Source organism: Argiope bruennichi, chromosome 4, assembly GCF_947563725.1.
Source record: "Argiope bruennichi chromosome 4, qqArgBrue1.1, whole genome shotgun sequence".
Lineage (NCBI taxonomy): Eukaryota > Metazoa > Arthropoda > Arachnida > Araneae > Araneidae > Argiope > Argiope bruennichi.
Window position 1 is genome coordinate 128,493,168 of NC_079154.1, and position 72,089 is coordinate 128,565,256.

Genomic DNA, 72,089 nt, shown 5'->3' on the forward strand with positions numbered 1-72,089 from the left:
TGAAATGATATTGTGAGCAGGAGTTCTCACATTTTTCCTTGGCTCCTTTTTATGCCATATCGTTTTACCGTCTTTCCCAACGTAATCATCGGTGGATTCACAAACTTACACTTCACTGTCTGAATCTAGCTCCTCTTCTGAATTCGATAAATGATCACTAATTAATTCTTCATCAACAATTTCTTCATCTTCCTCATTAAGAGATTTTTCATCTGTTGAAACTTCCGCTAATAATTTTTGTAATCTTTCGCATTCCTCTTTATAACTCAAGTATCGAGACATTATTGCGACCGTCTCCACTGCTTACAAAAACAGCTATGCGAACGCTCGCATCGGGCTTTTGAGGCCCGCGCAGCTGTTTCTGACAGCAGGTGTTCCATTTTCCAAGAAACGAGAGGGGTGAAATTCCTAGAATGACTGGGGTCAGGTGGCAAATGACCTTGAACGCAGCTACTGGGGAACTTGAGTTTCTACGCTGAAAAACCGATTTTCTGCAGAATTTTTTTCAAGCGCTCGGGCCTCTGAGGCCCGACGCGCGCGCTCGAAGGGTTAAAAAAAAGAAAAATATATAAAAACATTTGTCGGCTTCGAGTCTCGAACTGAAAACCTGCAAATCTAAGTGCCACACTCTGCCGATCCAGCCACCAAGCCTCGTAACCCGAGATTTTCTGAAAGGTCTAAGATTCTCATTACGGCTGCCCAGCAAAATTTTATATACGGTGTCAATCTGGTCTAAAAGCACAATTTTTCGTCGATTGTCACATATTCTCCAAGAGTTTGAACTTTTTGACAATTTGCGACGAACATTTCAAAAATATTTCTGATGGGAGCAAGTTTATCCACTTCTCTTCTAGAAGAACTATCTCTTATATCATCAAATCTGACACACCTCATCAGAAATAAAAAACGTTTATATGACATAGTACGGTGGAATATGTCAATTCCTGTTCCATCAGTAGTCCAGAGGTCCTTTACATTTACACGGGAAGATTTGTGCAGTCCACCAAAATAGAGAAGTCCTATAAATGCCTTTATTTCAGAAATTTTTGTAGGATGAGCGTCTCTTTCACTTCCAAATTTACATGCAATTGATCGAATAAAAATGTTCGTGCACTCGACAATAATTGATATCATAATTTCATCAATCAGAAATGTCCAAGAATTTATTGGCGAGGATACATTTTTTGTTTCGCCAATATTTCCAGGCAGTTTTGAAATGATATTGTGAGCAGGAGTTCTCACATTTTTCCTTGGCTCCTTTTTATGCCATATCGTTTTACCGTCTTTCCCAACGTAATCATCGGTGGATTCACAAACTTACACTTCACTGTCTGAATCTAGCTCCTCTTCTGAATTCGATAAATGATCACTAATTAATTCTTCATCAACAATTTCTTCATCTTCCTCATTAAGAGATTTTTCATCTGTTGAAACTTCCGCTAATAATTTTTGTAATCTTTCGCATTCCTCTTTATAACTCAAGTATCGAGACATTATTGCGACCGTCTCCACTGCTTACAAAAACAGCTATGCGAACGCTCGCATCGGGCTTTTGAGGCCCGCGCAGCTGTTTCTGACAGCAGGTGTTCCATTTTTCAAGAAACGAGAGGGGTAAAATTCCTAGAATGACTGGGTTCAGGTGGCAAATGACCTTGAACGCAGCTACTGGGGAACTTGAGTTTCTACGCTGAAAAACCGATTTTCTGCAGAATTTTTTTCAAGCGCTCGGGCCTCTGAGGCCCGACGCGCGCGCTCGCGGGTTAAAAAAAAGAAAAATATATAAAAACATTCGTCGGCTTCGAGCCTCGAACTGAAGACCTGCAAAACTAAGTGCCACACTCTGCCGATCCAGCCAACAAGCCTCGTAACCCGAGATTTTCTGAAAGATCTAAGATTCTCATTACGGCTGACCAGCAAAATTTTATATACGGTGTCAATCTGGTCTAAAAGCACAATGCTAAGAATACGAATGCATTCTGCGCATAAGCGTGAACTCGGCAACTAAAATTTGGAATAAATATAGAAATTTTTTTTAATTAAATTCTATTTTTGACATATATGACTTGGAATAATTCACTTTATCTGTAGGAATGATGGAGAAAATTGGTTAAAATAAATTTAAAAATAAAAGAAAAATATATAAAAGCATTCGTCAGCTTCGAGCCTCGAACTGAAGACCTAGAAAACTAAGTGCCACACTCTGCTAATCCAGCCACCAAGCCTCGTAACCCGAGCTTTTCTGAAAGGTCTAAGATTCTCATTACGGCTGTCCAGCAAAATTTTATATACGGTGTCAATCTGGTCTAAAAGCACAATGCTAAGAATGCGAATGAATACTGCGCATGTGCGTGAACTCGGCAACTAAAATTTGGAATAAATATAGAAATTTTTTTTAATTAAATTCTATTTTTGACGTATATGACTTGGAATAATTCACTTTAACTGTAGGAATGATGGAGAAAATTTTTATAATAAATTTAAAAAAAAAAAGAAAAATATATAAAAACATTTGTCGGCTTCGACTCTCGAACTGAAGACCTGCAAAACTATTTGCCACACTCTGCCGATCCAGATACCAAGCCTCGTAACCCGAGATTTTCTGAAAGGTCTAAAATTCTCATTACGGCTGTCCAGCAAAATTTTATATACGGTGTCAATCTGGTCTAAAAGCACAATGCTAAGAATGCGAATGAATTCTGCGCATGTGCGTGAACTCGGCAACTAAAATTTCGAATAAATATAGACATTTTTTAAAATTAAATTCTATTTTTGACGTATATGACTTGGAATAATTCACTTTAACTCTAGGAATGATGGAGAAAATTAGTTATATTAAATTTAAAAAAAATATATATATAAAAACATTTGTCGGTTTCGAGCGTCGAACTGAAGACCTGCTAAACTAAACGCCACACTCTGCCGATCCAGCCACCAAGCGTCGTAACCCGAACGCTTCTCAAGGGTCTAAGAGTCTCATTACTACGGTCCAGTAAAATTTTATGTAAGGTGTCAATCTGGTCTAAAAGCACCACGCTAATAATACGAAAGAATTCTGCTCATGGGCGTGAACTTGACTTGTAAAATTTCGAATAAATATCGAAATATTTTGATATTAAATTCTATTTTTGACGTATATGATTGGTAATCATTATATTTATGTCTAGGAATGATGGAGAAAACTGGCTAAAATGAATTTTAAAAAAAATCTATACTTATAATAAAGCTCAATGTGTGTGTGTGTGTGTGTGTTGGCGCTCTAGAGGCCAGGTCATTTGACATACAGCTATCTAGTTTGGTACATGTATACCTTAGAGGTCGGGAATGTGCACCTGGGGTCCCTTTTTTTGAAATTTTAATTATTAATTAAAAACTAACTTTCCCACCAAAAAAATCTTCCATTTTCCCCACCGCCAACTTTTCAGCCAAAAAAAAATCTTCCATTTTTCCCACCGCCAAATGAGTAAGGCTTCAGTTTCTTTTTTCACCCAACAGTAATGAGGCTATTGTTTATATTTTTTGACGGATTATTTTAAACGATTCTGTTTGTTTTCTTAATGTTTTATGCATTTAAAATTAAACATTGTTAATTAATCCATGTTTCAGATTCATTCTGAAGTACTTTTGAATTAAAATAACACAGAATAAAGCAAATTAAAAATGTATAATCTGCATAGCGTTACCCCAACTGGCGTAGAAAAATTCACGCATTACCGTTACCTAACTGGCGAAGAAAATTCACGCATGCGCATTGTTCTGATGGTTGTCATGACAACCACTTTCAACGGATGATTTAAATTATTTTTAGGTTAGTTGCATGCTTTTGTAAGTAAATTGTATTTATGTTAGTTATATATTTTTTGTATAGGCTTATAGTTTTAAGTGCATCGTTTTTTAAGTAGTTTTATTTAAACCTGTTTTAGACCGATTATTTTAAACGATTCATTTTATATTCTTAGTGTTGAATGCATTTAAAATTAAACATTGTTAATGAATCGATCTGTTCATGATGAATCTGAGAAAATTTTGTTGACAAAGTCTTGAGATATTACATAAATTCTTTATATTCTTTAGTGCCCATAAAGTTTAAACGCTCAGTGACTCTATTATCAGTAATCATATTATTAAAAAAATGCTTTGTTTCAGTAAAAAATATTATTATATTAATTGCAGATTAATCATTTACACTTTAATTTAAAGCATAAATTCTACGAGGGGTAACAGAAAATTAGAGAGATACATATCAAGTTATGACTGAAGGCCTTTATAATATTATGAGTAAATTATATGACTATCAAAATTTGAAGTTTTAAAATATTTTGCTGAAGAATCTATTAAAGTTGGAATTGCATAAAATATTTAATTATTAAAATTTTAAGGAACATTAAGATTGGCGAACCGGCTGGTCGCCAAAGGCGGCAAGTATATATATAAACGTAACAGTCGGCTTCGAGCCTCGAACTGAAGACCTGCAAAACTAAACGCCACACTCTTCCGATCCAGCCACCCAGCCTCGTAACCAAAGAGCTTCTGAAGGGTCTAAGAATCTCATTACTACTGTCCAGTAAAATTTTAAATAAGGTGTCAATCTGGTCTAAAAGCACAACGCTAATAATACGAATGAATTCTGCGCATGTGCGTGAACTTCACTCGTAAAATTTCGAATAAATAAAGAAATATTTTGATATTAAATTCTATTTTGACGTATATGATTGGTAATCATTATATTTATGTCTAGGAATGATGGAGAAAACTGGCTAAAATAAATTTTAAAATATATATGTATATATATAAAATATTTGTCGGCTTCGAGCCTCGACTGAAGACCTGCAAAACGAAGCACCGCACTCTACCGACCCAGCCACCAAACCTCGTAACCCGAGAGCTTCTGAAGGGTCTAAAAGTCTCATTACTACTGTCCAGTAAAATTTTAAATACCGTGTCAATCTGGTCTAAAAGTACAACGCTGATAATACGAATGAATTCTGCGCATGTGCGTGAATTTCACTCGTAAATTTCGAATATATATAGAAATATTTTGATATTAAATTCTATTTTTGACGTTCATGATTTTGAATTATTCACTTTATCTCTAGGAATGGTGGAGAAAACTTTTCTAAAAAAATAAAAAAAAATTTATATATAAAAATAATTGTCGGCTTCCAGCTTCGAACTGAAGACACGCAAAACTACGCGCCACACTCTGCCGATCCAGCCACCAAGCTTCCTAACCCGTAAGCTTCTGAAGGGTCTAAGTGTCTCATTATGACTGTCCAATAAAATTTTAAATACCGTATCAATCTGGTCTAAAAGTACAACGCTGATAATACGAATGAATTCTGAGCATGTGCGTGAATTTGACTCGCAAAATTTCGAATAAATATAGAAATATTTTGATATTAAATTTTATTTTTGACGTATCTGATTTGCAAATATTCCTTTTAACACTAGGAATAATGGAGAAAATTGGATAATATAATTTAAAAAAATAAGAAATATATATAAATGTATTTCTCGCCTTCGATACTCGAACTGAAGACCTCGAAACTAAGCGTGACATTATGACGATCCAGCCACCATGCCTCGTAACCCTGGAGCTTCTAAAAGGTCTAAGACTCTCATTACGACTGTCCAGTAAAATTTTAAATACGGTGTCAATCTGGTCTAAAAGCACAATGCTAGGAATACGAATGAATTCTGCGCATGTGAGTGAATTTGACTCGTAAAATTTCGAATAAATATAGAAATATTTTGATATTAAATTCTATTTTTGACGTATATGATTTGGAACCATTCAATTTATCTCTAGGAATGATGGTGAAAATAGGCTAAAAAAATAAAAAAGAAAGAAAAAAATCATATAAAAATATTCGTCGACTTCGAGCCTCGAACTAAAGACCTGCAAAACTAAGCGAAACACTCTGCCGATCTAGCCACCAAGCCTCGTTGCCCGGGAACTTCTAAAGGCTCTAAGAGTCTCATTACGACTGTCCAGTAAAATTTTAAATACGGTGTCAATCTGGTCTAAAAGCAGAATGCTAAGAAAACGAATGAATTCTGCGCATGTGCGTAAATTTGACTCGCAAAATTTCGAATAAATATAGAAATATTTTGATATTAAATTTTATTTTTGACGTATCTGATTTGGAAATATTCCTTTTAACTCTAGGAATAATGGAGAAAACTGGATAATATAAATTAAAAAAATAAGAAATATATATAAATGTATTTCTCGCCTTCGAGACTCGAACTGAAGACCTCGAAACTAAGCGCCACACTCTGATGATCCAGCCACCAAGCCTCTTAACCCGGGAGCTTCTGAAGGGTCTAAGACTCTCATTACGACTGTCCAGTAAAATTTTAAATAAGTGTCAATCTGGTCTAAAAGCACAATGCTAAGAATACGAATGAATTCTGCGCATGTGCGTGAACTTGACTCGTAAAATTTCGAATAAAGATAGAAATATTTTGATATTAAATTCTATTTTAGAGGTATATGATATTTAATCATTCAATTTATCTCTAGGAATAATGGAGAAAACTGGATAATATAAATTTAAAAATAAAAGAAATATATATATAAATATTTCTCTTCTTCGAGACTCGAACTGAAGACCTCGAAACTAAGCGCGACACTATGACGATCCAGCCACCATGCCTCGTAACCCTGGAGCTTCTAAAGGGTCTAATACGCTCATTACGACTGTCCAGTAAAATTTTCAATACGGTGTCAATCTGGTCTAAAAGCACAATGCTAATAATACGAATGAATTCTGCGCATGTGCGTGAATTTGACTCGTAAAATTTCGAATAATGATAGAAATATTTCGATATTAAATTCTATTTTTGACGTATATGATTTGGAACTATTCAATTTATCTCTAGAAATTATGGAGAAAATTGGCTAAAATAAATTTTAAAAAAAAGAAAGAAAGAAAGAAAATCATATAAAAATATTTGTCGACTTCGAGCCTCGAACTGAAGACCTGCAAAACTAAGCGAAAGAATCTGCCGATATAGCCACCAAGCCTAGTTACTCAGGAGCTTCTAAAGGCCCTAAGAGTCTCATTACGACTGTCCAATAAAATTTAAAATACGGTGTCAATCTGGTCTAAAAGCAAAATGCTAAGAATACGAATGAATTCTGCGCATGTGCGTGAACTTGACTCGCAAAATTTCCAATAAATATAGAAATATTTAGATATTAAATTCTATTTTAGACGTATATGATATTTAATCATTCAATTTATCTCTAGGAATAATGGAGAAAACTGGATAATATAAATTTAAAAAAATAAGAAATATATATAAATGTATTTCTCGCCTTCGATACTCGAACTGAAGACCTCGAAACTAAGCGCGACACTATGACGATCCAGCCACCATGCCTCGTAACCCGGGAGATTCTAAAGGGTCTAAGACTCTCAATACGACTGTCCAGTAAAATTTTAATAATGGTGTCAATCTGGACTAAAAGCACAATGCTAAGTATACGAATGATTTCTGCACATGTGCGTGAACTTGACTCGTGAAATCTCGAATAAATATAGAAATATTTTGATATTAAATTCTATTTTTGACGTATATGATTTCGAATTATTCAATTTATATCTAGGAATGATGGAGAAAACTGGCTAAAATAAATTTTAAAAAAAAAGAAAGAAAAATATATAAAAATATTTCTCGGCTTCGAGACTCGAACTGAAGACCTGCAAAACTAAGTGCCATTCTCTTCCGATCCAGCCACCAAGCCTCGTAACCCGTTAGCTTCTAAAGGGTATAAGATTCTCATTACGACTGTCCAGTAAAATTTTAATAATGGTGTCAATCTGGTCTAAAAGCACAATGCTAGAATACGAATGAATTATGCGCATGTGCGTGAATTTGACTCGCAAAATTTCGAATAAATATAGAAATATTTTGATATTAAATTCTATTTCTGACGTATCTGATTTGGAAATATTGCTTTTAACTCTAGGAATAATGGAGAAAACTGGATAATATAAATTGAAAAAACAAAAAAAGAAAAGAAAATAAAAGTATTTCTTGGCTTCGAGATTAGAACTGAAGACCTCGAAACTAAGCGCGACACTATGACGATCCAGCCACCATGCCTCGTAACCCTGGATCTTCTAAAGGGTCTAAGACGCTCATTACGACTGTCCAGTAAAATTTTCAATACGGTGTCAATCTGGACTAAAAGCACAATGCTTAGTATACGAATGATTTCTGCACATGTGCGTGAACTTGACTCGTGAAATTTCGAATAAATATAGAAATATTTTGATATTAAATTCTATTTTTGACGTATATGATTTCGAATTATTCAATTTATATCTAGGAATGATGGAGAAAACTGGCTAAAATAAATTTAAAAAAAAGAAAGAAAAATATATAAAAATATTTCTCGGCTTCGAGACTCGAACTGAAGACCTGCAAAACTAAGTTCCACACTCTTCAGATCCAGCCACCAAGCCTCGTCACCCGTTAGCTTCTAAAGGGTATAAGATTCTCATTACGACTGTCCTGTAAAATTTTAAATACGGTGTCAATCTGGTCTAAAAGCAGAATGCTAATAATACGAAAGAATTCTGCGCATGTGCGTGAACTTTACTCGTAAAATTTCGAATAAAGATAGAAATATTTTGATATTAAATTCTATTTTAGACGTATATGATATTTAATCATTCAATTTATCTCTAGGAATAATGGAGAAAACCGGATAATATAAATTTAAAAAAAAAAGAAATATATATAAAAATATTTCTCGGCTTCGAGATTCGAACTGAAGACCGGCGAAACTAAGCTCGACACTATGACGATCCAGCCACCATGCCTCGTAACCCTGGATCTTCTAAAGGGTCTAAGACGCTCATTACGACTGTCCAGTAAAATTTTAAATACGGTGTCAATCTGGTCTAAAAGCACAATGCTACGAATACGAATGAATGCCGCGCATGTGCGTGAATTTGACTCGTAAAATTTCGAATAAATATAGAAATATTTTCATACTAAATTCTATTTTTGACGTATATGATTTCGAATTATTCAATTTATCACTAGGAATGATGGAGAAAACTGGCTAAAATAAATTTAAAAAAAAAAGAAAGAAAAATATATAAAAAAATTTCTTGGCTTCGAGACTGGAACTGAAGTCATGCGAAACTAAGCGCCACACTCTGCCGATCCGGCCACCAAGCCTCGTAATCCGAGAGCTTCTGAAGGGTCTAATATTCTCAATTACAATCTAATATTACAATTCAAAATTTTAAATACGGTGTCAATCTGGTCTGAAAGCACAATGCTAAGAATATGAATGAATTCTGCGCATGTGCTTGAACTTGACTCGTAAAATTTCGAATAAATATAGAAATATTTTGATATTAAATTTTATTTTTGACGTATCTGATTTGCAAATATTCCTTTTAACACTAGGAATAATGGAGAAAATTGGATAATATAATTTAAAAAAATAAGAAATATATATAAATGTATTTCTCGCCTTCGATACTCGAACTGAAGACCTCGAAACTAAGCGTGACATTATGACGATCCAGCCACCATGCCTCGTAACCCTGGAGCTTCTAAAAGGTCTAAGACTCTCATTACGACTGTCCAGTAAAATTTTAAATACGGTGTCAATCTGGTCTAAAAGCACAATGCTAGGAATACGAATGAATTCTGCGCATGTGAGTGAATTTGACTCGTAAAATTTCGAATAAATATAGAAATATTTTGATATTAAATTCTATTTTTGACGTATATGATTTGGAACCATTCAATTTATCTCTAGGAATGATGGTGAAAATAGGCTAAAAAAATAAAAAAGAAAGAAAAAAATCATATAAAAATATTCGTCGACTTCGAGCCTCGAACTAAAGACCTGCAAAACTAAGCGAAACACTCTGCCGATCTAGCCACCAAGCCTCGTTGCCCGGGAACTTCTAAAGGCTCTAAGAGTCTCATTACGACTGTCCAGTAAAATTTTAAATACGGTGTCAATCTGGTCTAAAAGCAGAATGCTAAGAAAACGAATGAATTCTGCGCATGTGCGTAAATTTGACTCGCAAAATTTCGAATAAATATAGAAATATTTTGATATTAAATTTTATTTTTGACGTATCTGATTTGGAAATATTCCTTTTAACTCTAGGAATAATGGAGAAAACTGGATAATATAAATTAAAAAAATAAGAAATATATATAAATGTATTTCTCGCCTTCGAGACTCGAACTGAAGACCTCGAAACTAAGCGCCACACTCTGATGATCCAGCCACCAAGCCTCTTAACCCGGGAGCTTCTGAAGGGTCTAAGACTCTCATTACGACTGTCCAGTAAAATTTTAAATAAGTGTCAATCTGGTCTAAAAGCACAATGCTAAGAATACGAATGAATTCTGCGCATGTGCGTGAACTTGACTCGTAAAATTTCGAATAAATAAAGAAATATTTTGATATTAAATTCTATTTTGACGTATATGATTGGTAATCATTATATTTATGTCTAGGAATGATGGAGAAAACTGGCTAAAATAAATTTTAAAATATATATGTTTATATATAAAATATTTGTCGGCTTCGAGCCTCGACTGAAGACCTGCAAAACGAAGCACCGCACTCTACCGACCCAGCCACCAAACCTCGTAACCCGAGAGCTTCTGAAGGGTCTAAAAGTCTCATTACTACTGTCCAGTAAAATTTTAAATACCGTGTCAATCTGGTCTAAAAGTACAACGCTGATAATACGAATGAATTCTGCGCATGTGCGTGAATTTCACTCGTAAATTTCGAATATATATAGAAATATTTTGATATTAAATTCTATTTTTGACGTTCATGATTTTGAATTATTCACTTTAACTCTAGGAATGGTGGAGAAAACTTTTCTAAAAAAATAAAAAAAAATTTATATATAAAAATAATTGTCGGCTTCCAGCTTCGAACTGAAGACACGCAAAACTACGCGCCACACTCTGCCGATCCAGCCACCAAGCTTCCTAACCCGTAAGCTTCTGAAGGGTCTAAGTGTCTCATTATGACTGTCCAATAAAATTTTAAATACCGTATCAATCTGGTCTAAAAGTACAACGCTGATAATACGAATGAATTCTGAGCATGTGCGTGAATTTGACTCGCAAAATTTCGAATAAATATAGAAATATTTTGATATTAAATTTTATTTTTGACGTATCTGATTTGCAAATATTCCTTTTAACACTAGGAATAATGGAGAAAATTGGATAATATAATTTAAAAAAATAAGAAATATATATAAATGTATTTCTCGCCTTCGATACTCGAACTGAAGACCTCGAAACTAAGCGTGACATTATGACGATCCAGCCACCATGCCTCGTAACCCTGGAGCTTCTAAAAGGTCTAAGACTCTCATTACGACTGTCCAGTAAAATTTTAAATACGGTGTCAATCTGGTCTAAAAGCACAATGCTAGGAATACGAATGAATTCTGCGCATGTGAGTGAATTTGACTCGTAAAATTTCGAATAAATATAGAAATATTTTGATATTAAATTCTATTTTTGACGTATATGATTTGGAACCATTCAATTTATCTCTAGGAATGATGGTGAAAATAGGCTAAAAAAATAAAAAAGAAAGAAAAAAATCATATAAAAATATTCGTCGACTTCGAGCCTCGAACTAAAGACCTGCAAAACTAAGCGAAACACTCTGCCGATCTAGCCACCAAGCCTCGTTGCCCGGGAACTTCTAAAGGCTCTAAGAGTCTCATTACGACTGTCCAGTAAAATTTTAAATACGGTGTCAATCTGGTCTAAAAGCAGAATGCTAAGAAAACGAATGAATTCTGCGCATGTGCGTAAATTTGACTCGCAAAATTTCGAATAAATATAGAAATATTTTGATATTAAATTTTATTTTTGACGTATCTGATTTGGAAATATTCCTTTTAACTCTAGGAATAATGGAGAAAACTGGATAATATAAATTAAAAAAATAAGAAATATATATAAATGTATTTCTCGCCTTCGAGACTCGAACTGAAGACCTCGAAACTAAGCGCCACACTCTGATGATCCAGCCACCAAGCCTCTTAACCCGGGAGCTTCTGAAGGGTCTAAGACTCTCATTACGACTGTCCAGTAAAATTTTAAATAAGTGTCAATCTGGTCTAAAAGCACAATGCTAAGAATACGAATGAATTCTGCGCATGTGCGTGAACTTGACTCGTAAAATTTCGAATAAAGATAGAAATATTTTGATATTAAATTCTATTTTAGACGTATATGATATTTAATCATTCAATTTATCTCTAGGAATAATGGAGAAAACTGGATAATATAAATTTAAAAATAAAAGAAATATATATATAAATATTTCTCTTCTTCGAGACTCGAACTGAAGACCTCGAAACTAAGCGCGACACTATGACGATCCAGCCACCATGCCTCGTAACCCTGGAGCTTCTAAAGGGTCTAAGACGCTCATTACGACTGTCCAGTAAAATTTTCAATACGGTGTCAATCTGGTCTAAAAGCACAATGCTAATAATACGAATGAATTCTGCGCATGTGCGTGAATTTGACTCGTAAAATTTCGAATAATGATAGAAATATTTCGATATTAAATTCTATTTTTGACGTATATGATTTGGAACTATTCAATTTATCTCTAGAAATTATGGAGAAAATTGGCTAAAATAAATTTTAAAAAAAAGAAAGAAAGAAAGAAAATCATATAAAAATATTTGTCGACTTCGAGCCTCGAACTGAAGACCTGCAAAACTAAGCGAAAGAATCTGCCGATATAGCCACCAAGCCTAGTTACTCAGGAGCTTCTAAAGGCCCTAAGAGTCTCATTACGACTGTCCAATAAAATTTAAAATACGGTGTCAATCTGGTCTAAAAGCAAAATGCTAAGAATACGAATGAATTCTGCGCATGTGCGTGAACTTGACTCGCAAAATTTCCAATAAATATAGAAATATTTAGATATTAAATTCTATTTTAGACGTATATGATATTTAATCATTCAATTTATCTCTAGGAATAATGGAGAAAACTGGATAATATAAATTTAAAAAAATAAGAAATATATATAAATGTATTTCTCGCCTTCGATACTCGAACTGAAGACCTCGAAACTAAGCGCGACACTATGACGATCCAGCCACCATGCCTCGTAACCCGGGAGATTCTAAAGGGTCTAAGACTCTCAATACGACTGTCCAGTAAAATTTTAATAATGGTGTCAATCTGGACTAAAAGCACAATGCTAAGTATACGAATGATTTCTGCACATGTGCGTGAACTTGACTCGTGAAATCTCGAATAAATATAGAAATATTTTGATATTAAATTCTATTTTTGACGTATATGATTTCGAATTATTCAATTTATATCTAGGAATGATGGAGAAAACTGGCTAAAATAAATTTTAAAAAAAAAGAAAGAAAAATATATAAAAATATTTCTCGGCTTCGAGACTCGAACTGAAGACCTGCAAAACTAAGTGCCATTCTCTTCCGATCCAGCCACCAAGCCTCGTAACCCGTTAGCTTCTAAAGGGTATAAGATTCTCATTACGACTGTCCAGTAAAATTTTAATAATGGTGTCAATCTGGTCTAAAAGCACAATGCTAGAATACGAATGAATTATGCGCATGTGCGTGAATTTGACTCGCAAAATTTCGAATAAATATAGAAATATTTTGATATTAAATTCTATTTCTGACGTATCTGATTTGGAAATATTGCTTTTAACTCTAGGAATAATGGAGAAAACTGGATAATATAAATTGAAAAAACAAAAAAAGAAAAGAAAATAAAAGTATTTCTTGGCTTCGAGATTAGAACTGAAGACCTCGAAACTAAGCGCGACACTATGACGATCCAGCCACCATGCCTCGTAACCCTGGATCTTCTAAAGGGTCTAAGACGCTCATTACGACTGTCCAGTAAAATTTTCAATACGGTGTCAATCTGGACTAAAAGCACAATGCTTAGTATACGAATGATTTCTGCACATGTGCGTGAACTTGACTCGTGAAATTTCGAATAAATATAGAAATATTTTGATATTAAATTCTATTTTTGACGTATATGATTTCGAATTATTCAATTTATATCTAGGAATGATGGAGAAAACTGGCTAAAATAAATTTAAAAAAAAAGAAAGAAAAATATATAAAAATATTTCTCGGCTTCGAGACTCGAACTGAAGACCTGCAAAACTAAGTTCCACACTCTTCAGATCCAGCCACCAAGCCTCGTCACCCGTTAGCTTCTAAAGGGTATAAGATTCTCATTACGACTGTCCTGTAAAATTTTAAATACGGTGTCAATCTGGTCTAAAAGCACAATGCTAATAATACGAAAGAATTCTGCGCATGTGCGTGAACTTTACTCGTAAAATTTCGAATAAAGATAGAAATATTTTGATATTAAATTCTATTTTAGACGTATATGATATTTAATCATTCAATTTATCTCTAGGAATAATGGAGAAAACCGGATAATATAAATTTAAAAAAAAAAGAAATATATATAAAAATATTTCTCGGCTTCGAGATTCGAACTGAAGACCTGCGAAACTAAGCTCGACACTATGACGATCCAGCCACCATGCCTCGTAACCCTGGATCTTCTAAAGGGTCTAAGACGCTCATTACGACTGTCCAGTAAAATTTTAAATACGGTGTCAATCTGGTCTAAAAGCACAATGCTACGAATACGAATGAATGCCGCGCATGTGCGTGAATTTGACTCGTAAAATTTCGAATAAATATAGAAATATTTTCATACTAAATTCTATTTTTGACGTATATGATTTCGAATTATTCAATTTATCACTAGGAATGATGGAGAAAACTGGCTAAAATAAATTTAAAAAAAAAAGAAAGAAAAATATATAAAAAAATTTCTTGGCTTCGAGACTGGAACTGAAGTCATGCGAAACTAAGCGCCACACTCTGCCGATCCGGCCACCAAGCCTCGTAATCCGAGAGCTTCTGAAGGGTCTAATATTCTCAATTACAATCTAATATTACAATTCAAAATTTTAAATACGGTGTCAATCTGGTCTGAAAGCACAATGCTAAGAATATGAATGAATTCTGCGCATGTGCTTGAACTTGACTCGTAAAATTTCGAATAAATATAGAAATATTTTGATATTAAATTTTATTTTTGACGTATATGATTTGGAATCATTCAATTTATCTCTAGGAATGATGGAGCAAAGTGGCTAAAATAAATTTAAAAAAAAAAGAAAGAAAAATATATATAAATATTTCTTGGCTTCGAGACTGGAACTGAAGTCATGCGAAACTAAGCGCCACACTCTGCCGATCCGGCCACCAAGCCTCGTAACCCGGGAGCTTCTAAAGGGTATAAGAGTCTCATTACGACTGTCCAGTAAAATTTTAAATACGGTGTCAATCTGGTCTAAAAGCACAATGCTAAGAATACGAATGAATTATGCGCATGTGCGTGAATTTGACTCGTAAAATTTCGAATAAATATAGAAATATTTATATATTAAATTCTACTTTTCACTTATCTGATTTGGAAATATTCCTTTTAAATCTAGGAATAATGTGGAAAACTGGATAATATAAATTTAAAATATATATATATATATATATATATATATATCTTGGATCCACATCTTGGAAAACCGCTGTCGTGATTCCTGTTTTGAAGCCTGGAAAAGATCCTACTGATCCCAGCAGCGACAGACCAATATCACTCCTTCCTAATTTGTGTGAATTGGATCAGAACAAGATTACTTCATAGATTGGTCATACTCATAAGTTGAAATAATACTATGCCAGTGGACTCGAGAATTGCAACGGTATTTCGAATATTGCTTGAGTTCATTTAGTTTCACGTTACGTTTTAAAATGCATACGGACCGATTCAAACGAAATCTCGGATACAGTTATGCAGTAAGGAAGACGAATGGCTCAAGATTCGAGATCAGGACAAAGGGTAATCGAACACAAATTTCTGATGGGCTTACCTCCATTAAGGATCTAAACTCAGAAAATTAATTTAGCAAAGAAAGAACTTGCTTCGAATATAAATGTTATGTATTGAAGTAGAAAAATACGGAAACGTAAGACAATGCCATATTCGCCCAACTTCTAAGTTACAATAATTAAAACATCTCATTCCCGGTTATATATTTTGCATATGCCTATCCCACATCCCTGAATCTTCAAAGATATCAAGTATTTAAAGCTTGAATAACATCACCAGATGCAATTATTCAATCGTTCAGGTTGAAGTCATTCTTCTAATGATCTTCTCATTTCTGCTGAACTCATTTTTTTGTTATTATTATTAAAATTACATTAATACATTTGTCCATACCGAAATTTCAAACAATCCAAATCCTGCTTTTAAGGTTTATTTAGTTACGCATAACCACGGCAAATTAAATGTGAGGAAATAAGGTTTGCAATATTCACAACAAGTATAAACAAACCAGATAACTTCCTGGAAGAGCAACTCTTTTCTTCTATAAAAACGTTTCCCCCCGACGGATTTAATGTGCACTAGGCCCACTTACACGACGAAATCGGGTCTGGAACCTGAAACCAAGACCTTACCACCAGTCCACCGCGGCCCTGAGTTTTTTTTTTTTATATATATATATATAGATCTATATAATACTAAAATAAGAGGCGTTTGAAAATAAGTGATTTCATCCTCACTTCAACATGATTTTGGCGTAAAAGTAATTCTTTGAAAAATCAATAAATGCTGAGTGTGCTTTACAAGAATGAGTACAGGATTTAAAAAATCAAAAAACAATTGTTCTGAATGAATGGAATTTAACTTTTAACTAAATAGAGGCTGTTCCGATTTTACTGAGATGAAACATAATAATTGACACGCTTATGATTTTCAAATTATTTTTATAATTGTATGCGAGGTCTATGAATTGCGTCATTTTACCTTATATGTTTAAATAATTTTTCTAATGAAATCAGTTGACAATACATAAGAGTATCAGGGTTTAGATTTTTTTTATATAGTTTATATAGTGACAAAAAATAGAGATACTTTCTTTCGATATTAAAGTTCAGCATGACGTTTAACAATATAAAATAAATCTAAAAGATGAGACGTGAAATTATTTTTTGAATTTTGAATATTTTTTCCTTACTACACACACACAAAAAAAAAGTCTCAAAGAAAAATATTTCTATAGAAAATACCACACAATAAATTATTCTCAAATGAATAAAATATTGGAATTTTTTTTTCTTGAAATCTAAATGTAAAACGTCTTTTTATTTGCGATATAATCATACTAACTATATCATTTTCCCTACAAGTTTCATTTTAAACTGTGAATATCATTGATTTTTGTATTTTTCTCATCAATGCCAATTGCTGCATTGGATATTATTAACCGGTTCTCAGAATGGCTGTTTCCAGTTATGATGTTTCTTCCTTATACAGCTAGCAAATAAATATTTATTCTGAAAAACAATTTCAGAAATCTAAGTGTCTATGCGTAATTAGAAAAGAGAACATTTAAAATCACATGGTCCTCGAAATCTTGGCTTATGAACAAGTCTTTCAGTGTAGATACTAAATGCTACCACAATCGTTTAGAATAAAAAAATAATCGCTTTTTCTTTTTTCCTTATTTATTCGTGAGCTGTTTCATAATTAGTTTTTCATTTACTAATGAAAAGCTGAGAGCCAAAAATAGTTAAATTCTAGATTCAAGCGTCTGGGAGGTTGTTATTCTTCAAATAAATAAAGGAATTAGGTATTTAAAAATGGTCGAGAAGTTTAAGAATTTTCTTTGAAATTTAATTACCTTTGTATCAGAAAGAGAATCACATTTTAAGCGGGACAAGTAATAAACTATATTTTGCTTTGCAATATAGCATTCGTTATTGTCTTTAAAAGATAATATGACAATGCTGATAATTTTTAATAAACTTGAAATGAGTGTCGCTGTAGTCTGGTGGTAAGGTCTCGGAACTGGAGGGTGTCAGGTTCACTACCCGATTCCACCGAAGAATCGTCGTGTAAGCAGGCCTGGTGCACGTATATCCGTCGAAGCCAAACACTCTCCTACTGATGCGGTGCGGAAACTTGGAGAGGGGGTGCCAGCTCAGATGTCGTCCTCGTCATCTGGCCACAACTCAAAATTCCGAGGTCCGTCGCAAGATAGCCCTAGTGCTGTTTTAATACAGGATTTTAATAGAATTAATAAATTTTAACAAAAAACATTTATAGCTTTCTATCTCTTATGCTTCATTCTAGATGGGATGCTGATAATGTTTTGTTTCGATAGCTAAAAATATATAAAAATAAAAAAAAATTCATTGTTCGGAAATATTCAATTTATTGCAATGATATTTTTTCCTACCCCAAACCAACTCTTTAATTTGACTTTTTAGACATTTTTAAATCTCGACTGGAATTTAAATACAACATTTAGTGAAAACTACCAAAAAAAAAATTATTGGAAAATTTTAATTAAAAAATATATTTCCAGACATTTAAGTCTGTTTCCGAAACTTTTTGAAAACAGCCTCCAAAATTCTTAAAACTAATTTAAGATTTCGCAACGTAACAGTTTCGATTATATATAATTTATAATACTTTTAATTATTTTGAAGTAATTTAAAAACAATATTTGAAAAAGTTATAATTTCTCATTCATTGACTCATAATTTAATACTCATGCCTATGAAAAAACATTCTTTTCCAACAAAAAAAAAAAAAAAAAAAAAAATCAGTTATTATAGAGTGTCTTTTGTTGAGTTTTTAGATACGCTTTTGGCATACAATTTCCTTCACAACTGTAGGAAATACAAGAATCCTGAATCTGTTTTGTAGGTGCATCTAATTAGTCTTAATCAAATGATGTATTTGCTCCGCTGTGTTTAATTGTATCTTTAAAATATGATGATGATTCGAAATTTAAAAATATGAATCTCATCCGAAAGAAAATCGTTGATTAAGTCAATAAAAGTGAATTTCATATAAAATATTTTGCTAATCCAATATGTAATTACAAATTTATTGTATAAACGTTAAAATTTCATTGGTTTTAATTTTTTAAATAATATTTGGCTCAAATATTTTTTCCTACTTAAGCCGTTGATTTTGGAATAAAGTAATGAAAATAATCACAAGTCGGAGAGAATTAGTACAAGAACTTTTTCTTTTGATAATTAATATATGTTCGTTGTTATTCTAAAATGAAAAATATTAAAGTATAGAAAAGACATAACTTGTCTGCCATTTTGCTTTTAAATACATGATGCATCATAGAGTTTAGTTTAGTTTAGTTAGATTAACGTCCCGTTTTAAAGCAACACTATCCCTATTTTTGGAACGGACCTCATAATTTTGAACCGCGGTCAGATGACGAGTACAACAGCTGAACTGGACCCCCTCTCCAAACTACCATACCACACCAACGGATGGACGTTTGGCCCCAACGGATTTAACGTGCCTCAGACCCGCTTACATGACGTTTCTTCGGTGGAATCGGGCCTCGAACCAGAAGCCATCCAGCTCAGATCTCTTAATGTACGTTGCCTAAGGTCCAAAAAATATTTGGATAAAAAGTTGGAATCCAGCATTGCATTATCTAATCGGAGCAATGATAATTTTGACTCATATTGTAATAAACTGATATTCAAAGGAATAGCAAATGTTTTCTTTTAAAAAAGGTAATAATATTTTATGCTTATTAAATCAGAAAATCTTCTTAAAATGTAAGTTTTTAGTTTAATTAAAAGTAACCTTTTTTTTTCTTCCGGAAATGAAAGATTTTATAATCCGTAATAAAACAGCATAGTTCGGTTCATATCATATAAATATAAATTCAAAACAAATTCCGGATGCAATTCTGTTCTGGATTTTGTTGAAAACTAATTCTGGCTTTTCAATCTGACTCGCACATAGTATTCTGGACACAATTTGAGACGAAATTTTAAAAAAGTTACATCTTGTTTGCTGTATCATAGATATTCTCCTGTAAAACTTAAGATTAAAACAGAAATATTTCCGAAAACTTCTTAAATTCCAAAATAAATGTTCCATCGAATTATATTTTAACAGAAAAACTTGCTAAACGGATTAAAAAAAAAAAAAAAATCAGAGTTTTCATTGTTTTCCAATTCATTTACGAATAATAACTTTCAGAATTAAATAATAAAAAGAGAGGGAGAGTGAGCAATTTTGATTTTAGATCCACTTTCTTAAACATTTTTCAAACCACCTGCTTGTTTTCAGTGTTTTTCTTTGCTTTCAGTGTCCCAGAGCGTGACCTTGGAGGTCACGCCCAGAGTCGGCGTCATAAATTATCATAAATGCGCGCCCATCACACGTTGAGGTTGAATATTGAAACTTTTTTTTTCAGTTCGTTGTTCGATGGGAAAGTAAACTGTGAGCAGTTCTGTTTCTAATACAATGGATTATGGATTTCATCTTAATAATTTCGTATAAAGGCTGACGTTACTGTTATTTTAACAAGATTCATTCGGTAAGTTTGTTTGCTTTTTTTATCCGTAGATACTTTCTTGTTATTTTGATTAACTCTTACAAAAATTTATCGTTACGAGCTGTATATTTCTGTTTCTATGAGCATTTGTTGCAAGTTAAAATTTGAATTGCATGTAGTTTTTTTCTAGTTACGTTTGATACAATAATAGATGTCTGCAGAATGTGTTTATCTTCTTCTCTCTCTCTCTCTTTTTTTTTTTTTTTTTTTTTTTTTGCATATAAATTGTCTCGATTGATTTGGATTATTATATGACTGTTTTGAAGGATTGCATGCAATTCGTATTTAGAATGTTTTAATGACTTAAAAATTTTGGGTTGATAATTATGGTCTGATGAAAACGATTAATATTTCTTACAGAATTTGTTGAGATGAAATAAAATGCATTAACGTGTTCTTTATCACTTCACACTCTTTTAAGCATTTTAAAGATTTTTTTTTAATATTTTGAAAATGTTAAAAAAATCTGATCTGAAATTTTGATGATGTATTTGAAGCTTCCATATCGGATTTATTTATTTCATGTTCGTGAAGGTGACATTTTCGTAATAAATCCTGACCTTAATCCTACGGGTGTGAAATTTCGAATCCACATTTCTATTGATGAATTGCACTACTTCAATGACAGTTACTAGCATTTACAGAATTTTATTTTGGACCTAAGAAAATAAACTTCTGCTATAAATTGGTGTCAAAGTACATCGGATCACATTTTTTTTTTTTTTAATTTTTATTTTTTTGAGATTTTCGAGACATTATAGCTTCAATGTGGCATGGAGCTCTTTTTAAAGAATTAATGCGTCAATTTTTAAGTTACTAAATAATGTGTTTAACAAAGCATTTCTGCATTTAGACTTTCAATGACTTTTTTTATCGGTATAGTTTGGTGAAAGCACATTTTCAAATTTTATTTAAAATCGATCAAAAGCTCGGCTAATCAGTGTGAATTTACCGTCTTATTAAAAAACAGAAATAAAATTATATTCAAAGAATTTTGATAATTTTTGCAAAGGATTTCAGAATAAATTTTGATTGAAATTTGATTATGTATGTAAATTTTATTTATACTAATTTAATATATTATAAAATATTTGAAATGCCAGCCATACTGTTTGAAGAAAGGAAAAAAACAAACAAAAAAACTATTCGTTATTAAAAGCACTTAGTATCAAATATAATTAGTAAAATAAAAGGCCGTTAATCCTGGATCATTAATAATAAATGAATTGATGCGTATTTTATTATTTTTCAATCACAGCAATAATATCCAAAAAGAAATCAATCTAGACACATTTTTTAAAAGAATATATTTCACAATACTAATTACCGACTTGTAACCAGGTAACTATTTTAGTAGATGCTACTCTACAAATGATTTATGAACAAAATTTAATTCCTATGTATACTAGATTTTCCTTATTAGATTATATGCTTTTATTTTTAAATCATTTTAGACTCGCGAGGGGCTATTGTAATTCTTGTATTGGATATATTATCAATTCTTATTAAATGTTTCTTTTGAATTTAATTCAACGTAATTTACTTAAGTTTTTACCTTATTTGTAAACTACACCTTACGAGATTCGCCTCTAAAATTGCCTAATTTTACAAATGTTTTTGAATAGTATGGGCTCATTCGGAAGAGCCGTTTTAATATTGTAAATAATTTTAATTAAAAATAAAATTTTATCATTATTCCACAATATTTCTAAAGATTATATTTACACAAACTTTTTAAAGTTTTGAAAATTAGTTTTTTGCGATATAAACTTCTGTGCATTTAATTTTAATGCGTGCATTCTTACTTTCTTGTACATAATTGCGTGCATTAAAATAAATTGTTAATAGGTAGGTTCCGAATTGCGCAATTGCTGCAGCCATCAACTCAAATCGTGTCGAAACGAATAAAAATCCGTAGTCGATTTAGAATGAAAATTTGAGACAGAGTAAAAAAAAAAAAACTCATTTGCTTTTAGTTAATTAACAAAATTCATATGAAATTCAGATTTAAACGAATAAATAAAAATATTTAATAAATCGTTTCTTCAGTAGTCATATTAGAATGACTGTCTTCTTATGCACAGTGGAGAAATTGAGAGAGAATAAACTTAACCATTCCTCAAAAAATTAAATTAATATAATGTTCTTTCAAAAGTTTAAAAAAAAAAATCGATGAAATCCTGTACTGACATTTCAATGTCTTTGTAATGAAACTTGTGTATTAATATCTAGGAGTCTTTGTCTACAGAGTCGGATATGAAGAAATCTCAGTACTCAGATATGCATGTTACTAAAGTATCATAATTTTTTTTTTTCGAAAAGCCATTACGTATACTTTATTTAGAGTTGAAAGAGATTTAAAGGAAATAACGTAGCAGGAAATTCCATTATAGTATATGCAATGAAACTTTGTGCTAATATTTTTCGAAATTCTCATCCGTGCATGTCGATTCCAAATCTGCATAATTCATCCCTGTTTCTACATGTCCGCCCCCTCCCTTAAGTTGAGCTCTTTGTCACATAATTAAATGTTTCGTTTGGAGAAGGGTATACTCACTACTAAAATCAAGGGCTGCATAATTAATTATTCATTCATCATCGACTCTACACCGGTATTTTAAAATGTGTTTTTGTCCTAATAGATGAAAGGTAAAGGGGAAATAAAAACGAATAAATATTTTCTGGCAAATTTGACCTCACAAATTCTGAGTATAGATAAAAATTCAAAAGCTAACAAAATGTTTAATTGTGTTTTAAGGCGAGGGCGAGTCAAATTTCAAATTAATTTCAATTAAAGAAAGAACCCTGGTTTATTTTATTGAAATATTTTTAAGGGCATATTTTTTTAAGGTTAATTTACACAAGAACGTGTTTTATCTGCATTGTCCAATATCACACTAACCTTGATTGTTTCTTTTGCCTTTACTCCCAGTGCGATCTGAAAAGTGGGCTAAATCGGGGGTTGTGGCTAACTAAGGTGTGTGTGGCAGGAAGGACAAGTTCCGTGGGTGGCATTAACCAGGGGGTGTAAAATTGTGGAATAAATTAATGACATCTACAAAAAGCACCTTTTTTTACTCAAGATTGAAATAAACCTAAGAAATGATAAGTGAATGCAAGTTTAATATAAATAAGCTTGTCATATTTCTATTTATCGAAAACTTTGATCTATCAGCAAAATAGTGTTGAAATGTCTAACGGGTTATTTAGAATTGCATAAATTAAACTGAATTAGAAGGACGCAAATTTCATTAAAAATAAGTGTTTTATTGCAGAAAATTTTAGTAATAAGAGCTTTACAGTGATAAAAAAACAGCACGGTTGTAATGTTCTTATTTTTTATGTTTGGAATGGGTTTATTTTATTATAAATTCCCTTCTCAGAAGAATGACGAAAGAAACCTTGACAGATTTTTTTAGTCCTTAACAGAACGTTGCTTTTGTAAACGAATTATACGCTTGAATGACACCCCCGGTTTATTAGCTAAGCTCTGATTGAGAAGTTCATACAGCCAATAATCATTTAATTGTTGCATAGTATTTGGCAATGAAAAGATTAATCTAACAAATTCTTCTTGATAATCTTATTGAAATTTAGAAAGATTTATAAAAACTTGTAATATTTTCCAAGAAAAGTTTTGTTGAATATTTAGCTTTATTTTTCAAGAAATGCACTATTTTAGTCTTAATGTTTTCAATTTTAAAATATTCGAATGTTATTTTGAAAATTAAAGCTGTTTATAATTTTTTTTTATTATTATTTAGCAACAAAGCAAAAAATTTTTACCAATATTCTATTCAACTTTATCTGTTGTCCAGTGATAGTAAATGATTAGCGAGTTATTTTCTCAAAATGAATTCGACGAAAAATTGTTTCCGAAATTTTGAAGCATGTTTTCTTTAATTGAGACGTGTTTCAAAGATTAGCCTAGTATTAAAATAAAAAGAATTCAAAATAAATAATTAATTAAAATTTTATATTACTGATTTTTTACTCTACTTTAATAAAAAAAAGTTTTAAAAATATGTTCTTGATTTAGATTTCATTAATAATGTGTCTTGATATTCAAGTTTCTTTTAAGAATCGACCGTGGATATTCACATGTAAATCATTCACGAAATAAAGTTTTAGCAATGAACTTCTCCAGTATCGTTTTTTTAAAAATAGTGGCGACGCAAATGCAGGTAGATTGCAAAACAAAACATAAATGCGCTCTTTCAATGAATGTGAAATGCTAAATGAAATAAGCAGTTAATACCATAAGCTATTAAAAACAATTTTTTTTCTTAAATATTTATAAACCTGAATTTTATATGTAAATTTAAAATCGCTGCTAGTGAACCCATCAAGTTCATTTCATAATGGAACAACGAAACAGGCAATTTAAATTCGAACAGTGAATGAAATAATAGGCAAGTTAATTCGAACAATGCGATTTAATGGAATAATAGGCAATTTAATCGCATCTAAAAATATTGTCAAAAAGTTGTCACAATTGGAAACATTGCTCAACTATCTAATATCATTGAAGATATATTTTTTTTAATTTAAAGATAGTGTGACAAAGTTATGGCACACTAAGTGTTATTTTTGTGTAGTAATATTTTCAGAAGTTAACACTAAGGCAAAAGAGATTTCTATTAATTTGATTCATTAAAACTGAAATTAAAAAAAAATCGTTTTGTGGTGCAATTTCCTGCCATCCAAAATCGATTAGTGTCAAATTTGATTAAATTTGGTCAAATAGTTGGATCTATTATGCCAGTGAATTGAAATATAAGTCAGTAGTATTAAGATAAGTTAGTATTAAGATAAATTATATATTAAATACGGATTGCTTTTCATCTAAAAGACATAATAGTGATGTCTCATTAAAATGTTTAATTTTTTTTAAAAATTATGTCAAAAATTTATGAAATTTTGTTGAAATTGCCCAGGAAATGTTTATATTAAATCACTTAAAAAGGACTTGAATAATAAATTAGTACTGTTTTATCTCTGAAAGTTTTGAACTGTGCTCATATTCTTGGAAGCATTTTTTAAAGAATCGCTTATAATATGCATTTCTATTTGTCAATCATTACGTTTTTAAAACATAATTTCAAATGTTTCTACTCATTTTCGATGCATTTTTTTAAAACAATCGGCTCTAACTGCTATATTTAGATTCTGAAAAATAGTTCAATTTATCTGTAGAATAATTAAGATGTATTGATCGACTGCTAGGCTGTATTATACAAAAATGTTTTATTTATAATTATTAAAATTTAATTTTCCATTCCTCATTATAATATTTTTGGCACGAGGCAGAGAAGAAGAAATGAACGAACTGCAGTTTAAAAAAGGAAAGGAGGAGCCACTGCTGTGCTAGTTGTCCTGAGCGCTATTTTATGTAGGTATGCCCCTGGGTCTGAATTCGCAATGCTATGCATTTTGTGTATTAAAAATTTTTTTATGGTGGCCCTGCAGTTTGTTTTTAATTTATCCGTTTATTTATTTTACTGTTTGCTTTAATTAATTCCTAGTGAAGAGAATTTTAGGAACCACTTAGTCAGCATATCTGAAAGCCAAAGTTATCAGTTTCATTTTCAGCTGCCAAGCTTGTATTGCTTTTGCTAAGTCAAAATATCATTGCCACATCTCACTGCAAATTATTTTATTAATGACGCTAAGACACCTTTTTTTTATGTGTGTGTAGACAAAATAGTTTTAACTGTTGCCGCAAACGGTATTTAAATTGGGAGGATTAAATAAAATGATGATTCATCTGCAATGTCAGTTTCAGCTGCTCTTCATCTTAACTTCCGCTGTACCACTTGAATTAATCTTTTAAAATACATATTCTCGCTCTCCCCACACTGCACACCTTTATACAAATATATTTAATAATATGATATAAACGACTTAGCATAGCTTTAAAAAATCAAATGACTCAAATTAACTTTTAAATTATGTAGGATTTATTTTATTCTTTTTAATTTCTCGCACTCAGGTTATGGAGAGATAATTATAATCAAGAAATTCGAACTCAAAATTTTGAAGGATCTCTGCGAAATATAAATTTTTGGCATTATCTCTATGAACATAACTCAAAAGCGCTTTTAGCTAGACGGATGAAATTTGGTGTATGGTCTTTATACCAATTTGTAGATTTCTATCGAATTTTGAGTAATATCTGTTCATAGGAAGTCTGGTTGTCGTTTCAGATATAATTTAACAACACGATAATTACAAAAAGAGCTAGATAGATAAAATTTGGTACATAAATTTAACAATTGTATTGTAGATGCCTCTCAACGTGGGGTTGGCCGTCTGTCAGTCTCTTTTCAAAAGCACGTAAACGTGACAAGTAGAAAACGTAGTGACTTAAATATATCAAATTTGTTATGTGGTTTTGTGACTACAAATGTACTTATGTCACATTTTTGTTACTGTTTGTTGGGAACAACGCGTTTAAAACATATTTATTTTTCTCATATTTTTCGCATGCTAGGAGTCCATCTCTAAAATTCGAAATCTAAATTCCTGCCTGAAGTTAATATTTTGTAATTATTATATGCCATGCAAGGCCTTCTCAGGAATAATGCGCTTATTAGTGTATGAAAACGTTTTTAGGAGACCACTGCCGCTGGTTTTATACTGTTAGTTTCATGTCCTAAAAAATCAAAACATCTTTGAAATTTCCTGTTAGTTTTTATGATAAAAGGGAAAAATTATTTATCATGACAATCAATAATTCAAATGGAAGAGAAATTTTATTATAATCCTTGAAATTATTTCATCGAGCTGAATTTTGTAAAATTGCGTTCCAAAAATGTATCCAAATATATAAAATATTCCTAAAAAAAGATGTCTGGAAATGCATTGATATTTTTAGTGCCAAATGAAAATCTCATACAAATACGATGAAAACTGGACACATTTGATGAATTTGCTAATGTTTGGGGGGAAAGATCATATAAACAATGGGAGTTTTCCCCGAAATTTTTTGCAATTTTTTTAATAAACATGTTACAACCTCCACCGCACTATAAAGCTGGTCTCTGGCTAGGCCGTTAATGCTACGAGTGTTCAGATTTTTATTTTCCCAGGTGAGGTAGTTACACGCTCACTTGTGTAAATAAAAACAATTGCATGTAATAAAAAGACATGGAGTGTATTGTTTTCATGCTATTAGAGAAAAATAGTTATGAAAGTTCGATCGGTAGCATGAATCTGGTGCAAGATTTTTTATCTATTTTTTGTTGAGGGGGTATTTTTTATACAAGTTCTAGAAAATGGAATATTTTCGGAGTTTCCTTTCTGATCGATTGAAATAAAAATATGGCTTGTATCTGCAATATATTTTTATATATACCATAAAAATTTAAAGATGATTCGAACCTTTAGCCCGGTACATCACATACCATGAAAATATTTTAAGTTTGCCTTGCGTTTTCATTTGTCTTGATTGCATCTGCTATTACGTTTTCTGTAGATAGCTAGATACATTTGTGCAATACGCGATTTGCAGAAGCATTCCAACTTAAAAATTGATGATATTGAAATATTTTATTCCTTGTTAACAATGCATCAAAATTTTTTTAAAGGTTTTAAATAAATAGTACTAAACTGTAAATACATATACTTTTTTGCTTTAATCTGTTAAAATATGCATTTTGAAGAATTCAATAAAAATTTCATGGAAACGAAATTGGTATCCCGAAAAGACATTTTTAAAATAATGCGTAACAATATACTCCAAAAAATGCCGAACTTCAGTTTTAATAAAAATGCAGACGTGACACATTTGCGCGGAAGTACGAATTTCATCGTTCGGAATCGAATTTTATCATTCGAGATCGATGTTCTTTTATGTCATAGTTTTGCAATATTTCTAAAATAGCAAGCAATTTTCATATAAATTTATTCATTTCATTGTTCAGTTAATCATACTTATTTTACTTCTATTAATCATACTTTTTTTGTTTTGTAAAATGCATTATTTTATAAACTTTTTTTTTTTTTGTTCCAAGCCTATGTCATGTCTAAAAATATTGTTAAAATTTTAAGAATTCTTAATAAGAAACTGTTCTAAATTAGGCATTTGAGCGACCTATACTATTGTGCATTTGGAATAAATTTGGCTCGGGAAATTTATAGAAAATATGCCCACTCTTTAAAGACTTAAAAAATATCTTACATTTTAAAATGGATATTTTTAATTTTATTTTCATTCAAGGTATTTTACATTTTAAAATGTGTGAATGATATTTAAGTACGTAATGCATGTTCTTTAGCAAGTTAAAAGTTTGATCGGAAATTGTTTTTCTTTTGAAAGAAACAAATGAACAAAGATATATGTAAGCATACGAAAATAAAGGATGGATTAAAATGACGAACGAGTGGCATGGTGAACGTCTGCTCTGACCTCGGAATGATAATTAGAAAAGTTTGGTGCTTTTTAGGTCCCTGTAGTTTAGTTGAATGCAGCTGTTAAGAATTCATTTAACCACGTGGTCTTCCTGGGCAGAGCTAGCTGCCAATCACGTGGTTCTAAGTTAATCATGTCTGCCTGTAAATATCACGTGGTCTCACTGTTGATGTTAGTATATATATATATATATATAATATATATAATATAATTTTTTTTTTTTTGTAGCAGAAGCGAACTTGACTTGTGTACTTGGGGGAGTGTGATCTGGGCACTCATAACATCTTATAATTTCACCTAAAAATTTTCCTGACGCTCTGTTTTTTTACCGCTGTGTTTGGTTACAATTTATTAATTACGGAAAGACGCATTTGATGTTGAAGAATAACGTTGAAATAGTATATTTGCATATTCATTAAAATCATTGCTGCTTCAGAAAATTTAATCATTCAGAAGTTCTCTCTCCACTTTTTTTTTTTTTTTTTCATTTAAAGAGTTATTGATATAACTCCAAGTACTTAAAAATTCTTATAAATTTTTAAAAATAATTTTGATAAATTTGCAAAATTTTAAATTAGTTAATTTCCACAGCAATTGCTTTCAGTTATTTATTAAAATATAAAGAGAATAATATTCTAGTGTTGAAAACTTATTAAGATATAGGTAGATCCATATCTAAGAAATAACTTCATTAAAAATGTAAATTTTCAAAATTTACAAAAATTTAATGATTTAAAATGACAGAATATTAACACAGGGTAAATAATATTTTACGGAAAAAATATTTTCTTGTCTATGTATACCATTTAAAATTTTGCAAATATACGGCCAAAACTATCCTAATCATAAACTCTCCTTTTCCTTCCAAACGACTCTGCATACCCACAATAGCTGTTAAATGCCAAAATATGAATACTACGGAAAAAAATGTCCGATTTTATGAATACAGCAATCAAACTCCGAATTTCTAACCAAAGAGAACGTTTGGTAGCATTTTTAAAAAATTATGATTTTTGATTTAAGCACTGCTCAAAAGATATAATATCAGCCAATTTTCAAATGACCTGCAAAATTCTTTATGGAAGGAATATTTAATTTGTTATTTTATAATTGAAACTGTTTCAAGAGCTGGTATGGAGGAGATTGAGCTTCAAAAAATAATTAATACTATTTTAAACACAGTTTTCTGAAACAATAAGCATTTTAATTCACTTATTTTTTAATTTATTATTTTTGCATTAAATATAAATAGAAAATTTTTGCATAATATTTTGCTTTAAAGTAAATAATTTTTGCCACAATGCTAAAGGTTGTAATTTAAAAAAAATTGGCATTTATAAATTATTTTCAAAGGTTAAGTTATTCTTGTTTTTGTTATACTCAAACGATTTCAGAAATGAAAAAAATTATAAGCTTGGAGTTTAATTTTGTATAATTACAAGATACAGTGCATGCATTCCATTTTTTACATCTTTTTTTTTTTTTTTTTAACTGCTAACGTCCAGGCAGAAAATGGTTCAAATAGGGTCACGGCTAGACTTTTGATTCAAGGTCATAAAAGTCCTTTTTGCGTAGTGTTCTAAAACACGCTTTAAATTTGAAACCAATACATCAAGAGAAACTTATAATTTATACTTTCTCGAAACGCGAACCCACCGAGAAAATATTCGACGTTGTACGTCTAAAAATAAGGAGCAGATTTCCCCCTTTTCAATTCATAAACATTGAGGCTTTGGCGTCAGACGAAATAACTGTTGCGGACATATTCGAATGTTGACCTCCAACTTGTAAACAAAGCAATTCCAGCCACCTGCCTGCTATCTGACTCCCTGGAAAATTCCACCCCTCTCCAGATCCTGCTGGGTGTTCCTGTACAATGTTCTAAGGGGAGAAGCAAAAAAAAAAAAAAAAAAAAAAACTTGCAACTTATACTTTTTGGTGACACATTGATTGGTCAAATGACAGACTTCCAAAAAAGGAAACATCCTTTTGCGTTTACCGTATCTTGTGTAGTGGAATCTGATCTGGGTAGATCGTTTCTTGCTCGATGCGACTTCGGAAAATAAATCCAGAGATAATTTATGTAATTTCGGAAAAGAACTTAAAACAAAGAACGGACGATATGAAGCACCGTTGCAATGAAAAAAAAAACGAAATTAAAGAAAAATTAATTAATAATTTTGACGTTGTGGAAAAGAGATTAATTGCTTTAGAAAAAAGATTTAATAAGGATCAAGCGTTGTTTGGGAGGTATAATGCAGTTCTGCAAGAACAGATTTACGAAGGCATAATTCAGATGTGTCATGACGAATGTTTTTACTGGATATGTAATGCCGGTTTTCAGGGAAACTTCTTCCAGTATAAATACTAGAATGCCATATGATGCCAGCAGTAAGCAAAGTAATAATATTAGTCTAAATGAAGGCCTTCTTTCAGGAGAAAATTTAAATCCTAACCTTATTGATGTTATATTAAAATTTAGAGAACATAAAATTGGATTTTGTGGAGGTTGCTCGGGCTTTTTTACAAATAGAAGTTGCGGAATTGGATAGGAACTATTTTTATGTTTCTTGTATTATAAAAACTGTGATAGATCTCAACCAGTAACAATGTATCATTTTAATAGACGTTGTTTTGGTGTAACTTGCTCACCTTTCGTTTTGGCTGCAACTATTAAAACACATATCAAAGAATACAAAGATAAATATCCCCTTGCATATGAAATATAAATATAATTATTTACTCTTGGAAATTTTTATGAACCCCCTGGTTCATCCAGTGGCAAGATGTTAAGAATTCAGTTAACCACGTGGTCTTCTTGGGCGGAGCTAGCTGCCAATCATGTAAATATCACGTAGTCTCACTGTTGATGTTAAGCTTTAATTTTTTTTTTTTTTTTTTTTTAACAGAAGCGAGCTTTACTTGTGTGTGATCTCGGCTCTTTCTCCCGAGAAATTTTACGTGTAGTTCTCTAGGCCTACTACAGTATGGCGACCACATGTGCCTTTTGTTGTTGATGTTAACCAATGAACCACATAAAAGACAATCTGTGTCTTCAAGTCGCTTCAGTTATTTACTAAGATTTCTATCCAGTTTTGTTTTGACTGAGTTATTAGTATGCCCGCCATAACAAATCTCAATGACTCAAGTATTTTTCTAGTTCCATCACTATTTGAACTTCATACTTAATGCTTAAAAGCGTGTAATCTCGCTCACCGTATATAATTTCGTTATGTTATCAGCAACAAGGACATCCATAAGCATCTTCGACTGATACGCAAGTTCTAACGAAATTCTATTTTAACTTTTTAGGATTGAAATTTGTAATTGAATTTTTCACTTCGGTAATGATGTGTTGAAATTTTCTGGAGTTTTTTATTCTGGATGAAAATATACCATTTTAAAATTATTAAATTGGTTATCAGCTAATTAATTAAGTTGAACTGAATTTCGAATTTTGGATGAATTGCCAACATTCCATAATTTTATTAATAACTAGCCGCCTTTGGCGATCAGCCGGTTCGCCAGTATTACCGCTCGCTACAATTTTCAATGAAATATTTCAAATAATTTGTCTCTTAATATCTTCCTCTCAAACAAAACATTTTTAATCTTCAAATTTTGATAGTTATACCAAACTTATACTGTTGTTTAGATCGTTTCGTTCAATTTACTATATATATTTTCCTAATTTGTTGTCATTTCCGGTAAAACTTCAACTTTAATTTAAAGTGGAAACGATGAAATTGCAATTAATGTAAAGATATTTTTTAATGAAACCAAGCGTTTTATTTTATTTATCATCTTTATTGTTATTTATTATTATTATTATTATTATTGAATATGAGTACTGCAAACAGAATCGTTTGGTATTTAAGTCTTATGTGAACTACAAAATATTTTTCATAATTTATGTAATATCTCAAAGAATAATTCAACAAAAAATTTCTCAGATTCAGCATAAAATTCAGTTTTTAGTTTTGCTTTCAAAAGGACTGAAATGAAATCAATAATAATATTTTGTTTCGGCCTTTAAATATATTTACAAAAATTATGAAGTCTAAATTTAATGCAGTAAGGTATCATATTCTGAGAAATATTCTGGACACACCAAATTTGAAATAAATGAATGAATGTTTCTATTTTCCACGATCAACTGATTTATGAAACTTTAAATGTTAAAACTTTAGAAAAACTCAACATTTTCATAACGTTAGGTCAATTAATCTTGAGAAACCTGCGCACTGATTGGCGTATTTTCTTTGAAGCGGTCGATGGAAAATCTAAAATTATCTTTTTTATTGAATAGGCATATTCAAATTTTCATAAATCAGTCAGTTTAAGTGATTGATTTAGTTGATTGGAAATTAACTCTTTTTATTTAAAATATTAGTGTTTGAAGAACAATTTGTTAAACGTGATTTCCACAGCAGAAGCTTTATGTAAAATCAAATTCGTTATTTATTAGCATTTATTGAATCAATTTACATAAAATATAATCATTTTCCATTTAGACCATTTTAGCAGATCTGTGTCTATTACTAAAGGTTTACAAATTAGCTGTGTGGCCCAGATTTGAATCATATCCTGTTCATATTAAACAAAACTTGTCTTAAAATAAAACTGATTTATTGGATTAATAATATAGAGAGTGTAAAAGATCATAAAATAATTTTTCTTAAATTTATTTTTTAGAAAAAATAATATTTTATATTTGTTTCATTTCCTACAAACACGTGCTGAAAATTATATTTTTGCAGATTTCATTTCCAAAAAGATTTATTTTTAATCGGAGCTTTAATCAATGTGATGGCAACACTTTGAAAAAAGCTAATTTTCCCTCATGAATGCGAAACGTGCTCTTGCAGCTTAAATTTTATTTTTATTTTGTACGAAAAAATTGTTGAAAAATATAGTTAAAATATTTATTTAAAAATTCATTAAAAATAGAAACTTAATTTTAAGATTAAAATATTGGTATCATTTAAAAGATAAATTTTTGATCTTTAACTTGATGTAAAAATCTTTTTTGTACGGTAATATTTTCGGAAGTTATAGCTGAAACACGCCAAAATTTCGCTTAATTTTTAAATAAATAAAATTCTAATTAAAAATTTCAAAAAAATAACCCCCAGGTGCACATTCCCGGCCACCAAGGTATACACGTGCCAAATTTGGTAGCTGTCGGTTGAATGGTCTGGCCTGTAGAGCGCCAACACACACACACACACACACACACACACACACACACACACACACACACACACACACACACACACACACACACACACACACACACACACACACACATTGAGCTTTATTATAAGTATAGATAAATGATGAAATACGTTAGACTGAAAAGTTTTTTTATTAGAAAATTTTTTTGGAGACAAACTATTATAAGTATATAAAAAAAAAAAAAAAAAAACTGAGTATCTTTTATTAAAAATCTAGATGCCCAAACAAAATAGCTGAAATGGCGGTAACTAGTTAGAAATGATATAGGGCAATTAAAATTTTAATGACATTATTATAAATATTTTACTGAGTGTTTAGGAATTAGGATATTCATTGTAAAATAATTTCTTTATATTTTAGTTTGAAAACATTTGCGATTTTATTTCGATTCCCCTATTTTTGATTAAAAATGTTTTATTTGTTAGTACACAAGTAAAAGCGATTAAAAGTAGTTCATTTGGATTGCATTTTATCGTAATTGAAGTTAATAAATGCTACAGTGTAATTTATTTTTCAGATTGGATGGAAGACAATAGAAGGAAGAATTTCTTTAACGTTGGTTTTACATTTCCATAAAAGCACAACGGGTGAGCATTGTTCTAGTTTTCTTATTAAAAAGACTATTGGCTATTGTACATGTTCACTGGAATGATTTAATTAGTTGTTTGCGAGAGAGGTTTTAAAATGCAAATAATGGTATATTTTCACTAAACTGAATCGGATATTATTTTTCTGTCCGTGATTTAAAATTTCGATTTCTCAAAATATTCATTATTGGAGCTTCGTGACTAGGTTTGAAACTCCATTCCATCAAAGAGCTGTCGTGTAAGTAAGTCTGGTCTATATTCACATAAACGGAATCAAATGCCATACCACTGAAGTGACGCGGAAGTTTGGAGAAACGAGTGCATTCTCAGATGCCTTTCTAGTCATTTGACCACGGTTTGAATTTGAATTTACGAGGTCCATCTCAGAATGATCAAATTCATTTAAAACGAGACGTAAATATCTGTTAAACCCAACTAGATCTCTTTATTCATCCTATGCATGGTATTTGTTAAATGCGTAAAATATGGTCGTAGACTCCATGTACTACTACCATTGATAAGATGTGGGAAGTGGTAATATAAGATTATTTGACCGCAATTTCCGATAAAGCATTTAATAATTATGTTGCACAAAAGTAGCATTTAAAATTTGTGAATGTACCAAAACGAGATTCAGGGATTTTTTGTATCTTGACTACAATTTTGTACCTCTAATTAAAAAGCCAGTTTTGTATCTTGTCATAAATTCAATTTAGTTGGTTTTAATTTTTTTTTCTTATTTCCGAATCGCATTTCTTACAGAAAGAAAAAAAAATGTTAAAAACTGAGTTAGAAAAAAAATAAAAAGTAGGGTGCGATGCATTACCCTTTATAATTTCTTTGGACTTCTCTTGCAAAATGTTCTAATTGCCTTTTCGGTAGTTTACATACAATTTCACAAATTGTATATCAATATGTGACTGCTTACAATTAATAATTTGATTTTAGAAACAGTTTGGAGTATTAATGCTTGAATTTTAATTGAAATAATTATCTTGTTACAGCAAATGCTTTAATGAATTGTGTATTTTAATTCTGATATTTTTTATTTGGTTTTTGCAACTGATTCGTGTTAATAGAAAGCATCAAGCGATCACTAATTCTTAATAATCTGTAATATTTATCCTAAACATGTGAAGCATATTAGACGAATTTTCGTTTTTAATAATCGTTCTGAGAACATCAAATATAAAATATATCAAATAATCAAATAGATTAAATCTGGGAAAACAGTCACCTTTACGATAAATAGTGTTTTTTATGTATTTCTAGTTTCATAAACTTCCTTGGGAGAATTGCATTTGTAAATTTTTTTCTTATCTGTGGAGTTTTTTTCTTGCATATAATTGAATAATAACACATATCAAAAGCCATTTCTCATAATTATTGTAAAATCGCTTCTAAAGTTTTTAAGAATAAGTGCAAATTTGCTCTCTTGCTCTCAATTGTGATCGTATACTTTTTAATAATGAAAAATTGAGGGGGGAGGGTGAGAACAAACGAACATTTTTAGCACCTTAAGGTATTTCTTCTAGCTTTCTGTTTTCAGGTATTGTTTTTAAAATAACTAACCAATAATCAAGTTGAAATCATTATATATCATAATTGTTAAAGATGAATTGTAATAAAGTTAAGTAACCTTTAATGGTTAATATTTTTTTAGATATTTAGGTAAGTATCCTTGTTTTTATTATCTTTATAAATCACTTTGAAACATCTGTGCATTTTGAAGGCCCAATTCGTGATGGCTCATTATAAAAATATTTAGCAAACATGAATGTTCGTTCATTTTCGAAAAATAATTTTAACTCTCATCTTATAACGGGTAGCGGATCTTGACTGTAATATTAGAGCAACAAATTTTAAACTACAAATCCTTAGCGTCAAAACTTGCATCTGTACAGTTAAACTTTTTAAAAATACAATTTCCTTTTGGAAAATTATTTGGAACATTTAAAAAAAATATCCATTTTCATGAGTTTTCACTTCTTGGCATTTTTAAATAAAGATTTTTTTTTAAAAAATCTTCCTTTAGTATACGAAATGAAAAATATTAAATTATCAGTGTTAAATATATTATTAGGTGTAAGAGGGGGAAAAAAAGAAATATTTTATAGTTGCTCTTGTAAAACATCAGGAGTTTATTAACTTTCTTTTACGTCTTTCACATGGGGTTTTCGTTTAAAGCGTGTTGACAAAATGCATGTTCCTGGGCTTCGTGCAACCCAACGTTTCGATTGGCATCCATATGCTTTCTTTTAAGTGAACGAAGTTACTTTTCCTGCTCCCTTTCCAATCCTTTTTTTTATCTGATAATTTTTATATTTCCCGGCGATAATTTATTTGAGCGTAAGCTTAACAAAAATTTTAATAACATATTATTCAAAACATTTCATAATTATTTATGGCCCTTTGATTAATGTTTTCAAATTCTGAAATTTTGTAAAATATTCTTTATTAAATCTTAATAAAAGCAAATTCAGTAATTCAGTATAACGTGGGAGGATGTTTTCCGTGTAACTGGAGACCATGATTCGAGACATGCAATGTCGGACAGAGTTATTTAATCTTAAACGAGTTTCAAATTTGTAATTGCGTAAATTGTTAATAAAATGTTTTTTTATTTGTGTAAATAAAAACAGCGAAGATGACAAGAGATAAATATTTTACACTGCATAAAATATAAGGGAAAGTGCTAAATTTGTTTTGCGCAGGATTAACTTAACGTTGAAAATTTATTTTACGCGTAATGAACGTTTGCTTATCTCTTTGTAATTGAATTGGTGGCTCTCAAATTTATTAATCGAACTTTCAGGTTACCAGAGAGTAGGAAATTCCAATATAAAAGAATTTAATTCGGTATTACTCATAAACTATTGGTATTTTATATCACAGCTTGTCTAAAAGTAATGAGTTAGATTCTAAATTTTAAACATTTTTAGTCATTGTCTGAATCCATGCATTAATATAAATAGCCCTAGTGTTGCTTTAAAACGGGACGTTAATATAACTAAAAAAACCATGTCTTAATATAATTATAAAAGTATCGGATTAAATACAATAAATAATAAAATCCAATAATAAAACTATTGGATTATTGGAAAAAACTAAGTAGTTGCTATTAAATATTATGTTACTTACTTTTAAAAATTAGTAGTTGCTAAAAAATTAGTAGTTGCTATTAAATATTATGTTACTTTTAACTTGAACATATATTTATTTATATTTTATTAAAATGTTGAAATTTTAATAATGATTGAATAGCAGAAGTTTTAAATGTCTTATTTGATATATAACTAAAGCATTTAAATGCATTAATTTTTTTTATTTGAAAATATTTTTATGATGCAGTTATTTATGTAGTACAAAATTTAAAGATTGAAAAAAACGTAGCATTGTAAACTAACATTAAAACTGGTCATGGCTATACGAAAACAACAATTTTTTTTTTTTTCTTTTGCGCTTCTTATGAGAATTCTGCTATTTACTTTCTCATGTACAATGTAACTCATTGATTTTATTAGAAACTTAAATTTAAAAAAATATCAACTAAACACTCTATTCTAACAATTTTTATAAATTCTAAATGCTCGTATATATATATATATGTACATTTTTTATTTTTGCAAGTTGCTTGTGAATTATGTTGTCGATATCTAGACTCGAAAGTTTGCAAATTTGTGCCATCGGTATATTCTAAAATGCTGTACAATATTTTTAATCAATTCTGAAATAACATATGAGAATCTTGAATCTATCGATTTTTTTTTATCTAATACGATTGTTTTGGAAGTCTTAAGATATTTCAATGCTTTTTTTAGGAATATATATGCGTATGCTTTTTATTTCATTTTAGCACATTTATAAAATTATTTTTTTCATTGTTAAATTCAAACTTAAAAATATTTAACCTCTTGAAATGCGCTGGTTACCCTATGAATCTCGGAATGCAATAGCGGTAACTGTTAAAACGTCGCGAAACTTGATTTTTATCCTTTTAGCTTCATATTCCTAGAATCGAAGATGCGCCACATATTTCCTCAATGGTCATGGTTCAGACTCTTCGACAGTTTAGAAAACCAAATTTAAGGTTCACCCTTTAATCTCTCAAAATCAAAGCAGTTAAGGTTTAGAATTCTACTGTGCCATATCTATTTATCATACTGTTTATATTTGCAAGAATATCAACCATATTCGTTACATTCAAATAGAATGAGTAATTGTGATTTAAATTTTGAAACGACCTATTTTTAGATTGTAATTTTTGGAAAAATTTATTTTGCTTCAATATTGCTTTTAAAAAAACTTAGTTAAAAGATTATTAATTTAAACACTATATGTATTTTTTCCCCATCTAAACGATTTAAAAGAAAATGAACGTACAAGTTATTGTTATTGACTATGAATCACCTGTATTTAATATGGAATGTATTTGTTAAAAACGATCGATTTAAAATTAAAGTTAAATATGACGTTAACTGCGCCATTTGTAAGATATCAGACCAAACGAATTTGCCTTCAAAATGCAAAGGTTTTGAATTCTGAATTTTGTAATTATAGATTTGTATGTTTTTATAATGAAATTATATTTATAAATATACATTTATGCACTCGTGAATGTTTTAATGAAATTACTTAACTGTGCATGTTCAATGTTGAGAGAGTTCCACCCCTCTGATCAACGTCTGGATTCGACTTCTATCTCCGCCCCATCGCTATCGTTCTTCGAGCGTTTCGAGGGATTCGCCCACCACGACATTCCTTGTGACTGGGAACGAATCCTACAATGCTCGGCAGACCACAGTTTTTGTTCTTGCATCTCCGCTCAGCAAATGGAATGTGATGAATATTCATTGCCTACATTTGCAGGGAATTGAACGGTATAGATTTTCCCACCTACAGTCTTGGTCAAGAGTGGTGAAACATACAAGATGGGAGGGAGGTTAATTCAGAGGCGGCGGCAGAAGATGGTCGACGGTGGGGGGGGGGGGGGGCAAGATAAATCTGACAAGAGGGCAAGCCCATTTTCTCTTATTTGGCTTCAAAATAACTCATTATAGTTCAATTTAGTTAAAGGAAATTAAATATTATTTGGCTTCTTTTTAAATTCGGATACTCGGATTCTTTTCTGCAGAAAATCTGCGGACCTGACATCATTGTCCACCAGCCAAAAATTATCGGCAATACCAAACGTCCAACCAAAAATTATCGATGAATTATTCTAAAGACGGATATTTTGTTGAATAAAAATATTTCGAGTTATTTTCTTTCAAAGGTTATATTTTAGATGTTAACCCTCATCATTCGGATGCTTATCCCTTATTTTCGCAGGTTATAATTCAGTCAGTATTTTACTGCATCCCGCTATTTTTTTTTTATCTTCATGTGCTTATCTTTTTCACTATTACAGATTTGAGTCGTATCATATAATTAATCGGGTGCCGTATAACAGTTCAATTCTTCAAAAAATTGAATTTGCTTGCAAACACAGCATTTAAAATAGCGATTTTAAAAATTCGGCAGCAAAAAGGTCAAAGAACGTCAAAAAGGTCAAAGATCAAAAGAACGAATTTTTATTATGAAGAAATAATAAACTACAAACAAATGTAATTGTAAAAATTATTTTATAAGACTTGTAAAACTGAATATGCCATAACCAATTAATAATTAAAATTCCATATACTGTAAATAATTATTCTCAACTTTATTTTATGATTTTAGGGATTTAGTGTCAACAAACTTTATAGCCCTAATATTTTATAGTTCATAGAATTTGTTCTTTTGACGAATTTATTTACAGTGAAGTATATATTTTTAATAGATCTACCTGCATTCTGCGTCCCCCCAGCTTCCCTGAAACTTAGCAGTTCTAATCATTTGCCTAATTGGAAATTCGAATACACGAAAAGGTATAGTACCAGAGCTTTAGAAAATTTATGACTTAGTAGCGGAAGCTCTACTTCATTCATTTGTTATAAATAGTACATATCAGATTGCACCATATTTAAAAGAGCCTTCAACGTATTGGATAATTGTGGCTTTAATTATTTCAAAATTAATATTAAAGAACAAATTTTTGAATTATAAACCGGCAGTTGTTAATATCATTGATAAAAATGTCTTTCCTCCTTCAGTACGCAAGTCTTACTAGTGTACGAATGTGAATCACTTAATTGAGCCTCTATGTAGTTAAAACACAATATTTGCCAGAAGAGGTCGGTAAACATTAAGCATATCAAATCGCATCATGCTTGTGTAAGAATGAAATGCTCACAAAAGTTTCTAACCCTGGATTAAACGCTTGTAGCACCTCTTTTTCCCCATGTGCAGAGAGCTCCCCCTTGTGGCGTCTTACAGAAGACAAGCAGTTGAACGGCAGACCTGCATCCTGAGGTCGACTTTTTCAACCCTTGCGCTAACGCCGAATGCTTTCGGTTGAAAACGGCGGAATTCCTCCACCATACTGTTTTCTTTAACCTAATTATCTATGTGTGTTTGTAAATTTTGTAGTGTAGCTGTGTTTGTGTAGATTAAAAATATTATATTTAAAACCGGGCAGTTTATTAGAAAAATTCAACACACTCACTATACACTTGATTATAAAATGGATTCAGATGTGGTTTTCATAGGTTGTGGAAATGCTGTACCAGCAGATTTTCATTCTTTTAGAGGGAGTGAAGCGTTAAAATTTCACCATCTTGCCAAGACTGTAGTTCTTACATATGCTTTTTTAATGCTTGAATAAAATTTATAAATTTTAAACTTTATCAGAAACAGTCTTCAGAAATTTTTTTTGTAAAATGAAATTATGAAGCCAAGTGAAATTAAGAAAAAAATGCCTGAAAATTCAAATTTCATTTCCATTTGTACTTGAAATGTTGTGAATTTGATTGTCTTCCTTATTTCGAGTAGCAAAGTTTTTCAGTGATGAGAAAAAATGAATTAAAGCTTTTTCAGTAAAAAAAAAACTTTTTTAAAAAAAGTTTGAAGTTACGAATAAATAGGAATGTTATTGCGTTTCTTAATCTGTCTCAGAACTAGCATTAGTTAAGCACTGGTTTTTACTTGTAAAATTTGGAATTATTGCCTTTAAATAATACATCCTAATCGATACGATGCTCAGTTAGGGATAGCAACGACTCATCGCGATCGAATGAAACGAATAACCTTTAAAAGAAATTGATCTTAGCGCATTGGGCTGGTCAGTACTGGAATTTCAATAACAAAGCTGCTATAATGAGTGTATCAACAAAATATTGTAGCCAACAGCCAGATAGGTTGAAATATTTTATAGTAAATATTATAATCATTTGTAAAGAATTATTGGGAAGTCTGAATTAAAATGAACCACATCATTCGGTTTGAAATAAAGCATTGAAATTTTTCGGAAATTCATTTCATTCAGGTATCTGCGCTTGATATAATATGTACAGTTATTTCGTAGGAATTTGATACTTGAAGTTGTTTCCTCGTTGCATCTAAAATCCATAATTGAGCCACATCGTGCAGTTTGAAATTAATAGAATACGAATAATGGATGCCAACTATTTTATTCATTTTTTAAATATTCATCTCAAATCAGTTTTGAATAAAGACTTGAAGATTTTTAAGTTACAGAGCAAAAAATGTGATTATAAAGTATCATTTTTTACGTTTGCCATTTATAAGACGTTTCATAAGAATTCCGATTCATTTGTTGCCCTTCTAACAATGTATTTCGTATTGACGATTCAAAGCTTCATTTATACGTTTTCCTTTTTATAAATTTTCAGCTGTAATCTTACTTCTCCTCGTCTGCTAAAGTAGAAATCTTTAATTAAATAATCGTAGACCAAATTGTCTAGTACTAATGTAAAAGATACTAAAGAAAAAATATAAAATTACACCACTTTTCTTCTAAAGACACTGCAGAATCTACTGAAAACTCATTTTGTCTATCAGAACTCCAAGTAAAAAAAAAAAAAAATTAATGAATTTATTCGATTTATTCTAATCAATTTTACTTCTAAAAAAGGTATTAATATAAACATCATATTATTAATACTTAATCAGAATGTCAGACGAGTAAGTTTTTAAGTTTAAGAACAGTATAATTAATAAGCAAGATAAGCAATTCAGGTATGAACTTTCACTTTTATTAGCTGAATTATTTAATTTTAAAACCTGTTTTCAATGACAACTTGTAACATACTAGTACTATCTTAAAAATTCATTATAAGATATTAATAGGATCTTTATAGATCGAAATATATTAGTAGTTAGTCTTTGTATTATGAAAATTAATTGCTGAATAATCAAATTAAATGTTTTAGTTTATATCAATCCGTTGAAAGATGTACAGTATTTTATTGAAATTAGAAAACTGGTTGTCTTTCTGAAATTTAGAACTTGGTAAAAAAAAAACAAAAAAAACTTTGTTTATTGTTTAGTTAACGATTTGTTTGTAATTTTAAATGATTTAATTTGAAGAAATGTTTCTGGAAATAGCACAGAAATGAAATAACTAATCTCTCTCTCAGGCAACAATGCTAAGCTTTTCAAGCAATAATGTTATAATAATAAATAAAAAAATGATAAATAAATAAATATTATTAAGTATTAAAAAGGTTTAAATATGCTTCAAAATTTAATATATGTAAGACCATCACTGGTCATTCATTGAACTAATCAAAATTATATAACAGTTAAATTATTAATGAGAATGTACAATATTTTTGATCATTCATACTTATTATTAGGTGATGATATATCTAATATACAATGTTTATGTTAATGTAATTTTAATATTAGTGTCTTGTAAAAAATTTTAATAAGATTATGAAAGCACTCAGTTCAAATAAAATGTATTAAATGAGATCTTATAGCAGGAATATTAATCGTTAACATCCAATTTAATGTAACGTGTAGATTTTTTAAAGTAAATTTTTCTAAATTCTGTAAATTAGAAATGAACTAAATTTAAGATGACGGTGTGAAGAAAAATTAAATTACGAAGAATTTTGAAAACTTTTTCAGAAAAATTATTGAAAAATCATTTAAAATTCTTTTAAAAAATATATGTAGGATTTTTTTAATAGGGTGAAATATTGAAAAATAAAGAAGTTTTAAGTTCCTTGCATTATTTAAAAAAATATAAATTTTTTGAAGTGGCTATGCATTCACTTCTCAATCTAACGAATAGTCAAATAGGTGCCAGCTGACAAGTTAGAAATATATATATATTGACTTTGAAAGTATTCCACTATTTTCACTTTTTTCAGTTAAACAGTAAAATACAATCAACATTATTAACCTTTCGATGTTGTGTTAAATATGATTTACATTTAGAATAACTGTTATCTACAACTAAATTTTTTCAAGCCTCGTGACATATTTTAGATGATATCATTAAATTGAGTCTTTAAAAAATCTTTAAAATTTTTGTCTATATTCTTATAAAAAAACTTGGTCTAAACTCCTAGTTTATAATAGTGGGCGTTTCTTATTTGTTTTATTTATGCAGAACCTGCTTATAAAACAAACTTTTGGGGCAGAACCTGCTTATTCGTAGTTATATTAGAGAAAATCGAATCAAATTCATGAAAACCATGAAGGAATGGTTTAATGAATGAATATGACAAAGTTTTAATCAAAATGCATTATTTGGATTCTTATATGTTCATGTGTTTTTAATTCTTTGATGGAGAGAACGGTTACTCCCTCTGATCTGAAGTTTGAGATTAAAACAAAATCTTACCTCGTTTCGGAAACTCTTGTATGCATTGCAATTTTGAATTAGTATTTTTGATAGCCTGCATAACTCCTGTTTCTTGTACCATCTCTTTGGGGTATAATAATTTTGACATGTTCATTGGATGGATACGTGAAATAATGTGTTGTGTAGAAGATAAAGTATATAAATTTTATTTATATATTTTAAAACTTTGTTTCCATTCTGATTAATTAATATTTTGTTCCTTTGGGCGCTTTAGTTGACAAGCTTAAAAAAATTTCGTTTTTCTTCCCTCGATAAAATCCTTCTGCGTTAGATTGAAATGTGAATTGTTTTGGATTTTATGTTTTCGCCTTCGTGAAAAATGTTTTCCTTTGGTGTATATTGTCAGACATCGAGATGATTTGTAAGGCCTTGTCACTTAATGATAATTTTTTTATTCCTTTGTTTAAATTGTGTGCACATTTTTCGAAATGATGTAGTTTCAAAGTTTAAACATGCATCCTTAATCACTTTTGTTTTTTGAAATTTTATTTTTGATTTAATTCATTTCTTGCGTTTACTTCAGTTCTTGTTTGCCATTGAACAGCTTGAGCTCGAAAGTAATGTTCCGTTCATTTACAATTCGATTTACTATTTAACAGAATGTTCTTGTAGTGATCTAGATTCTTTTTCCGTTTCAGAATATTTATCAAAGGGAACATTTTGTATTTCCCAAAATTATAGGGATAAAATTTCAAACATTTTATTTCAGAAGTATTGAAGTGTATGGCACTTGATTGGAATGGGTTATACTGATGTGAGGTTAAAACCCAAGATGAAAACGATTATGAGAAAGTATAATTCTTTCATAAGAACTTATTATATAATATCTTATTCCAGATAATATATTTTTATAGTTCAAAAACTATGACAATAACTTCTGTTCTAGCTTCTAAATTTTCTTTCAAAAATGTTTCGATTAGGTATTATGCAATCCGGAACTTTCAAAAGAATTTCTTATACAAGGTTCGTTTCTTATCTAAACTAATTTTTAATATGGATAGATAGGCGAATTTCTGAGATTATTCTCAAGAGTAATTTGATTATTCTGGAAATAGATTAATTGCGTAGTCTGCCATTTTTGTTATTCATCTTTCCAGATGTTATGCTGTGAAAAATAGATTAAGATGGTGTAAAAATAATTGTTACTCCCAATTTTTTTTTAAAAAAAAAGAGATACTATTTTTTTTTTGTGTGACATCTGCTGTTATCACCCACCTTCATTTTTAAGATAATTTTAAAGGTCGAATTCTACTTTTAAATTTGAAAGCATTAATGTGATGTCTTTTTTAAAATGTTATAATTACTCATGTTTAACTAGTTGAAAATCAGAATCGGTTTTATTTTTTAAAAACTGAAGCAACTCGCAGATAAATGTTTGCTAAATGATGTGCAAAATGATTGAAGAGTTATAAATATCAGTTATTATGCGCAATTAAATTTAACTGCAAAGAAAACCCCCCAAAATTGGTAACGTTAGATATTAAATTGCATGACTCGTCAATTTGAGTATATAAATAGTTAAAATGCGGTCATTCACTTTTTTTATAGCAAGTCCTTGAAACATCTTTTCCGTTTTTCGCGGATTTAAAGTAACGCCTTACACGCTGACTGATATACAGACCATACAGGCTTTGATGTGCGATTCGTTTTTGCACTTGCATGCATATGAGTGATGCCTTTATAATGTGATAAACGAAAAAAAAATTTAGATAGAATAATTAGATAGAAAAATTTAGATTAAAATAAATAAAAATTTAATAATTCTCAGCGGAGTATAAAGATATTTTTTACAGGCTGAATTAGACGCCGAAAGTGTTAAATGTATTTAAAACTAATTTAATGTTTCAGGAACTAAAAGAAGTTTCACATTGAGGGAGAGTTAAAATCTTAAAATTTTTAAGTACCTAGACATGTGCAAAATAAGATATTTGCTATTTCTGGACATTTTCGCTTTTGGCACTTCTTACATTTATCATCCTTAATGAATGAAATGATTAAAGCCACTAATATGTAATTTTTAATTTAAAAATATAATTTCTTAAAATTATTTTACCTAGGTATCTTATTTTTATTCATTTGAATTATTGTTAAAGGAAAGCACCATTTAGTGGAGTATTTTTGTATCCAGTAGAATGTCCATAAGTAATGCGTTTGGAAAATCTTATTTCAGTCTGTATTCAAACTTCTCATTGTCCCAGATTAGCTGAGACAATTCCGTTTTTCAATTCAATTCAATCTCTGCTTTTATTATTTTCCCTTGCATCTAGAGTTTTGCCCTAATGATATTAAAAAGATCTTACCGTTTTATAGTGGTAAGAAACCTGAATAACAGTAGAAAATTCGAAAATATAATTTTCAAGCATAGCACATGAACAGTTATAAAAACGTATTTTGACTAAGTGGAAAACTAAATAGATAACATGCTCGCCTGAAATCCGACAAAGGTTGAATGCATAGCAAAAACTCAAATAAAATGTATAGTTTTTCGATTTTATTGGGGAAATTCAGATCAAATCAATAATTTAGGTTCACTGAAGACTCTATCCATTCCAAACCAAAATTTCGCGATGTTTAAAAAAGAAAATTCTAAGAAAAGATGTTTTTCTGCTTTATTCCAAGAAACTTTTCTCAATTTGCTTGGAAGACTTGGGGGGGGGGGGAGGAACTTGTTTTTACCTCATTCATTTCATTTATAAACCGGTTAAAACAATATCGGATAATGAAATATTAAGGATTGCTCATTGATAACAAAAATAAGTATTGAACTTAATAGAAATAGACTAGTACATTATCGACAAGTCCTAGGTCCGAAATCTGATTTCTGATACATTTGGACATGGTGACCTTGGTCGTCAGGTTTAACATCCTCCTACCTTCAAATCGTTCTGCTTGGAGGGGAGAGTGATTTGCTCAGGTATCGTCCACGGCATCTGGCTACGGTGTAGAGTTACGAAATTTATTTCGAAATAGTCCTTGTGTTCTTATGTAGGATATAATATAAAGAATATAAGATGAGCAGCTATTTCTCATTCCATCAAGACAATTTAAAAAAATACTAAAAGTTCAATGATGAGTTGTAGCATTGTTTCCCTTGAATTCAAGCATAACTTTAAAAAGAAATAAAGACTCTTAAATGATCAGCACCGCTAAAGAATCATATTTACTCAAAAGGACTTGCGAGCCACCTTTATTTTTCTGCATTAGCTTAATCTAAAAATGAAGAATCTTAGCAAAAAGTAATACTGCAAAAAATATTGCGCATCTATATGTACTTTGAATTTTTATAACTTCTTTTTCAACCATAAAATATATTTTAATCAAATTGTAGGACAACAATTTCCTAACTACCGACCGATCGAAGTTGATTTCGCGATGCATGCTTTTCTTGAAACAGATAAAATATTTAAGAAAAGACTATTCTAAGCAAATCTTACAAATCTGCCAATGAATCTAAATATGTAACAGCAATTTCTTCCGATTTCTTCTTGATTTTAGTACAAAACTAAGGCATTTCCATATTTGAAAAAAAAATTGTGCATTTTAGTTTTTCATTAGTATGTTTTTAATTTAAACTTCCTTAAAAAAAATTCCGTCTGTTGATCGAACAAAGATAATTCTTCTGAATTACTTCTGTTCAATTTGTCGTGTTTTCACATCGCATTAACAGCGAAATCTTAAAAATATCAAGTGTCGATGGGTTAATCATGAAAATACTGTAACTGTTAGATAACATCAAACTCATTTCTTAATTAAAGAAACGGTTCTATTGTAAGTTTCGTCATATTTTCTCATGTATGTCTCAACCATTCATCAAATTTTTTTAAATATAATCCTGTATTCTTCTCGCATTATATTTTTTATAAACGAAAACTAGATGACAGTTGAAAGGACGTATTATTTCATTGTAGTTTTAACGATTCTTGTCTGTTCAAATTCCTTTTCTGGTTTACTCATCAAGCATAGTAATTTTTTCTTAAAATTTTAATGCTAAGATTAATTTCGATATAGAAATCATTTTTTTTTAACTTAGAATGTTTTTTCCTCATTTTTTAATTAATAAAATTTTAATGTCTAAAAATCTGGATGGGATTCAATGATTTATATTATTACAATGATTACTCAATGATAAATATTTAATGTGTGAATAATATACTTAAAGTATTCCTTTGTTAGTGATTTCATCTTAACGAAATTTTATAGACTGAAGCAGTTAGCTGATGTGAATTATAAGAATTATTTACATTCATTTCCATGAAAATATCTCATTGAACGTATAATTGAACGTATTCGTATATAATTTCAGAATACGTTCGAAATTTTGGGAAATATTATCATTATCAAGTTAACTAATGATAATCTTGGGCCATTTTTTTGTACTTCTATTTATTTTTGTATTTTAATTTGTGATCATTACAAAATGTGGCCTAACTTCCAACAATTTATTCAATTTAGAATGTTCATCTGTTTTGTCACATTTTTGCAGTGAGCTTCAGTATTTAATGCTAAACAAAGGCCTTTTTACTGTAATGGACTTTCTTCAAATTCATGTAATAGAATTGAAATTTTCTATGCTTATAAAATTTTCGACTGCCTTATTTTGAAATTGTGAGCGATTTTGTCCAGATTGATATAATGGAAATGTATAGAACATTAAATGTGGTACATTTAATGCTATTCATAAATAGATCTCTTCAGTAATTACAGTAATAGGAAATACAATTTTAAGTCACAGGAGACATCCTTAAATATAAGAATATAAAATTACGGAAATTAATAGTATGACAGAAATACGATTAGTAAGCTTAGATCAGATTTTATTTTTAGTTTAAAATATTGGTTTCGAATTTATTGCAAAAAAAATGTGTAATGTTGAAATTTTTTCTCTATGATCAGTTTCAGTTTTATGGATGATGGGAATAAATTAGCTCAAGCATGAAATCTAAATTGCTAAAGAAAACAAATGTTTGTTTGCAGCATTTCATTTATTTCATTTTAAAAGTGCAAGCAGGTATGTTATGACTTCATGAAATTTATTAAATATACTTACAGCACATTAAACAAGTTACTGATTGCTATTTATTATTCTATTATTAATTATAACTCAGTTAATAATAATTATAAATAATACTATGAATTTTTTAAATTAATAATTGAAATGAAGACATTTGTCTAATGAAATGAATGCCAGTTTGCTCATGAAATAGTAATAACTACGAAAGTTTACTTTTAAGAACTTTCAAAAGTGATTTTAGATATTAATATTTAAAATTAGTAATTGGCTATAAAAATGCTAAAGAAATTTCTAATCTATTTTTTAAAATTTTTTTAATTAAATGTTTTCTTGTATCTAATATTTTTCATTTAAATTTATTTCCTACTTAATGTATTTTGCACTATTAAATGTATATTGCACCATTTAAATGTATATTGCAAATGTATATTCCATAATTATTTATGATCTGACTTCTTGAAATGCAAACTTACAGTAACTTTATAAATTATCGAAGTGTTTGTATCGATGAATGATATAAATTATATGTGTATGTTATTTGCGAAGCTTTACGTTTATAGTTTCTGCAATATTTTATGTTCGTTAAATTAGAGAATGTTATATGGATTGAAATTAAGACATTATGAATGTTGTATGTATTATATTACTGATTATATAATCATGTGTAATTATTTTTCCTCGTAACACTGAGACTCCAAAAAATATTATTTGTAAAGGAAATTAAATTTACATTTTAGTTTTTTTGCACCAGTGCATTAAGCATTTCTGTGAAGTTTTCGAAACATTGTCTTGAAATAAAAATTGAAGATTTAAAAAAATCTGTAAAATGAACTTCATAAAAGCAAAAGTTAGTCGAAACTACTGGAATATTTTGATGTATTGTTTATTTATATCATATAATTACTTCGCAGAAAGGCTTGACATATGGTTTAATTTAAAATTTTCTCCCATTCAATTTTCTTTAAAAAAAAAAAATTTATGCTTGCAAACATTGTACTTTTGTCAGCTTTTTTGTCAGCATTTCTGATCAAAAATATGTTGAGTGTAAACAGTGGTGGTGAGTAAAATTAAATTATAATGCATGCTGTATTAAACTTAATTCCATTTATTTTTAAATGGACTGAAAATGCTCGGACATTTTCTTTTATTGCATTCAAACTATCATTCATATCATAATTATACAAATAAGAAACAAAGGATATTCATCAAACATGATTATCCCCCATCCAAAAAAGATTTTTTTTGGAAATCCTATTTACTTTATCGAAGGTGTGTGGCGATAAATAATTTTTAAAAATAAAAATAGCATTTCTAATAATTTAGATATCCAAATTTTGGAGTTTAATACAATGTGAAATAAATACAGTACTTTATTTTTCTCTTTGAAAATTGCAGCATCAAAATTGTTTCTGTATATTTCAAATGTTCAATTAAATGTACAAATTAGTTTCTATTCTGCAGTTGTATATATAAAACTAAACTTGTGATTTTTGCAAGTAGTAGTAGAACGATTATTGGAAAAGAACTCTCATTACTGTAAAGTTCTGCTTTGACTGCATCAGTGTACCTTACCCGTTATTCACCTACGGTAATGGAAATGAATTTGTCATGGTTATCAGTTAATTGTGACAGGAACTAAACTTACGCCGCTAGTATTGCTGATGCGCATGAGCATAATGTTTCGAAATTACCAGCTTTTCAACTAGTGAGCATGAACGAATCTAAAACAAAGAAGAGAAGGAAAGAAAAAACAAAAGCACTTACGATGTCGAATGTTATTCAGTACCACAAATACTACTTTCTCTACTTTCTTGTCTTCTCTTCAGCTTACAATGCATTATGTGAGGAGGTTTGACTACAAAGACTTTCATCCTTACGATATCAGATATATGAATGATGAAGGCTTTATAGGTTAATGGAATGTCCAGCCATTATAAACTGTATATCGAATATGTCGTGATGATGCTGTTGCAAAAAAAAAAACCCAAAAAAAAAAAAAAAACTGTTGCCTTCAATGAACTGTTGCAAGTAAAAAGAAGAAACACTTGCCTTCGATGAACTGTTGCAAGTGAAAAAAAAACCCCTCTTGCCTTCGATGAACTGTTGCAAGTGAAAAAAAAACCCTCTTGCCTTCGATGAACTGTTGCAAGTGAAAAAAAAAACCCTCTTGCCTTCGATGAACTGTTGCAAGTGAAAAAAACCTCTTGCCTTCGATGAACTGTTGCAAGTGAAAAAAAAAAAAACCCTCTTGCCTTCGATGAACTGTTGCAAGTGAAAAAAACCTCTTGCCTTCGATGAACTGTTGCAAGTGAAAAAAAAAACCCTCTTGCCTTCGATGAACTGTTGCAAGTAAAAAGAAGAAACCCTTGCCTTCAATGAACTATTGCAAGTAAAAAGAAGAAACACTTGCCTTCGATGAACTGTTGCAAGTGAAAAAAAAAAGCCTCTTGCCTTCGATGAACTGTTGCAAGTGAAAAAAAAAGCCTCTTGCCTTCGATGAACTGTTGCAAGTGAAAAAAAAAGCCTCTTGCCTTCGATGAACTGTTGCAAGTGAAAAAGAAAAGCCTCTTGCCTTCGATGAACTGTTGCAAGTGAAAAAGAAAAGCCTCTTGCCTTCGATGAACTGTTGCAAGTGAAAAAAAAAAGCCTCTTGCCTTCGATGAACTGTTGCAAGTAAAAAAAAAAAAATACCCTCTTGCCTTCGATGAACTGTTGCAAGTGAAAAAAAAAACCCTCTTGCCTTCGATGAACTGTTGCAAGTGAAAAAAAAAAACCCTCTTGCCTTCGATGAACTGTTGCAAGTGAAAAAAAAACCCCTCTTGCCTTCGATGAACTGTTGCAAGTGAAAAAAAAAAAACCCTCTTGCCTTCGATGAACTGTTGCAAGTGAAAAAGAAAAGCCTCTTGCCTTCGATGAACTGTTGCAAGTGAAAAAGAAAAGCCTCTTGCCTTCGATGAACTTTTGCAAGTGAAAAAAGCCTCTTGCCTTCGATGAACTTTTGCAAGTGAAAAAAGCCTCTTGCCTTCGATGAACTTTTGCAAGTGAAAAAAGCCTCTTGCCTTCGATGAACTTTTGCAAGTGAAAAAAGCCTCTTGCCTTCGATGAACTTTTGCAAGTGAAAAAAGCCTCTTGCCTTCGATGAACTTTTGCAAGTGAAAAAAGCCTCTTGCCTTCGATGAACTTTTGCAAGTGAAAAAAGCCTCTTGCCTTCGATGAACTTTTGCAAGTGAAAAAAGCCTCTTGCCTTCGATGAACTTTTGCAAGTGAAAAAAGCCTCTTGCCTTCGATGAACTTTTGCAAGTGAAAAAAGCCTCTTGCCTTCGATGAACTTTTGCAAGTGAAAAAAGCCTCTTGCCTTCGATGAACTTTTGCAAGTGAAAAAAGCCTCTTGCCTTCGATGAACTTTTGCAAGTGAAAAAAGCCTCTTGCCTTCGATGAACTTTTGCAAGTGAAAAAAGCCTCTTGCCTTCGATGAACTTTTGCAAGTGAAAAAAGCCTCTTGCCTTCGATGAACTTTTGCAAGTGAAAAAAGCCTCTTGCCTTCGATGAACTGTTGCAAGTGAAAAAAAATCCTCTTGCCTTCGATGAACTGTTGCGAGTAAAAAAAAACCCCTCTTGCCTTCGATGAACTGTTGCAAGTGAAAAAAAAACCCTCTTGCCTTCGATGAACTGTTGCAAGTGAAAAAAACCTCTTGCCTTCGATGAACTGTTGCAAGTGAAAAAAAAAACCCTCTTGCCTTCGATGAACTGTTGCAAGTAAAAAGAAGAAACCCTTGCCTTCAATGAACTATTGCAAGTAAAAAGAAGAAACACTTGCCTTCGATGAACTGTTGCAAGTGAAAAAAAAAAGCCTCTTGCCTTCGATGAACTGTTGCAAGTGAAAAAAAAAACCCTCTTGCCTTCGATGAACTGTTGCAAGTGAAAAAAAAAAACCCTCTTGCCTTCTATGAACTGTTGCAAGTGAAAAAAAAACCCTCTTGCCTTCTATGAACTGTTGCAAGTGAAAAAAAAAGCCTCTTGCCTTCGATGAACTGTTGCAAGTGAAAAAAAAAAGCCTCTTGCCTTCGATGAACTGTTGCAAGTGAAAAAGAAAAGCCTCTTGCCTTCGATGAACTTTTGCAAGTGAAAAAGAAAAGCCTCTTGCCTTCGATGAACTTTTGCAAGTGAAAAAGAAAAGCCTCTTGCCTTCGATGAACTTTTGCAAGTGAAAAAGAAAAGCCTCTTGCCTTCGATGAACTTTTGCAAGTGAAAAAGAAAAGCCTCTTGCCTTCGATGAACTTTTGCAAGTGAAAAAAGCCTCTTGCCTTCGATGAACTTTTGCAAGTGAAAAAAGCCTCTTGCCTTCGATGAACTTTTGCAAGTGAAAAAAGCCTCTTGCCTTCGATGAACTTTTGCAAGTGAAAAAAGCCTCTTGCCTTCGATGAACTTTTGCAAGTGAAAAAAGCCTCTTGCCTTCGATGAACTTTTGCAAGTGAAAAAAGCCTCTTGCCTTCGATGAACTTTTGCAAGTGAAAAAAGCCTCTTGCCTTCGATGAACTTTTGCAAGTGAAAAAAGCCTCTTGCCTTCGATGAACTTTTGCAAGTGAAAAAAGCCTCTTGCCTTCGATGAACTTTTGCAAGTGAAAAAAGCCTCTTGCCTTCGATGAACTTTTGCAAGTGAAAAAACCCTCTTGCCTTCGATGAACTTTTGCAAGTGAAAAAACCCTCTTGCCTTCGATGAACTTTTGCAAGTGAAAAAAAAATCCTCTTGCCTTCGATGAACTTTTGCAAGTGAAAAAAAAATCCTCTTGCCTTCGATGAACTGTTGCAAGTAAAAAAAAACCCCTCTTGCCTTCGATGAACTGTTGCAAGTTAAAAAAAAAAACACTCTTGCCTTCGATGACTTGTTGCAAGTTAAAAAAAAAACACTCTTGCCTTCGATGACTTGTTGCAAGTTAAAAAAAAAACTCTTGCCTTCGATGACTTGTTGCAAGTGGGAAAAAAAAAACTCTTGTCTTCGATTAACTGTTGCAAATAAAAAAAAAATTCTTGCAAGAACCTAAAAATAAAAAAAATCTTGCAAGAACCTAAAAATAAAAAAAATCCTTGCAAAAACCTAAAAATAAAAAAAATCCTTGCAAGAACCTAAAAATAAAAAAAATCCTTGCAAGAACCTAAAAAAAAAAAAATCCTTGCAAAAACCTAAAAATAAAAAAAATCCTTGCAAGAACCTAAAAATAAAAAAAATCCTTGCAAGAACCTAAAAAAAAAAAAATCTTGCAAGAACCTAAAAATAAAAAAAATCCTTGCAAGAACCTAAAAAAAAAAAAAATCTTGCAAGAACCTAAAAAAAAAAAAATCTTGCAAGAACCTAAAAATAAAAAAAATCCTTGCAAGAACCTAAAAAAAAAAATCTTGCAAGAACCTAAAAAAAAAAAAAAAAATCTTGCAAGAACCTAAAAAAAAAAAAAAATCTTGCAAGAACCTTAAAAAAAAAAAAATCTTGCAAGAACCTAAAAAAAAAAAAAAATCTTGCAAGAACCTAAAAAAAAAAAAAAAAATCTTGCAAGAACCTAAAAAAAAAAAAAATCTTGCAAGAACCTAAAAAAAAAAATCTTGCAAGAACCTAAAAAAAAAAAAAAAATCTTGCAAGAACCTAAAAAAAAAAAAAATCTTGCAAGAACCTAAAAAAAAAAAAAATCTTGCAAGAACCTAAAAAAAAAAAAAAAATCTTGCAATAAGAACCTGAAAATAGAAAAAAAAATCTTGCAAGAAGTAACTAAAAATAGAAAAAATCTTACAAAAAAACTAAAAATTTTGCAAAAAACTAAACTACAAAAAAAAAAAAAAATCTTGCGAAAAGAAACTAAAAGAAAAAAATTCTTGCAAGAATCTAAAAAATCTTTGTCAGCAAATAAAAAAACCCTCTTGCACAGCTGCAAAAATTAAAAAAAAATGACCATTTTTAATGTAAGGGAAAGAAACTGCTGCATGAATAAAATCTACTGCAAATAAGTTTCCAGGCTCAAGATGGATTCTTCACAGGTAAATCTTCTCTTAATTCATCGGTGAACTCCAAAATCCATCCTCTCAGGTCAACTTCATTTCGCCAACTTCATCCATAATGTATTTATTTCTATTTGTATGTAGAAATAAATCGGCCGTCTTTCACCAGCAGATGATCAGTCTTAAAATTACAAGTTCGAACTTCTCAACTAGTTGATGAAATTACCTGTGAATTAGAATCATTTACGCGGAAACGGCGAGAAAAAACTATTCCTGAAAGAAAGGCGGACAATTTGGTGGGAGCCAACTGTTAATACCATATCTTTCTGTTATTCATTAGTCGAATGCACTGTATCGACCACTGAACGCTTGTGAAGTGAAGTGATTCTGAACGTTTAAAATTGCATTATCAAAACGAAAGTGTTGCATCGAAAATTTATTTATACATCCGATGAAAATGCTGTTTTTCAATCTCTTCAAAAAAATATATGTTCCATCATTACGGACAAATTAATCGCACTTTTCCGTGCTTGTGGAGTGGACTTGGCACACTAGCAGTCTCATAAAGTAGATCTTCCTTTTGCATTTTTTAGTTGAATGCTGCAGTGTTCAACCTAGTATTGTAGACTGTAAAAGAAGTTTTCTGTGAACTAATTAATGTTTGAATAATTATAATCTTCATAATTAATCATCGAATAATTTTTCTCTGCTTGTATAAATATTGCTGATTTATGTTCGATGATGACCATATTATACATTCATAGTATTTTTACTTGCTTACCATATTATATATTTATCATGCTGCAATTTTGGATAAATACTATATGTAATAGCGTAATAATTTTTATAAAATAAAAATTTGCTATAAACTCATAATAAAATTTTAGCATAGAATTAGTATGAAATTGAAAGAAAATGTTGGTTACAAAAAATTCTTAATTTGGGGGATAAAACTTTTACCTGAAAAATGCAGTTGTATTGCGCTGGTGCAACAAATAACTCCGATGTCTGTTTAATCCGAAAAGAATTAATCTATTTTACATAATCAAAATTTCAGCAAGCGTTTTTCAGAAAATGAAAAAAAAGCTTTTTTTCTGATAAATTTTTGATATACTTTTTAGTAATCATTAAAAAAATGTGGTATGTGATATTAAAATAATTTAATTAAATAATTTTTTAAACTGTTCACAAAGTTAACCAACGACTTTTTACTATATGTATCGACTCGAGTCATAATCTATTAAACCTATTCCAGCCGATTATACTTTTGAATTTTAATTCGTTTCCAAAATTAATCATTTAGGGGAAATGCAAGATATTAAGAATCTTTGCATTTTTTGGAGTCTCAGTCTCAAATCAACATTGATTTCAAACATGTGCAAGTGCCATGAACATCTCTTTATGTTGCCAGTTCAAACGGACTGCATGGGACAGGCCAGAATTTTAGGCTTGTTTATTATCTTGCATTTAAAATATTTCCTTTTAATAAAAAAGGAAATATTTTAAATTGATAATATCGAAGTTTATTCTATTCGAATTGTATTGAAATTTATTAATTCTATTAACATTCATTTTCATAGAAGGCTTCTAATTAAAATGTAAAAAAAATTGCTCATCTAGAAATTTCAGGAAATTTCTCTTTTCCTAAATTTTATTGTTTTTTTCGTTATGTATTTCCTCTAAGTCAGAAATACGTTTATAAATCTATAAAAATATTTCAATCGAAAGTTGCATTGAAAATTAAAATCATGCAGGACAGCTGAACTAAAAAACATTTTTCCTAGAAAACTGACCACATTATTTCCCATTTTATTGTAAATGGTAATGATTTATGTTTAGATTAATGCAATATTATTTAATATTAATATTTATATATTAACCCTATATTGCATAATTATTTACATTATTTTAAATTTTTCATTCATTAAATTTTTATTATGATTTTAAAAACATGTTAAATTTTAATTTCGGTGTAAGGAATCTTATATATAAAGAAATCTTAGTTTTATTTAAAAGAATTTGAGTTAGTTAAAATTAATTTTTTGCAGTAAAACAAACTAAACTGACTAGTTAATATTTGCAGTGCACTCTTACTATTTATTTACATCGGTTTACACAATTGTGGTTGAAAATATAAATTGTGCAATATGGGGTTAAACTGTATTACTTTACTTGTGGAAGAATCTAATGTAAATGTAGTAATTTCTTAGCTGTTATTGTGCATTTCTAACTTGCATTTATGATGTTTAAGGGGAAAATAAGAAATATTAAAAAAATGAGAAATAAAAAAAAGAAAAAAAAATGAAAAAGAAATAAATTTAAAAAATGCAAAAGAAAAAAAAACTGCAAAAGAATGCAAAAGAAAAAAAATGCTAAAAATGCAAGAGAAAAAAAAATTAAAAAATAAAAAAAAATAATAAAAAAAATGACCATTAGAAAAAAAGTAAAGAAAAAAAAATATTAAAAAATTAACATTTGAAAAAAAAAAAAATATATGGAAAAGTGAAAAAGAAAAATCCATTCCCCCTTCTTTAAAATGCTTATACTTGTAACCAGTGTATTTTTTGATATCTCCTTTTTATGTTTCATAAATTTTGATTTTCATAAAACATACTATATATTTATATTCTTTTCTTAAGAATTTTAAGTTCATGACACTTGTAGCACATTTGACTGCCACGAAAATTTTGCGGAAATGGATGTGAAAATATTTAATCTGTCTATAATTACTATAATCAGAAGACTATGATAAGACTATTATAATCGAATCAGAAGACTATGTATTCCAACATGTCCAAGTGATCTATGTGTGGAAACCTGAATTATAATGTTCTTCATGCTAAAATTGTCATTTTTATTTTTTTTATTGCTATTTGAAATAATTCTTTGTTTAAAGAAATGGTGCAAATATACAAGTATTCATCCTTGGATTTTGAGGCATTAAGGCAATCTATTAATTGTTTGAACCAATAATCAATAATTTCAGTTTTCAACAATCAATACAATTTTTACAATTTAAACTGTCTAAACAGTGATTCAGGAAAAAAGTGCCTTTATTGCATATTTTTAATGTCTTGTTATATAGCGTTATTTTTTTGCACATGAAACAGTGTGTGCACTTTCTTTAAATATATAAATTTTATTATTAGTAAAACTTTTACAATAATTAAAAACTGAAAAAAATGTTGATGCTCTAAATTTTATTTAACGAGATAACTTTTAAATGTATCACTATTATAAAAATGTCTAGTTTGGAATGTTAGAAAGTTTTTTATTACTAAATTTTATTGTCAATATGACATTCAGTTTTCAGGACTTCTTGAGCAAACTGGATTTTCTGTAAATGAACAATATTTATTAAGTTATTATAATATGTTACACGAATCTATTATTTGTGTTTGATAATGTGCTGTAAGTATTAATAAACTATTCTCTTCAGTCTTATTTTTATTTGAAAAAGATAAGGCTGAATTGTATTACTGTTCGTTTCAGTATTCTGAGACGACTCTTATTCGACGATTCCATCTCACTAAGGGGTTACACGAGGAAGGATGTGCACATTTCCAGAATTTACCTTATTGTTAAATATCATCCCCCTTTCTTTTCACCTCTATTTTGTCGAATGAAACCCATCCTAACGCATGCGCAAAAGCACGGAGGGTTTTAGAATCCGTTGGTAAGCAATACATGTTTTTATTTGAACGACGACTTAAAATCAACTAGCAGTTTATAATCGTAAATTTTAAGAAGTTTATCGATCTTAATTGTAGAAAAAATCTCACAATAGTCAGGATTTTTCAAAGCTTGGATAAATCTATTTTCTAATAAAATCAAACACCTGCGAACGTCAAATTTTTTTTATATATATATATTTTTAAATATCGCAGAGAATTTTGAGTTTAGTTCATTGCAAAAATTTGATCTATGTGCCAGTTGCTTGAGACTACCGTCAATCGTTAATGCAAATAACTTTCTTTTTTTTCTGTTCAATTGAGATTGCGAAATTATTGGTCACAAGTTAACAAAATTTTCCATCGAAATATTATTTTGCTGCAGTAGATTTGAATGATACAATAATAATATTTAAAATGAGTCCCATCTTAGTATTTGCGATTACTTCTTGTTCTATTTTAATCAGTTTCTTTCACGCTGTATATTGAAGAGCAAAATTTACAAAAAAATCATTATCTTTTTTGTTGCAATACCAGATGCGAATCAATTGTGAATTAGACAAGCAGTTGACTTTAAACTTCTTTAATGATCATCAAAATTTAAAAAAAAATGCGAGAGGATTCCTTCAAAGGTTTAAAAGTTTTTTTATAATATTAATTACCTGTCTCTAGTTAAATACACAAGCGGATAAGTGATATGAATTTTTTAAATTTAATTGTCGAAAGGTGGTTTTTACTGTATTTGAATAGTTGAAAGTTTACATTTTAAATTGCTAAAGCATTGACTTCCATACTATTCTTGTACATGGTTATATTGATTAAGTTGCCAAGATTTGCGAAATTGAGAATTTTATTTTAGTATTTTCCTGATTAGCCCATGGAATCATTTCAGAATTTGGATTTTCAACTGACAATTTAATCCACTATTTATTGTGCATTATGTTATATACCTAACAGTGTTTTATCGCATAAAAGCAGAAGCCAGTTCAATTTTTTTTGTATTCTGATCGCATAAAAATCTTTTGCATAATAATAATACAGTTCCTAATTAAAAAAATAAATTCTTGTTCTGATTCAAACAATTTTCTTTTGATTACTCGCATTAAAAATATTTAATCGAAAATCTTTATTGTTCTGAATAGTTTATTTTTTTTAATGGGATCACAACTGAATTGCAGTTGATGAATTAATTATTCATTGGCAGATGATTTGGTTTTTATTCGACTTCCTTGCAGGAACTGAATGATAGTCTCGTACTTAAATGGTGCTCACAAATTTAAATTAATAAAAAATTGTTTTTTTTTTCATTAGACGAAATGGCTGCTCTTTTAGTTGTTTAAAGCATTTCCGACTCCATTTATTATATGAAATGCTTAAAGTAGAATAGGATGATACTTTATACATGTAATTGCGCAAAACTTGTAGTATCGAAGTTGCACATAAGGGGAAGAAAAAAAAACATTGAGTAAATACAACGAAGATATATTTTTGGGAGATGTTTCAGCGAAACGTTAATTATTAGGCCTAAATATGCACGTGTCTGCATATAATTGTGCAGAAATATTTTTAAGAGAATGATGCATTTCAAAATAAGGCTATTTTTAATATTCTTTTTATCTTAACAAAGTTCCTCGAACATTCCAAACTATTTCATATTCTTTCTACAGATTACAGTGCTTAATATTCAACATTAATAGTACGTAAATTTAACAAAATAATTCATATATATTTTAAAAAGATTTTTCTGTTGCTACATTGTATGAACTTAACGAAAAAAATTAATTTTTTTAGATCTACAATATACTTAAAAACTACAAGTTGGTTTCTTGCTCTAAAAACTTCTTCACCTCATGAATTTTAGAAATGGTATTCCAGTAGTTAAATCATTGAAAATTTGCAGGAATTTACATGCAAAATAGTGTTTAAAAATTTTACAGAATCGCAAATATAAAATTTGTAATAAAACAATTTATATCTATTACTTTATTCTAATGGTAACCTATATTCTCTCGTATATGAAATTTGAATCGAGCAAAAACAATAAAGCCGTGAACGTAGCTTTTGAATTAAAATGCGCCAATCCGAATGCTTCGGTGTATTGCAGTTCCACAATTCATATATTCATATATGAACCGTTAATTCATTTTTTGCTCATAATTTTTAAATCTGAAAATAATAGAGAAAGCACGGGGGCTTGCTTCTTTTTATATAGGTAAAAGAATTTCGAAGAACTTTATTTTGATGTTCTAGCTTCTATCGACTTTTCATGCTAACAATATGAGGACTTTGCTCCCCATCATATATTTTGAAATAATTTTTGAAATGCACTGTGTCACGTATGTTAGGCTGCTGGTATATTTTCTGCCAAACAATTCGAAAATAGTAAAGGCGATAAAAGTTGATCAATGATAAATATTTTCAAAGATGTTATTGTATAAATAAAATTATTCGTGCAAATATATTAAATTAAAATTTCTTTTTGTTCAATCCCGGTTCTACTATTGAGTAAAAAGAGTACGAATTGCAGAAGGAACAATTCAGAAAATTTATTTTAATGATTTGGTTAAATTAAAAACCTCAAAGAAAGACTTGGGTATATCGGATTCAAAATCTAATTTCCATTAACTTATTCAAAATTGAAAGGGAAGCTCATGTTATATAGAAATACAGAACTAAGCAATGTTGTGCAAGTTATGAATATTAAAAAAAATTGCATCTTATCTAGCAAAATAAAATATTTTACTCATTGAAATTAAAAAAAAAAACTCTAATGCATAAGTTTTTGTTTCTGTGAGAGCATTTGATCGAAGTATGGAAATACGAAACACGAATAGAAGTTAGGAATTGTGCCCAAAATTAGTAAAGATATTTACCGAAATTCCTCGGCTTTTATTCATTAATTTCGAGAAAATTTTTCTAAAATAATTCATTCTTCTTCGTCCAAAATTAAAATTTGCATATTTTTTGGGAAATAAAATTGTGTTAAAAGCCACAATAAAGACTGACTTTACAAATATGAAACGACCTCGTAATTCAATTTAAACTTCTGTTTATATTTAAAATAAAATTAAAATTCTTATTTCTACACCACTTGCGACATTCCGCTGCTTGGCAAGAACTATGCAAAGTATTTTTTTTCCAAATATTTTAAAAAATAGAATAAAAAAGTTTCCACAAGCTTTAAATGATATTCAGTTTTTTTTTCTTTTTGAATTCTTATTAAAATTTGATCTGAACTGAAGCATTTGAACTTTTGTTCATGGTCTAGTTTAGCATTTCATCAATAGAGAAATGCGAGGAAGTGCCAATTTGTTTCGGAAAATGAAACAAAAGCAATTTGGATATTTGATAAATTATTCGGCTTGAGAGAGAAGATAACCGAAGTTTATTCCTAAGTGCTTGATCAAGTGTAATTTTAGGTTAACAGCACTACAAAAGTAAAGATTCAACAATTTTTCTGTTTGTGCCTTTTTGAGAAAGCTGTTGTTTTTCTACAATTTTTGAAAATAAATAAGACATTGAATGTATGTGAGCGAAATATTCTTACTTCATGTTTCCATGTTTTTCTAGAGAGTCTTGTCAATGACAAGAAATCGCTTCTGTCATTCTTTTTTCAACTAACTAAAATTCAGCTAGATAATTGTCACTTAACGCGATATAGAAAAACCATTAATTTTTAAGAGTATTTAAATTAATTTGAAGCTTTTTGTTTTTTCAAGTGTGGCTTGCTAACTCAAAATTGAAATTTCTTTTGAAAATGGATGGCGAATTTTTCCGCAAACATTTCTGATCTTATGAACTCGGATAACTTTTTTAGTTATTCAAATACTTTCTATTGAGTTAATTATATCCTATCTAATATTTCCTGCCCAATAAAATCACCTAGTCAAGTTAGAAAGTGAAACAATCTGAAGTTTATGCATCACTGCTAATAGTTAAAAATTTTTTTATTCCCACATGTGGCAAGAAATTCTGTTTCTCAAAGGTTGTTCTGTATTGTTTACGAGTGTATGGGTTTATAATTAAATTCAATATTTGTGTGAATACTTCTTTTTGAATCACAATGGTAGAGTAGGTAATGGTTCTTGTATTTCAATAACTGCTTTCGAGCTCATGTTCAATGTCATCAGTTTTTTTTCTCTCGTTTTCTTGATACGCTTAGACATTGACACTATTTTTTTCATCTTGACATTATTACGAAATTCCTGTTTACAAAAATTTTGTTTGGAGACCTTCTGCGTTCAGTAGTTTACGTTAGCTCTGAATATGATATTCCATTTACGAGATCAGGTGACAGTTTTTGGATTATTCAGCTGCCACATATCTTTCATGTGTAGAATTCCAATTGGGATATTTATTTTATAGTGCAGTGCTTAAGTGATAGCTATCTTCTATTAAAACTCGGAATTTTTTTGTAATTTTTAAAAAATTTTGTCCACTTGTTAATGTTTTCCGTAATGAATATTTATTTTCCCATGCGTTTACAGCAATTTAAAATAAAGGAAACGCTTCTATTTCTAGGTTGTGGAGAACCGCTACATAGAATGTGTAATTTAATTAGAATTATCTCGAAGAAATAATTCTAATCAGCGGTTTGAGATAAAATGACTGAAAATTAAATAGCTCTTATAATTTTCTGAATGTTTAAGAAAAATAAAAATTTTATTTCTACAGAAATAAAACATTTTTCCTTCTCTCAATATTTCGCTCTCGCTTTAGCATAGTAATTAAAAATCATTGACTCAAAATACCGTTTTATTAAATATCCGCTGTACATATGAGCCAGATGCATGTTCATAACGTAATTTTGAAGTACCAGATGTATTTTTTTTTTCGGCTGTTGAAATTTGTTAATGTCCTCATAATGAATTATTTTACGCTTTAACTGTTTCTTATTTAACATCTGAGTTATACAGTTATTAACTGAATTGCGTGCACGAAAGTTCGTCTTCTGCGAATTTTACTGACAGTTCGTTCTTCTCTTTTCTCCGTCATCAAGTATGTCCTATCGAAAAACAAAGAAATTTTACTGTAAAATTAACTTTTTACTAATCGCCTCTTCGGATTTGGACGTATGGAAATACTGGAAAATTGGGCTGTACATTTAACACGCTTTGAGTTTCAGGTGCACTTGATTTGTTTCCTAGTCAGTCGAATCCATTAAGATATTTTACCACTCTTAAAATGGGTTTTTAATTAATCTGAGATTTAATATTAAATTTTTTATGTAATTGTACCCGACGAGCATGAATTAAAAATAATTTTTCTGTTAATAATGTTTTCCAAATATAATTGTCAGCTTGCGTTTAGTTTCATTTCAAGTTTTTTAGAAAATCTAATTACTGAGTGCTTTTATATTTAAATATTATTATTTATATATAAATATGGTATTCATTTGATTTTGAAAGGTTAAATTGTAATAAATGTGAAAAAACAATTATTCAATTTTCAGTTTCTTTGAATATTGATAATGGAATGATTTACTCCTAAAATTTTAATCGTTTCGTTGGAAATTTAATCAACACTCTCAAATGAGGAATAATTTTCCCAATTAAGAAATCTGCCTACTTTTATTTCCCTATTAAAATACGTATGACATTTACAGTTTAAATTTTTTTCGTATATATTAATCGTATACTAAGAAACAATTTAAAATTTCTGTGGTAAAAACCAGCGCAGAATGCTAAATATAAATCAAATTAATTTTGTATTACATGTTAATATAACTGGTACTGTGATAGTTAGTACCATGATTATTTTTCAATGAGGTTTTTAATATCTCTTTATTCTGAGATCCCATACATGAATTTTTTTTAGAAATCACCCTATCTTATCCTTCTGATCTCAAAAATAATCTGGAGATAAAAATTTCGAAAATCCTTTTAAAGCTTAAATTTTACATAGAAACAGAAACTGTTTCTCACCTTTAATATTAATCTTGATCTTAATATTATATATTTTCGGTTTCCTTCATCATACTTCGGGATGTACAATAGGAAAAGGTAATAAAACAATCTAACGGGTAATTGGTTTATAGACTTTTATTCCAAATGGAACGAGAAGTTGAAGAAGTGTGAATTTCTGACCAATTAGTGATGCAGGATCTGCACTAGCCCATTCGCTAAGAACAATATCTCTCAATAATAGGCTGTAAAGAAAACGAGTTAATTTTTCTGTTTATAGATTTAGCACGTTTACATAAAATGATTAATGGATATAAATTTATTATATTGATACAAAAAAAACTGTTTCATAGTTCTGTAACATTAATTCAATTTTCACTTTTTGAATATCTGACATGCCAATATCTGATTGCACTAAGAAACGCAAACAATAGTTCTGTGGAACAACAATTAAATGAGGTCTTTAATTGTTTTTTATTAGTCTAGCACTAGGTATATTGTTGCCTGTTTATTTTTAAAAGAAGTTCTGATTTTTAAAAAAATTAATGCATGCTAGCAACATCTTAAAATAAAAAGTTAAATCTGATTTATACTTTAGCGTTGCACTTCAGGTCAGTTAAAAAGAAGCTTGGTCTAAAATCAAATTAAATATTTATGAATGATGTTTCGCCATATTCAAAGAATCCATAGGCAGCGATGACCTGGAGGTAAGATCTTGTTTTAGGGACCAAAGGGTTCCAGGTTCGAGATCCGATTACACCGAAATACAGACGTGTAAGCGAGTCTGGTGCACGTTAAATCTGTCGGGACAATAGTTCTCCCGCTGGTGTGGTGTTAGTGCTTAAATTTGGAGATGTGGGGTGCCAGATCAGGTGCAAACCTCATCATCTCGTCTCAATTCAAAATTACGAAGTACGTCCCATAGTGCGGAATAGGTTTGTGTAGTTGTCAGTGGCGTAGAGAGACCACATTCATAAGAGGTCACTTATCTTTTAGCCCCTCCACTCTTCATATTTGCTTTAACTCGTTTAATATAGTGAGTGAAATAATCCTCACAACCCACCAGGGATGATTAATCATTATCGGACATGGAATAATATGCTCCTACTTAGTGACAACTGCCGTAACTCATTTCTTGAGCATTTTTAAAAAAATGTAGAAGGATTTAAGTGGCAAAGTGACTATCATATTAATTAAATAGACTAGCGAATCGTCTATGCATAGTCCGATCTTCTGCATTATATAGACCTAATTTATAAAATCTTTAATAAAGAATGGAAAAATATAGCATTGTACAACAAAGCTCGGTGATCGATGCCATTTAGCTTATGAACGTCTTTAATGAAAAAGGTTTGAAGCATATTCTGGTCTGTAACGCATGTGGGATGAGAAAGGTAAAGTAAACGTGTTATAATCAGTGGCAACTCAAGTTCTCAGTGCAGTGAAAAACTATGTCTCATTACGCTCCATTAAATAGTTCGGTATAATGATGGAACTGGCACATCTGCCCATCATCCAGAATGGCGAAATCCATCTCAAATAGGTTTGCCTAAGCAGAAGTATAGTAATTAGTCTGAAGTAATGTGGCCTAAAGAAGACTCTTGTGCCATTAAATTCAAACTAGGCCATCCCAAACAGATCGCGATGTTAATCTCTTCTTACAGTGATGTGTCTGAAATGTATTTCTTTTTAGTATTTAAATATGCAATGAAGCAACAGTATTAGGAATTTTAAAATACGAAATTCTCTTGAATCAGTTTCAGTATTTCCAATAACCTTCATGTTATTATAGAGATTTCTTGTTATTTCATTATCCTGAATCGGATGTCATCTATTTGACTTTAGAATTTATTTAACATTCTGACTTAATGTAAATAGCATAAACCGTAAAAATACATGTTGCCACCTCATGTAAGGTAAATCATTTATTACATTGACTGTAATAAAACATATTGAGGATCTAAATTTTTCATTCTTTCAATTGGTTAGCTACAAAAATCCTTCAGTAATATGAAATGTACTAGTTAGTTTTAGTTAGGTCGGACTAGTGATGCCCATTGTGCAAAAATTTATGCAGAAAATTTGATATTTATGATGAATGTTACAAAATGTAATCCGAAATTCGAGCAGGAGTATATTATTAACTTCCTTACAAGGACACTGAGATCGGTATGCGATGACTTGTTTTCAGTTCAAAGATTTCCACTCCCCTTTCTGAAAGCGCAAGAGGAGTCTGGCTATAAGAGATCACAGTATGTCTAATTTGTCGAAACGACATCACAGTTCCGATTGTCTGTTCTGGATTCAACTCCCGGTTACGTCACATGTAGACTGGAGTCGCAATAATCCCATTTAGATTTAAAATTAATATACTTAAAATATAATAGGATCATATAATGAACCATTTAACTGACTTTTAGAATAACAGTTTCAATCAACAGGAGCTTGTAGACAAATACAATAAAAACTATATTTTAAAGCACTGATTGCCAAAGACTTTTAAATGAATTGGTTAAAAAAATGACTATTGGATTTCGGGCTTACTTTTGATATATAAGCATAAGTAGTATTTTAATGTATTTGTGCAATTAAAAAAAATTTCCATTACTGACCGTCATGATTCTAATAGTATAGTTTTACAAGAAATGAGCTTGAATGATCTCTTTCAAATAATATTCTCAAGCAGAGTCTCAGCAATATGTAGAAGAGCCACATCCGTCGCGTAATATCATGAAATACAAAGAATATGGTTGGGGGAGCTGAAAAGTACTAAAAGACCAGTATTCGTCCCCAGGCGCCTGTAACTCGCAAGGCACTATTGAAATAATCGGATGTCGGTCACCGCTAATTCCCACGGAGACCAATGTATTAACAGACTTGAACGATTCCGTGAAGTGGCTTTCATAATGGAAGACTAAATGTGGTAAACGTTATGTAGTCATAAAAGTTAAAATGTTAAGGGAGCGCAGTACATAAGAAAATCACACTAACGTGTACTTAACCAGCATAACTAATTTTAAATTAAGAAAACAATCATTTACTTTTCACGTTTACCATACGAAAACGACGTCTGAAAAAAACAACAACCTTTGCTTGTTTTATTTTTTTAGCGTGAGAAATGTTAGAATTACTTTATTCCTTTGATTCATTTATTATTCTTAATCTTCAATTCCTGCCACTGACTATATTTTGTCTTCAGGACGCTTTTTTGGACAAATGCACGAGACAGATACAACCGGGGCAGTAATCCTTCCCTTCTCTCTACGCCACTGCCATTTACAATAGAGATATATCGTTCAAATATAATCCATTTGTATGCAATGAACATTCATCGCATTTCATTTGCTAAGCGGGAATGCACGAACAGAACCTGTGGTCTGCGGAACACTGTGGGATTCGTTCCCGGTCACAAGGAACGTCGTGATGGGTGAATCCCTCGAAGCGCACGAAGAACGATGCTGATGGGGGGGGAGAGCTAGAAGTCGAATCGAGATGTTGGTCAAAGGGATGGAACCTCTGAGCATTGTACATGTACAGTTCGGTAATTGTGTTAAAAATTCATCGTTTGCATATGTATATTTAGAGTATAACTTCATTATAAACATTTGAATTGTAACTAGAAGATTTTGTCAATGTTTTCATTCATAAATGTAGACGGTAGTTTTGCAATCAGGAACCATCATTTAGCTGATTTCGAGTACATTATTGAAAACTCATAAAACTGAAATATTTTGCACATTAGACTAATTATAATCCTATTTTTTCCCCAAAAAAATAAGTATATTATTATTTTTTTGTTAAAGATTTGCAGAAAGCACTAAAAAATGAATTCTATAGTTCGTTCCTTATTTCAAAACTGCTTTAGCTGCAAAAGAATTAATACTGTAATGGTGGAAATATTCTAGGAACATTTTCTTGGTAAGTAGATCAGAGCTTCTTTAATTTCCTCGCGACCTAACTTAAACTAAAAATTCTCAAAACATTTTCTTTTTTATATCCTTTTCGTTTACAATCAAAATAAGGTGAATTGTTTTGGCTTAAGATATTTTATTAAAATAAACTGATAAACCAAATCTCTTTTTTAAATAAATTGATGTCTTTTTTGCATTTGTTGTTGGAACGAAATTTTTCCGGTTAAAATAATAGACTATTGTGATAAGCTCAGAAGTGCCTGATCTAATGTTTCTAATAGAATCTATTTCCTACTTTATTTAACTAATAAAAATAATAGGGAATAGCTCTTTAGGTAAGTATGAGCATGGTTATCTTTTAATGAATTTGATTAACAAATTTTTTTATCAAGTCCAATTGTATAAGTTTAATGTGTCATTTTCTTTAAGGAATACCTAGATCTCATAATATTGAGGGAAAATTCATGTGGTGTGAGAATAAATTACTGTTATTTTTAATTTTTTATTTATTTTTTTAATTAAAATATCTATAATCTCCATAAATCCGTAGTTTTCTACTGGTAATGAATTGCAAGAGTATTTTTGTGGTTTGGCTTGTTAAACAGAATAAAGTAAAATGTTTTATAAATATTTTGAATAATCAATTTTAATTTGAAAAATTCCTAACTATGCATTATCTTTACTCAGATCATCCTATTCACCCATCAATAGTTAGTCGCGTAGAAATGTCAGATTAAAGTACAGAAAAAAAAGCAAGGAATGCTGACAAATCAAAGCTAGATTATCAAATGAGATTATCAATGAACCGCTTAGAGGCCCGAAAACGTCATACTTTTCTTTCTTCCTATTATTTTCAGGGTAATCTGAGTACCGTCCTTTGATTTATGACAATCATGCATCACCCTTAGAACAGAACATCACTCTTAACCCTCCTCCTCCCCCTCAAAAAATATTCATTTTCAGATCTGTGAGATTCAATATTTGCTGTAGTTAGCTGACTAATACAAAATATGTTAGAGCTATTATATGTTAGAGTATTTAAATCATGTTCAAAGGTTTAAAATTGTTTTATTATTTTGCTTAAAATTATTTTAAAATTTAAATTTTTTTTTATTCGGGGGTAACTGAATAAAAACAGAGTTCTGAAGTTACAGATTTTATTTCGTTTAGCCATGTTTGTTAAACTAGTGCGTAATAATGGCGAGTCTGATATGTGCATCGAATGATTGAATTTTTAGTATATAAATCAAATGAAGCACAAGTGTTACATCTTTTAAAATGCAAAAATCACTTTGCAGAATATCAATATCTCAAATGTCTTTCGTTATTATGTGGGACATGTCATTTAAATCTCCATAAAGGTTTTCATCTCATCAGAAGGTTAAATAAATTCATGGATGATGAGATGAATGACTGTTTATACAAATATTAAATTTAAAGTCAATAAAAGGTAAGAGTTTGGATATTTAGAAAGAAAAGGAGATCTATAAATTTGCATTTTCTAAGGGCCCCGTACAGAGTTGAACCCGAACTTGTCGCTAGTATTGTTGATTCTCGACGTTTTGGACTCGCGCTTGAGGAAGAATTTATTTCGCCAAAAGAGGAAGGGGGGGGGGGAGAAAATGAAAAGGAGATGTGCACATTTAGCGATAAGGGGTGAACACAGATTATTTGCGCGTGATGCGTAATAACAGCTCATTTGTCAACACTCTACCCCTTAGCTAAGTGCCATCGTCTAAAAGTGCTAGTCTGAAAATAATGAAAATAGTACTGCATAATTCGTAGGTATTCTTGAATCCCAGCTGCAATAAATAGCATAAAAATAACTTGATGTATGAGATTGACAACATTTTCTAAATGCCTATGAGAAAGAATCAAAGATGCCATTCATTCATGACAATGAATGAATGAAGGAAGTGAATTTTATTGCATTAAGAATCAAAGGAAAAAAACTTTTATAAGCTGACTGAATTTGAAGGATTCTTTTTCAAACTTTAATTTGATGGACGATTTTTATGTTTCAATCAGAAATTACAAAATAGATAATTTTCTTCTGTAAATAATGGAAACCAATGCATTAAGCAATTTTGAATTGGAAATACAATTCGAAAGATTTAAAGCGCTTGATTCTCACAATGTTCCACTGCACAGAAAATCGTATGCTTAATTTTTTTTTCCTTCTATTTTTGGCATCACTCATTTGCTGTAAACTTGCATAGTTATGAAAACCAAAGTTCAGCGATTTTTTTATTGTCTGATTTGTTTTTTAAGTGATACTGCGAATAAATGAATAGTAGAAACATGACTGCCAGTGATGCATCAAAATGGAAATTGTTGCTTTTTTATTATATATTGTTTATATAATGTATATTGAAAGAACATAATATTTTTTGTTATACTAAATATAGAACAAGTAATGTTATCTTAAACTATCACGAGATTTCGATGAATCTCGACGCTTTATTTTTGCTTCCCTGGGACATAATACAAACATTTTTGTGATGCTATCTATCCGTGAACTCGATCACTCAAAACCTCATCGAGCTGGGTGGATGAAATTTGAACGTCTAAATTTTAATACTTAATTTAATAATTAAATACTTATGCAATTTTGGATCAAATCCATCTAGGATAGATAGTCTGTCGGTCTGTGTATTCGTGGATGTGTGGACTTAGTAATTCAAAAACATACGAGAATAATTTTGTTCGGTTTGTAAACTTAGTCAAAATTGTAAATTTTGATAAAATTTTGGTCCCAACTGACCGAAAGGAAAGAATCCAAATGCTTACTCAATGAAGATAAACACAAAAGGCATGATATTGTTTACGTGTACTAGACAGTATTCCAGCTTTTTTCCCACATAGAAAATAATCTTTATTTGGGTGTCCTATGTATTAATGAGTTTGATATGCCAAAGGGAAAAGGAATGACTGAGAAATTGAAAATTTCTACAGCTATCAACGAATAAAGGGCATGAGATAATGGATTTTAAACTACGAAAGTATTGGGAATGTTGAATATCTAGGATGTGACAATACACACGTGGTCTTGGTCTACCCATGATGACCCGCCTACCGGAAAGGGTGTA

The 72,089-nt window shown here is 30.3% G+C and overlaps 1 long non-coding RNA gene across 1 annotated transcript; it reads left to right on the top strand.

Moving 5' to 3' along the window:
• Positions 1-20,389: 20,389 nt before the first annotated feature.
• On the top strand, positions 20,390-49,549 carry LOC129965508 (uncharacterized). The gene is made up of 3 exons (XR_008784222.1): positions 20,390-20,506; positions 34,693-34,762; positions 49,413-49,549. It is a non-coding gene; the product is annotated as an uncharacterized LOC129965508 (long non-coding RNA).
• Positions 49,550-72,089: the final 22,540 nt, after the last annotated feature.